This window comes from Sorex araneus, chromosome 6 (assembly GCF_027595985.1).
Source record: "Sorex araneus isolate mSorAra2 chromosome 6, mSorAra2.pri, whole genome shotgun sequence".
Lineage (NCBI taxonomy): Eukaryota > Metazoa > Chordata > Mammalia > Eulipotyphla > Soricidae > Sorex > Sorex araneus.
The window spans coordinates 168,627,857-168,696,386 of NC_073307.1; the positions used below are offsets into that span (position 1 = coordinate 168,627,857).

At 55.9% G+C, this 68,530-nt stretch overlaps 3 protein-coding genes across 3 annotated transcripts; 2 read left to right on the plus strand and 1 right to left on the minus strand.

The window, feature by feature from the left end:
* The first annotated feature begins 20,059 nt into the window (after nt 1–20,059).
* Nucleotides 20,060–26,309, plus strand: RNH1 (ribonuclease/angiogenin inhibitor 1). The gene is made up of 10 exons (XM_055142304.1): nt 20,060–20,107; nt 20,280–20,385; nt 22,565–22,735; nt 22,929–23,099; nt 23,304–23,474; nt 23,974–24,144; nt 24,261–24,431; nt 24,767–24,937; nt 25,825–25,995; nt 26,080–26,309. Exons 2-10 carry the CDS (start codon nt 20,300–20,302, stop codon nt 26,165–26,167), a joined length of 1,371 nt encoding a protein of 456 aa, XP_054998279.1. The 5' UTR covers nt 20,060–20,107; nt 20,280–20,299; the 3' UTR covers nt 26,168–26,309.
* On the minus strand, nt 26,268–44,562 carry PTDSS2 (phosphatidylserine synthase 2). Its single transcript, XM_055142303.1, has 12 exons — nt 44,424–44,562; nt 36,805–36,906; nt 34,125–34,207; nt 31,135–31,202; nt 29,605–29,739; nt 29,208–29,258; nt 28,879–28,992; nt 28,661–28,779; nt 28,287–28,401; nt 28,074–28,219; nt 27,791–27,976; nt 26,268–27,703 (listed from the first exon to the last, which is right to left on the minus strand). The coding sequence occupies exons 1-12, from the start codon at nt 44,534–44,536 to the stop codon at nt 27,559–27,561; spliced, it is 1,377 nt and encodes a 458-aa protein (XP_054998278.1). The 5' UTR covers nt 44,537–44,562; the 3' UTR covers nt 26,268–27,558.
* A 9,009-nt stretch (nt 44,563–53,571) lies between these two features.
* ANO9 (anoctamin 9) lies at nt 53,572–67,001 on the plus strand. Its single transcript, XM_012936164.2, has 25 exons — nt 53,572–53,601; nt 54,127–54,204; nt 54,293–54,367; nt 54,602–54,721; nt 54,892–55,037; nt 55,365–55,370; nt 55,713–55,759; nt 55,925–55,983; nt 56,067–56,140; nt 56,433–56,567; nt 56,651–56,747; nt 56,885–56,945; nt 57,059–57,141; nt 57,537–57,641; nt 57,740–57,904; nt 57,972–58,008; nt 58,125–58,236; nt 64,499–64,556; nt 64,720–64,817; nt 64,900–65,036; nt 65,163–65,315; nt 65,791–65,938; nt 66,081–66,182; nt 66,256–66,349; nt 66,421–67,001. The coding sequence occupies exons 1-25, from the start codon at nt 53,572–53,574 to the stop codon at nt 66,625–66,627; spliced, it is 2,427 nt and encodes an 808-aa protein (XP_012791618.2). The 3' UTR covers nt 66,628–67,001.
* Nucleotides 67,002–68,530: the final 1,529 nt, after the last annotated feature.

A 68,530-nucleotide genomic window follows, 5' to 3' on the forward strand; every position in this document is an offset into this window, starting at 1 on the left:
CCCAGAATGACCACAAACTGGGAGCTGTTTGGCACTATTGCAGCAAAGTGAGAAGATGCCATTGTTGACAACATCGACAAGGAATACCATCGACTGGTATTCAGCACCTCCATGACTGGGCAAAGAATGCCGAGAGTGGGAAAGTCACAAACAGACGCCTGTCTTAGGAAACTCTCAAGCTCATTCTCCAACGTGGTTTGGCATGAGCCCCAGACAACCACAAGCTAACATCCAAGCTTGCAAAGCTGTGCAGAGAAGTGATAAAGGAAGACCTCAAAGAGAGAAGAGCAGCAGTATTGGCCGATACGGCAGAAGCTGAAAAAAGTATTTGCAACGCTCGCCTGTCCTTTGCCAACTACAAGACCAAGATGACTGCCCTCCAAAGTCCTGATGGATCTATCACATTTTCCAGAAGGGCAATGGAGAGGATTATTCACGACTTCTACTCGGATCTCTTTGACAGCCACGTCCACCTGCCCACATACCAAATTCTGCAAGGATGGACATGTCATTCCCAACATCCTCCCTTCCGAAATCCAACATGCCATTTTGTCAGTAAAGATGCGTACAGCATCCAGTCCAGTCAGGGTCAGACCCAAACACCTGAAGAATCTGCCACCAGTATTTGTCAATACACTGGCTTGGTTCTTCACACGCTACCTGTCCGAATGCAAGGTTCCATCCCAGTGGAAAACCAGCAGGACTGTTCTGTTGTACAAGATGGCAGACATCCTCGACATAAGCAACTATCGCCCAAGCTGCCTGTTGTCTGTTGTCTACATGTTGTTCACTCGAGTCATCCTGAGTAGAATAGGCAGAATACTAGACAAAGGACAACCATGCGAGCAAGCCATGTTCCACAAACGATTCAGCACGATCAACCATATCCACACAGTGACCAAGCTCATTGAAGTTTCGCAAGAGTTCAAGATGCCGCTCTGTCTAACATTCATCGATTTAAAGAAGGCCTTCAATTCTGTTGAGACTGAAGCCCTTGAAGCCCTAGTCAAACAGGGCATTTAAACACTGCTTGCCAGGCATGTGGTGGAAGGACTCAGGACCCAGGAGATGCTGTGGCTATCTGCATTTTTTGCTTTCTTCTTTGATTCTGAAGGTTGATACCTGTTATTAGCAGAGAGGAAAAATACACAGATAGTGGCATTGAGTCTTCTGTAGGGATTTTTCATCTTCATCACAGAAGGTGCATTCAGATAACGCCAGTGTTTTCTCATGCTCACTCCCCATGTGTGTGTGTGTGTGTGTGTGTGAGAGAGAGAGAGAGAGAGAGAGAGAGAGAGAGAGAAAGAGAGAGATGGGATGAATAGGAGAGGGTCTCTGTTGTCTTCAAACAAAGGTGGGTTCTATTAAATGCATTCTCTTTCTTCCTTTGGGCACCCATTCTGCTATCATGCCCAAATTTAGGGGACATCGTAAATAGGGGTCCCAGAAGGGATGGCATTTTGTGGTCTCTACTCCGAGTCTTTCTCCCTTTTCTACTTCCTTCCAGCCCCATCCCATTCGCATCTCAAATCTGATAAAAACCAATTTACTCCTTGGGGCAGAGAGAAGTGTATTGTCTGCTCTCAGAATGTACATGCTGCAGAGAGGGTAATGGGACAGGGAGAGAGGGAGGAGTGGACGATTCATTTCAGTGGTGTTAAGAGAGGCTCACATTTGGTCCGGGCCAAACTGGTTTGATGTTTCTGGTGGGGTCAGTGACACCAGCTGAGATGGCAGAGATCTGCAAACTTTGGTGTGACCCAGAGCTGGAAGTTTTTACCGAGCAGAGCCCTCAGGCTGAAAGATCATTCTATAATTTTAACTTACAGGCAAGACCAGCAGGAGATTTGACTAGGCCTCTGGCAACAAAACCCTCTGCTTCTTACCACCTGTTTTGGGGAAAACCCAGAGCACAAAGGACTGGGACTGGGAGGAAGGAAAAGGAAGAGGGACCTGACCTTTTGAAAAGCCTTACCAGAGGTTGGACTGGAGCGATAGAACAGCAGGTAGGGCATCTGCCTTGCACACGGCCAACCCGGGTTTGATTCCTCAGTCCCTCTCAGAGAGCCCGGCAAGCTACCAAGAGTATCCCACCTGCATGGCAGGGCCTGGCAAGCTCCCCGTGGCGTATTCAATATGCCAAAAACAGTAACAAATCTCACAATGGAGATGTTACTGGTGCCCACTTGAGCAAATCTATGAGCAATGGGACTACAGTCCTACAGCGCTGCTTAGTGTTTTTGAGGTGATTAACAATTACCACCCTTGCTTAGTACATTCACTTAGTAAGTTTGAAAAATGTCATTGACCTTTCAACTAGGAAGCCCAGAGTCTGTTTTCCTAAGGATCCTATGCCTAGGAACTGTTGCTGTCTTCTCTCTTACTTAATGCTTTGTGCTGCACATTGAGACCAGCAGAGACAGGCTCTGAGAGGGGGAGCAGGGAAGAAGGATTCTCTTCCTATAGGTGAGCCTCCAAAAGTTCAACTCCCTACTCAGAGGTTATGTGAATGGTCCAAAATGAGGACACAGTGACCTGTCCTCATCAATTCCCACCCTCACCCAACTGACTAGGTCTTTGGCATTTTACCATGGTGGCAGCAGAAGAAAAGAATTTCAGAGAGAAGATTTGATGGGTGGAGACATGTCTTTATTTATTAATAACAGGGCATTGGAAATATTAGCAAAGCCAGTCAGAGCAGCCGCCCCAGGGACTGGCCAGAGATGGACGCAGAGACCAGCATCAAACCAGGGAGAGTCTCAGTCCGATGTCCTGGCCCCGGGGACAGTCTCCTCCATGAGATCAGAGGCTGGTGAGCATGGGGATGAGAGGGATCCGGAGAGAGAAAGGAGGGGGCTCGTGTAGACAGCATGAGGCAGGGCAGACCCAGCTCTCACTGGCAGAAGACTTTATCATCTGCCACTGTCACTGGCATGAGGTGAGACTCTACTTTTTGCACTGGTAGCACATGGGCACATAGCAGCTGGAATGGAAGCCACAAGATCCCCGGCCCCCACAATGGCACCAGCCTCTCCGGTACCAACCACTGCAACCATGGCCCCGATGGGAGCCACAGCCGTGGCAGGTGCAGGCAGAAACACAACAGCAAACGGGTCTGCAGCAGCCACAGCAGCATGGCCTGCAGCAGCACGAGGGCACACAGTAGCTGGAGCCACTGCGCCCACACAGGCAGCCACAGCACCGACAGTTACAATCACAGGTTCTGAAACAGTCACAGCAGCCCATGGTTCTGGCAGGTGAGGTGTAGGAGGGCAGATGTGGAGGCCGAGCAGGGAGAGTGAGGTTGAGTGTAGAGCATCCTGGGCCTGGACCTTATATTCCACAGGTCAGGTGAGCTGTCTACACGTGGCCTTTCCTGCTTCCTGTCCCTGCCTGCCCCCAATTCACCTGGGAATCCCTCTGTGCTGTGACTTCTAGTAATCCTCCTGTTTACATCGTGCCTTTCTGTCCGTGATGTCTGCTGACTGCATTGGCAATGATGACCCTTGGCAACCGTGGACAGGAGCCCAGCATGTGACTCTCTCTCGTGGAGTTGAAGCCTCATGAGCTGGACTCACTCAGAGGCAGCCTGGGTTGGTCTGAACCCCTCCAAGTTCCTACTTCTCTTGCTTCTGGGCAATGAGGCCCACATCTTCCAGTCCCCAGAGAGCTACAGGCCAAGTGCTCACGGTTAGGGCCTTCAATGTCCTGTCTTCCAGTGGCTCTTTCCTGCAAGGCTTTTGGGAGATGTTTGTGTTTATTGCACTAGTGGACATGAGGTTTGTGGGCTGTCTTTCCTGGCTCTGCTTCATCACCAGGATGCCTGTGGTCCCAAGGTTTCAGAGATATGCTTTTCTTATACACCATGTCCCATTGTTGGAATGGGTAGGAATGTCTCAGATCAGCAGGGACCCGGTACCACTGATTCCCGCTGGCACATCATAGGATTTCCACATCGTCCTGGGGCCCTCTTGGGCACAGCCCTGCCCCTGAAACCCACCCCACCTCCATCTCTAGCCAGAGTTGCATATAAATGCATTTGTGTTGACAGGTGGATGCCATGCATTGCCAACCACTGGAGTCTCCTAAATGCCCATGGTAACCCTAGGCTTAGAGGCGGCTATCTCCCAGAAGCTTCACTCCTCTGCAAACACTGCCTCTCTCAACCTCACCGTGGCCATTACCTCTGCCCTTGTGATGTCAATACTGTTAGTTACCAGCTGTGAAAATACACCCTTACTTGTGAGCATGGAACATACAATTGCTTCTATAAATGTGTTGTATCTGCACTCATTGCTCACATTTCTGAAAGTGAAACATGTTTTTTAAATTATAAAGTAGTTTTTAATTATAAAGTAGTTCACAGTATTTTGTTGCATTCAAATTTGAACATCAATCCCACCACCATTACACCTTCCCACCACCATATTTCGGGAGTTTCCCCCCTAACCCCAATCCCTGCCCCAAAGGAAACTCATTTTAATGTTCCCCTGAGCTCACAAGGAACACACACCTGTTCCTGCTCAGGCCTCTGTGTGCCTTCTTAGATAAGGGACATCCAGGAACATTTTTGCATATGAGCAACAAATCTTCTAAAACCCTGATAAATTTTTGGAGCCTGATGTGCTTCTTGGCCTGAAGACTCCATGAAACTCCCTTGGGAAAGGTGTTTCCAGAATGAGAAACTTTTCCCTGAAAACTTGTTGTGGCTCACTCTCAGGACATCCACCCACCCATCTGAAGAATAGTGATGGGGACACAAGTGGACAGGGTAAGGGCTTTTACAGCAGTCAAGAGTTAATCTAGCTGGGGCTGGGGTGATAGCACAGTGGATAGGGCATTTGCCTTGCCCAAGGCCGACCCAGGTTCGATTCCCAGCATCCTATATGGTCCCCCGAGCACCGCCAGGAGTAATTCCTGAGTGCATGAGCCAGGAGTAACCCCTGTGTATTGCCGGGTGTGATCCAAAAAGCAAAATAATAATAATAATTTAATAATAAAATAAAATTTAAAAAAAAGAATTAATCTAGTTAGCTGAAGTCCTGCACAGAGTGCAGCAGGCCAAGGTGCCAACTAGGGAAGCATCCCTTGCCATGAGCAGAACTGAAAGTGCGGCTCATGTGGCGTGATCCTCATCCTTCTCAAATCTCGTGGGTGTATGCAGGACTGTGCCCTGGCTGTGGAGACCTGCATGGTGAGGAGAGGAGCCCTGCAGCTCAGAGTCCCTTGAGAGCCTCCTGGAAGTGCAGTAGCAACAGCTCCTGAGGCAGAACACTCAGAGCTTGCAAAGAGATAGAAAAAAACAGGATTCAAAGCCAACCACTAAAGAACAGCACCAGCTCAGCAGATCCAGGGCCAGGAAGACCCAGAGACCCGACCCAGTGAGTGACCGAGAGATGGTACTGCACTCCCGTGAGTCAACTGAGGAACCTCAGTTGGACTGTGGACGTGTTCCTCACAAAGGAGTGTGGATGTGATTAAGAGGGAAACTGGAAGCAACTTTGTTCTCAAGTCAGAATCCAGAACTAGATTTTTTTAAGCATAAAATGGTATAATTTCAATCAAAATATATTGGAAAAACTGGTACTTGCCCTGACCCGCGGAACTGGATAACGGGGTTCACGAGGAGAGTGTGCGAGAGTGATAGCGAGAGGGGAGACAAACACACACACATAGAGAGAGAGGTGAGCAAAAGCTACTTTATTGTAACTCCACAGTGCTTATGTATGCTTAGGCTTCAATCTACTTGTGTCATGGCCTTAAGGTAAAACTATAAGTAACTAATGGCACCCGGGGGAGCTAGGGGAGATAACAATAGATATCCAGAAGGCCGATCTATCTGTTCCTGTTGGCTAACCATCCTGCTCTTGTAAAAATGTCCCAGTCCTCTGGTTCCTATAAAATGGCTTTCTCAACCTGTTTATGTGAATGTTTGACCACAAGCTATATGCTGAAGGCCCGCTCACCACAGGCACTCAATTAGCTACTAAAGATCTTGAGCTGATATCAGAGTTAGTCCACTGCCCCAGAGCAGAAGTCTGACAACAAGCTCTATGAGAACTGGGTCTTCTGTGTTATTGTTTTTACATATTGAGCTTAGTGGTCTTCTACTCAACTTTCCTGTGTAATTTTCTATGCTACTAATTCATAGGGCTATCAGCTCTGTGAAGTTTGAAAGTATTGCGTGGCCCCACAGAGACTAGCACACATCCAAAAGAACAAAAGCAAACGCTGTTGGAGAGGATGTGGGGAGAAAGGGACCCTTCTACACTGCTGGTGGGAATGCCAACTGGTTCAGCCCTTTTGGAAAACAATATGGACGATCCTCAAAAAATTAGATATTGAGCTCCCATTTGACCCAGCAATACCACTGCTGGGAATATATCCCAGAGAAGCAAAAAAGTATAGTCGAAATGACATCTGCACTTATATGTTCATTGCAGCACTGTTTACAATAGCCAGAATCTGGAAAAAACCCGAGTGCCCTAGAACAGATGACTGGTTGAAGAAACTTTGGTACATCTATACAATGGAATACTATGCAGCTGTTAGAAAAAAGGAGGTCATGAATTTTGCATATAAGTGGATCAGCACGGAAAGTATCATGCTAAGTGAAATGAGTCAGAAAGAGAAAGACAGGCATAGAAAGATTGCACTCATCTGTGGAATATAGAATAACAGAGTAGGAGACTAACACCCAAGAATAGAAGAATAGTAGAAATAAGTACCAGAACGTTGACTCCATGGTTTGGAGGCTGATCTCACATTCTGGGGAGAGGGCAACTCAGAGAAGGGATCACCAAATATAATGCGGTCAGAGGCCATGCGGGGGAAGGGTGATGCGGGCTGAATGTAGACTAGAGACTGAACACAGTGGCCACTCAACACCTCTATTTCGAACCACAACACCTAATTAGAGAGAGAGAACAAAAGGAAATCCTCTGCCACAGTGGCAGGGTGGGGTGGGGGGGAGATGGGATTGGGGAGGGTAGGAGGGATGCTGGGTTTACCGGTGGTGGAGAATGGGCACTGGTGAAGGGATGGGTTCTCGAACTTTGTATGAGGGAAACATGAGCACAAAAATATATAAATCTGTAACTGTACCATCACGGTGATTCACTAATTAAAAATAAATTAATTAAAATATATAATGATTAAAACTCATTAATAAAACTCATTAATAAATATAATGATTAAAACTAAAAAAAAAAGAGAAAGTATTGTGTGGCCGCATATATGGCTCCACACTTCAAGAGCTTTGAAGCTGGGACAGTCAACTTCCTTCATCTCTCTTGCTACTCTCTGAGATCAGTCATGAAGCTGGGCTGCTGCTCTCCAGTGATGGCATTTGGACATGGGTGGGTGAAGCACTGAGTCTTTGGCTGGTGGGAACTCAGTCTGCCATCATTCTGCTTAGGCTCCAGAATTTTTTTTCCCCAATTCTTTTATATATATATATATATATATATATATTTTTTTTTTTTTTTTTTTTTTTACTGAGTCACCGTGAGAACAGTTAAAGGGTTTTCAGGATCAAGTCTCAGTCATACAATGATCAAACACCCATCTCTTCACCAGTGCACATGTTCCACCACCAAGAACCCCAGCATAACCTCCCCCACTCCCCCTCTGCCTGTGTGGCAGATGATTTTCACTTTATTCTCTCCTTACTTTGATTACATTCAATTTTCAACAGAAAACTCACTATCATTATTTGGAGTTTTTCCCCCAACAGTCAGGCCTGTAGGAATGGCATCATTAGATCGTATGTTTTCTATTGTCGATAACAAAGAGCATATGATGTTGCATGGTCTCGAAAGCAGCCGCCTGGATTTGGGATTCTGGTGTTAAGTCCAGAGGTATTTCTGCCAGCAGTGCTGCATTCCGAGATTGGTTTGTGTGCCTCTGGGATCATGGCTATTCAAGGCTCCAGAATTCTTTGCCCAGTGGCATTTGGCCTACCTGGAATAATTCAACTGCCAGCATCTCCCCGATATCAATCAATAAGCGGGGCTGTTTCTCTGGTAGCAGTGGGTGTCAGATCTCTATTCTTAATTTTTGAGAACTTTCCACACTGTTTTCCAATGATGCTGAACAAAAAAAACATTCCTATTAAAACAGCTTTTCCAAATCTAGTTGTTTTTGAAACTTTTTTATAGGCCATCTCACTAATATGAAAGTGACTTCTCATCACTTTAATTTTTTTCTCCTATAATCAGTAATGACAAACATTTCATAACCTATTGTCTATCTGTATGTTTATTTTATTTATATTTTCTTTTGTTTGGGGGCCACAGCCTGCTGTGCTCAGGGCTTACTCCTTCCTCTGCCTTTTGGTGGGACTCAGGGTACTATTTGGGATGCTGGGGATTGAACCCAGGTCATCTCTTTGCAAGGCACATGCCTTACCTCTGTGCTATTGTTCCACCCCCTGTATGTCTTCTTTAAATAAGTTTCTATTCAGTTCCTCTCCTCATTTTTAATGAGGCTGTTTGTTTTTGATGTTGTTGTTTTTTGTTATTGTTCCTGCTAAATTTTGCGAGTACTTTATACATAAGTTGATGGTATTAGCCTTTTGGAGATGTGAGCCAGTATTTTATCCCAAGTTTTTTTTTCTCTTTTCTTTTTTATTTAGGGGCCATTCCTGGTTGTGTCATGAGTTAAGCCTGACTCTATACTCAGTGACCATTCCTTTGGTGCTCCAGGAATCATGTGGGATGCCAAAGCTTAAACCCAGGTCAGCTGTTTCAGGAGCAAGCACCTTAACAGCTGTATTATCTCTCTGGCCCCAGATAGATACATTTTGAAGTATATTGTTGTTTAGATCTAGAGTGTTGGAGCACCTCTACACCATAGAGGGACCCAAGGTCCCTGACCCTTCCCTCCATGTTACTTCCAAACCTAATTTCCTTGTCCCCCACTTCCATTTTTCTCTTCCCTTGGCATTTTTCTTTCTGTTATCTAGACTCATTGTTTTGCCCACCTTTGCTACCCGCCAATCCCAAGACATGTTTTCCTCCATACCACAAATTAGTGACAACATCCAGTGTCCATCCTGACTCTGACTTACTTCACTTAACATGAGATCCTCCTGTTCCCTGTTGCTGCGAAACCACACTCGAACGGAGTTGCCCAGTCTAGAAGTGGGGGCTGCAGGGGGGGTCTGTGGTAGCGGCCTTGGAAAGGCAAGCCCCACGAGCAGCCCCACGGATCAGATAAACCTGCAGTCAGAATCCTGGGGAGAGTGGGTGGGGCCAGGGGCGGGACTGACGGCAAGGATCCGAGGAGCATGCATGATTGGCAGGACTTAGGGACACTGAGCGTCAAGGCTTGAGGGGCGAAGTAGCGGGGCAGCATACCGGGCGCTCCTAGGGATCAGAACTGAGGGGCGGGATGGGGATGGGTAAGGTGGGGCCGGAAATGAGGGTCAGGGACCGAGGGACGGGACTTGAGGGTAAGTTGGGCGGGGTGGGGCTGGGCTCCCGGACTGAGGGTCCAGTGGGATTCAGGAGTCTGAAATGAGGAAAGGAAAGAAGGCGGAACTGAGGGTTCGGGACTGAGGGGCGGAACGAGGTGAACGTAGGGGCGGGATTTGAGGGTAAGGTGGGAGGGGCGAGACTGGGTGAGCGGCGGAATTGAGGGGTCCGGACTCTTCTGGTGCAGGAATGCGGAACGGAATGACTGAGGGACTGAGGGACCTGGGCTGAAGCAGGAATGAGAGAACCCCACACTGAGGGTCCGGACCGAGAGACAGAATAAGCAACAGAACAATATGGGACTGAGGGTTTGGTGGGAGAGAAGGTACTAGAGTAAGTACGGTAGTACGGACGGGACTGAGGGTCGTGGACTGAGAGTGAACTGGGAGGAGCGGGGCCTGGACGGAACTGCGGGCTAGGTGGGCGGGGCGGGTGAATGAGGGACTGAGGGGCGGGACTGAGGAACGGAATGACGCCGGAACTGAGGGGTGGGACTGAGGGGCGGCACTGAGGACCGAATGACGGCGGGGAGACGCGTTCCTCCCCCCCCCCCCCCCCCCGCCCCTGACTGCGTGGCTGGTGGAACCCGCAGCCCCTCACACGCACTCCCCCTCCTTTCTTATTAACCGGTGATTACGGGTGCCCAGTGTTGGGTCACGCCGGACCCGGGAACGGAGGGACTGATGGACAGGGTACACTACGGAGTGGGCACGGCATGTGACCATCAAAATCGGGGTCGGTGGGCCAAAGAAACAGGACAGCTGGGAGGATGCTGCCTTGCAGGTGGGACACCTAGGTTGCACCCTCTCTTAGCTTAGGGTTGCCTGAGCTCTGCCACTCCTCCCCCCAAAAAAAGGTTATATTCATGCATGTTAATATGTGAGTATATCGTGTCACGTATGCACAGTTGTCACGAGTGTGCTGATGAAGGCTTTTCCTTCCTCCCAGCCACCTGATTCATTCAGGCACTTCATCCCCAGCAAGTTTTGGTTTACTTTGAGCACTGCCTGGGAGTACTGGTACTGCTGAGAGTGTTGGGAGGGGTGTGTGTGTGTGTGTGTGTGTGTGTGTGTGTGTGTGAGAGAGAGAGAGAGAGAGAGAGAGAGAGAGAGAGAGAGAGAGGAGACAGAGACAGAGACAAAGAGGAGAGAGACAGAGAGGAAGAGGGAGAGAGGACAGAGCACCACCAGAGGCCACTAGTGAGCATGAGATGGAGGGGGTCACTGTTGATCATGGCTTGGGGATATGGTGTTGTGGAACACTGTCACTGCCGAGCACCCAGGGTATTGAGGGGGTTGGGGTCACTGCCTGGCACCACAGGTATGGCACCGGAAGAGGGGACACGATGAGCCCCATATTTAGAGGAGTGTCAGATCCACAATGCCAATCCCTGTTGCTGCTCTAAGAGGTTGCAGGGCCTGAGTCACTGCGCTAGGAGCCTGAAGTCTGAAAATGGACAGGAAGGGACCAAGTGAGGTAAACACACTAGTCCAGGAGGCTCCAGGGAAGAGGCTCCAGGTCTGTTCCGGCTTCTGGAGGATGAGTCTTCATTTTCTGCCTCTGAATCCCTGGCAGAGCTTCTTACTGCCTTGGCTCTGCCCCATCTTGTAAGGATCCTTGGGTCATGAGGCTTAATGATTCAGGCAGTCATGTCTCAAATGCTTGACTCAGTTCCCTCTGCGAAGACCCCTTGGCCATGTGAAGAATCTCCTGACAAGTGGGGCCAACATCAACCTACCATGAATAAATATGCTTTTCTCTGTTTCACGCAGAGTTGGCTGTCTGGGCTCATCTCTGAAGATGGGGTTACCAGGACTTTTTCTTGTCTCTGACTTGTGCTTTTTCCACAGAAGCACAGACTTATCATGCACACACAAGCCTAAGGCACAGTCAGCACTGTTAGGGCCCCTGTATCTGCTCCTTGGCTGCTGTAACCTTGTGTAAAACCACCACTAGCCCCATTTTCCACTTCCGGAGGGGACGTGGCAGGCCTCTTTTGACGTTTCCAGAACACCTTTGGAGTCTGTGAACAGCTCACTACATTTGAGCGGTTCTTGTGGGAGTGTGGACAGTATTCATACTTGGTGACCTGCCTCAGTGAACTGATTGACCCTGCTTTGGAGGCTCCAGTGCCCTGTTCCGTTGGAACCCAGCAAGTGCACAAACAAGAATGGGCCCAGCCAGTCACACCAGTTTTCTAGCCCTTTACTTTAGTGTCCCAACAACAACCGAGCTCCAGCAGCAGCTCAGCTCCCCACCTCTCCTCCCCCATCTCAACTGTGCTGTTCTGTGGTGGTCTGTTGTGGCCTGCAGTGAGGTCATGCTGCAGTGACGGTGTTTGTGAAACTAGTGCTTCAGTCCACTTCCTCCTAGCCCATGGCCTGTCTGGCCTCAGAGAGACCGACCTGACCTCTGATCTGCTCCTCTAGCACTCGGATTCCCTTTCTTGCCTGAGTTTCCCCTTTATAATTTCTATATCCTAAATGTCATTGATTTGCCCTTTTGAAATTAGTTTTGGGCCACACCCAGCTGTGCTCAGGACTTATTCCTGGCCCTGTACTCAAGGATCATCTTAGTGGACCTCGGGGGACCATGTATGTTGCCAGGGATCAAATCTTGGTCAGCTGTGTAATTTCACTGGACTGGAGATTACACGTGAAAGGCTATTCAAAAGATGTTCACAGGCTCTCTGGGTGGCTCTCTCACCACCCTTATTCGGTGCTCTCGAGCTGCTTCTCTACTCAGGACAGCTGTTGCCTTGGATGGACGAAGTTGTGTATGCACCGGATCAGGATGGCTGTTGGTGATGGACAGGCAAAGGAAGGAATGAGGACCAAGCTGGTTGCTGATTAGTTGCCCTTTATTCAATCTCTCATCTCTCCCAACTGTCTCCAACCCTCTCTCAGCTCTCTCCAACCCTCTCTCTGTATCTCTAACTGCACAATTCTTTCTTCCTGCTGCATCCACCACCTCTATCTATCTATCTATCTATCTATCTATCTATCTATCTATCTATCTATCTATCTCTGCTGTCTCTCTGCTGCCTCCTTAACCATCTCTCCTTCTGACTCTGACTCTCCTCTGCTTCTCACTGCTTCTCACTCTCTGGATCCCCTCTGACTCTGTCTCTCTAGATCCTCTCTGCTTCTCACTCTTGATTCTCTGGATTCTCTCTCTGACTCTGACTCTCCACTTCTGACTCTAACGACTCCCTGGCTCTCTTTCTCTGTTCCTCTACTGGATCCAGATTCCCCTTCCGATCTTACAGTCTTAGTTTATATAGCAATCACATAGGGTGGTAATACAAAGGTGGGGCTGAACATTAACAACTCAACAAAGAGAGGTAAGGCCACTCTTCCAGGAGATTAACTCAAGGACAAAATCTCATCTAAGGAGATTACTCCAGATTACTAGGAGATCCGCTCAAGGGCTGGATTCCATTCAGGATGTGTCACTTTCTTCTCTCCTCAGCTAGTAATTCACTTAATTGTAGTAAATTTACTTCTAATATTTCTAGCAATGTCATTCTGTATGAGTGCAGTAAGAGATATATCAAGTATAAAGTTTGGTTCTTCCTGAGGACATCTCACTATATTCCAGACCGCAGTCCTCAGGCCAACTTAGTCTTCTTAACCCCAGCACACTCATGTGTAAACACAAAAAAGGGACAGCGGCGCTCTATCTCTCTTCTGTCACTCACATTTGATAGTCTCACGCTGCTTTCCCCACCCCGGAAAGGTTGATGGTGAGGGGCAGGCAAAGGAAGGAATGAGAGCCAGGCTGGTTGGTCTCAATTGCCATTTATTCCAATCTCCTCTTTATTCACTCCTGTCTATCTGCTTCTCCCTGCCCCCCCACACACACCCTCTTACCACCTCCTTAAATCTCCAAAGCATGAGGGGTTGGAGTTTGCACATAGGTGTGGTCACAATAAATAGGGGTAAAGTTATTTCCCTCAAGGGATGCTTCTTCTAGGACAGATTCTCTTTCAGCAGGACGACCCATCCTAGAGCGGAATCCCATGGGTGTGTTTCTCCTCTCCTTGTCCAACAAACATATAAGCATTCATAATATTAATCATTTTGTATGGACACAGTAAGAGATACATTAAGCTTATAGGATTGCTCTCCTGGGGTCATCTTGATCTCAGACTACAGTGCTCAGGCCAGATTAGTCTTTCCTATCCCTAGCAGGGTCCTAGTCTTGTCGTTGCTTTTGGATCATGACAGCATTTGTCTATGATCAAGCTCTTAACTTATAGTGAAGAATCGTGGCGCTTTGGCCTAGCCCATATTGATGCCAGGGTAGCTCACAGCTTGCCCTAGGTCTCTTCAGTCCCTCATCAAGACCCTGCTTTTGGGGTACTAGGAACTAAAAGCAACTGAGGCTTAAGTCGAGAAAGCAAATGCCCGGGAATGAATAATACTCAAACCCAATTAAATCCCAAGTTATAAAAGTTATTAAAGTTACATTGCTTTAAAGTAAACTATTCAAAAGATATCAGGAGAGGAGAAAGGCAATATTAACTTACAAGTTCAGTGTCCTAGAAAGATCTGACCTTACAGGTTAAGAGAGTCTGAGTAGGGAAAAAAGCTGATTAACTGGTTGGGGAAGAGAGCATAGAGAAGTGGTTACAGGTAAAGAAAGGAATGGGAGTGACTCAGGAGCACTTTGATGGGTGTAACCCGATAAACCTAAGCTCCTTGTGGCAAGGGAGAAAGGACAAAGCAATGTTATCCTACACTCATGGCCATGATACTTGCACATCTGTTTAGTTGTGCTTGCTGTGGGTAGGAGGGTCATGCCTCAGTGGGACTCACACACACTTGCTCGGTGTGGATGAAAGCCACTGGTGGCCCATGCTAGGCCTGCAGACAACAGAGTTACCAACATAGTGTTGTTGAACTTCGGAGATTTCAGTGTATGACTGTAAACTTTCATTCTCTGTGCCATTCTTCTGAGCCTATGGTATCCTCACCAGTTAGTTTCCCCACTTCATCACAGACAAAACCAATGATCATTCACAACCCCTTTCACCTGACAGCAAAAAAAGTCTCCCAGCAGCTGGACTGTGCAGTGGGGCAGAAGGCCTACTCTTTTTTGGTTGTTTTTTGGTTTTTGGTTTTCTGAGTCACACCTGGTGATGCTCAGGGGTTACTCTTGGCTCTGCACTTTGGAATTACTCTTGGCAATGCTTGGGGTCCATATGGGACACTGGGGATTGAACCCGGTTGTGCGCAAGGCAAATGCCCTACCAACTGTACTATTGCTCCAGCCCCAGGAAGACCTGTTTTTGGTCTTGGTGTGGGTGGCCCCTGTCCCAGAACCTGTCCTCTGTTCAACCTCGAAAGCTGGAGACACAGACACCTTCCCAGGTACTGCTCCTGATGCTCTGAAGCCAGCCTGAAGATGTTAGGTGTTAATTTAATGTTGGGAATCAGAAAATTTGTGTGATTAGAGATGGTTGAAAATGTTGAGAAGGGCTGAGGATTGAAAACTTATTTAGAAATCTTTATTTGCAGTCACATCAGAGGGTGACTTGGGGTCAACCGGAGTGGATTTATTGATGACCCTGGCACCTAACACCTACAACCTACTCTTCCTAAAATGTGCTTCCCATATTTAAGCACAGCGCCATGTGGGTACGTTCTTTTCTGCCGCAGTGCAAGCTCGACCCCGGAGGCAATTGAACTCCTTTGGACACGAACAAGCCCCAAAAATGCCTCCAAACTGTGTGATCGGAGCTACTGGCCCATGGGCCTCCAGTGGGACATGGTTCTTCTCTCCAGGCTTCTCCATCATATGAGCACCACAAAAGGGAAGTAAAAGATTGCAGTGATACAATTACCAAAAGAATTTTCCCTGGACTTCATATAGAAATCCCAAACCGCGCGGCTGCTGTCGCAGCTGCGCGACCTAATATCTCCTGATTGTCAGCAATGTGAAAAGGTTCCTTTTTAGCAGGTCTTACTGTGGGGGGAAACTCCAAATAATAGTACCAAGTTTTTTGTTGAAATATTGAAGGTAATCAAAGTAGCAGCTATTTCTTTAGACTGTGAACTAAGCCAAAGCCCCACACCGGCTGAGGTGAGGAAATATCCTTCTTTCTCAGTTCTTTTCCCTTTTCTGGGAGAAACGCGGTGTGGTGTCCACCATATTATGAAGTCTATTAAGCAGGCACGAACTTAGAGGTGCGGGAATGGGAGGGGGAAAAAAAACTATATACTTGGAACAGCGGGACGCTTGGGAAGTCTCGGGCTGATACCAGCGCATGCACCGCTGAGACTTGACCCGGGTGGCCACACTTTTGAGTGGCCGCGATGTTGCTGATCAACCAGAATCCGGAGCCTAACTAGACTACTTCCAGTTCCAGAAACTACTTGCAACCATGTCTCTAGACTGAACTAAGCCATAGCCCCACGCCGGCCAAGGACTGGAAATATCCTTTTTTCTCGTAGGGCGGCGTGGTGTCAGCCATAATATGAGGACTATTCATTAAGCAGGCACGAACTTGGTGGCACGGGAAGGAAGGGGTAAAAACTATGTACTTGAAATAACAGGACTTCATATCTCTCCAGTTTCAGCAATGGAAAACTAATTATCAAATGCTGCATTGGCAGTAGGGCTGTCTTTCTTGGGGGAAAACTCCAATAATAGTGAATGTTGTGTTGAAATATGGAATATAATCAAGGTAAAGTGAAAATGAAGTGAAATTTATCAACTAAGCAGGCAGGGATGGGAGTGGGGGGCGGGAGGTGGGAGCTATACTGGGGTCTTTTGTGGTGGAATATGGGCACAGGTGAAAGGATGGGTGTTTGAGCATTGTATAACTGAGACATAAACCTGAGAACTTTGTAACTTTCCACATGGTGATTCAATAAAAAAATAAATTTTAAAAAAAATTTTTAAATAAATAAAAATAAAATGTGCTTCCCTATTCTCCTTCTCTGTAAAAACTTGTGACGGGGTGGGGAAGATGACTGCTTTGTGGATGCCCTACCAACTGTACTATCTTCCTAAAGTCCTCAAATCCACCATTTTCCAACCTGCAGTACTGTGTTCTTTTGTGACCTGTCAGCATTTCCCTCCTTTGATTGGCACCCAAGTGGCAGCAGAACAGAGCTTTCATGGTTATAGTTTGGCAAGGCCAGCTGGGAGTGGAGTCTGTTGTGGTGAGCTGACCCAGGACCAGGAAACTCTTGGGTAAACCCCTTGGCCGGCCTGGGGACTGTCCTCTCTCTTTCCTGAGACCACTCCTTTGTCTGTAAGTGGGATATTTGCCTTGGGCTGCATGCCCTAAAAACTGTCAGACTTGGAGCACTTCTGCAAATGCTCTCTGGGAATAGGAATAATTGTGGACTTTTACCCCAAATCTGTGCATGAGTAGCCACTTACATTTGTTATTTCCCAGGAAAAGAAAAAGTGCAACAAAGCAGGGGGATTCTATGCACTGTGCATATAATGTGTCATGTGCTGTTGCTATTTCAAGTTCAGAGAATTCAAGGTGATTTCTTCTTGAGTTATGGGATCTAGGCTCTGTCTTTCCTGTTATAACACAGAAAACCAAAAGCAGCAAATTTTGTAGGTCTGATAGTCATTCTAAAAGATCCATGACTTTGCTAAAACTGTTAATATGTTGATATTTTTCTTTTATTGTCTTACAGTGAGTGGACTTTGGAAATAATTAGAATTACTAAATATGAGTTTTATCGACTCTTTTTCCTAGTTTTGGTTTTAATATAGCTAAGTTTTATTATTATATATTTTTTCCACCTTTGGTTTTTGGGCAAGGGTTTACTCCTGGTTCTGTGCTCAGGGATCATTCTTGGCAGGGCTCAGGGGACCATATGGGATGCTAGGGATCAAATGGGGGGCAGCCATGTGCAAGGCAAGCACTGTGCTGTCTCTCTCTAGTCCTATTAGAGCTCTGAAATTTTTGCTACTTTGTTTAAATGGGTAGTTGAGTATTATTTTCATGGTGATTTGTGTTTCAAACAAGTGTGAAACAAAACTTCCCAGAAATCAAAATTCTGGACTGGAGCAACAGCACAGCAGGTAGGGCATTTGCCTTGCACGCAGCCGGCCCGGGTTTGAATCCCAGCATCCCATATGGTCCCCTGAGCACTGCCAGGAGTAATTCCTGAGTGCAGAGCCAGGAGTAACCCCTCTGCATCGCTGGGTGTGACCCAAAAACCAAAAAAAAAAAAAAAAAAGAAATCAAAATTCTAAGAAAAAAGTTTTTGGATGGTTAAAGAGAAAGTTAATATGGAAGTCTTTGAAGGGCAAAGGCATCCTGTGATAATTACTTTCTCCCCTTATGAAAAGAGAAGTACATATGAATCATGGCTGTTTAGTACAGTTTTCTTGGGAAGCACTGTCACATAAGAAGAAATTATTTGGAAATCCCAAAGATCATGATAATTATGGTTAATTCTGGACATTTAGGGAATTGTACATCAGAACTAAACAAACTTCTTGCCAACTGTGCTATAATATCTTTATTTATGAGCATTCTAAAGCCTTTTGCCATGTAGAATTATTTTGATATCTTGTTCAGAGATGTTTATAGACATTGAGAGTTGCAGGCTTATTGGGGAACTGAAGGTAAAAATGCTTTTGAAAAAAACTGGATCTTGGGGTGGAGCCATGGCATAGCAGGTAAGGTGCTTGCCTTGCATGCAGCCGGCCAGGTTCAATCCCTGGCCTCCTATATGGTCCTCCAAGCACTGCCAGGAATAATTTTTTAGTGCAGACTCAAGAGTAACCCCTGAGCACTGCTGGCCTAAAAAGAAAAAAGGAAAAAAAGAAAAAAACAGACCCCTAAAAATTTCAGAAGCTCAAGATTTTCTGAATTAGACTAGATGGATTATTAAGAACGAATTTCAGTCTGAAGAAATCTGGTAAATTTATCTTACTACAAGTAGACTAAAATGTTAGCTTTTCCCTTTTCTGGATACCTTTAGTATGTTTTTTCTGGGGGGTGGGGGACTTTAGTATTTCTTTTTTTCTTTTTGGGTCACACCTGGTGATGCACAAGGGTTAATTCCTGGCTTTGCACTCAGGAATTACTCCTGACAGTGCTCAGGGGACCATATGGAATGCTGGGATTCGAACCCGGGTTAGCGGCGTACAAGGCAAACACCCTACCCGCTGTGCTATCGCTCCAGCCCCTTTAGTATGTTTTTTAATATTTCATGGCAATGTCTATTTGCATAAACACAGGAAGTCAGTATGTCCTTGTAATAGATAATTTGGGGATGTATTATTTCCAGAAACTGTCTGGGATGTCAGAGATACTTTGGAAATTAAGGCTAATTCATCCCTAAATACAAGTATTTCGGTAGATTCTAATAGTAAATAATGTTTTATTATAAAAACCCAGGCCTTTGTCATTTAACTTAAGCTTCAGTTATCCTAAAATTGGCCTTAGTTCTTAAAACCCCAAAATGAGTACTGCCAAGGCCCAGGGCAGGCTGCCATATGACTCCATGTCCCAGGACAAGCTTTGATCCAAATCGGAGAAAACACCTTAGGACTCTCCGGGATTACGAAACAGACCGACCTGAGGCCAGGCAGGCATTTGGCAAGTCCGACAAGATGCATCCTAGGCACTGTTGATTAAAGAAAACCTCAGCTCCTGTTGACACTGGAACTAGAGAAGAAACTGGACTTCAAGACCTAGAAATTGCTTCCTGGAACTTTCCCTTGGTGCTCCAATGTCCATTTTAACTTTTTTTTTAATCTTTTTTTTTATTTTAATTTTTTTAATTGAATCACCATGAAAAGAGTTACAAAGCTTTCAGGTTCAAGTCTCAGTCACTCAATGATCAGACCCCCATCCCTTCACCAGTGCACATGTTCCACCACCAAGAACCCCAGTATACCCCCTCCCACCCCCCCCACCTGTGTGGCTAATGATCTTCACTTTATTCTCAACTTTTTAAAAAATCTTTTGCCAAAAATTCAAACAACTCCCTACGTGGACTCATTCATCCTCATCCTCAGATATATCTCAGAACCAGAGAGACCGGTTCTGTGGAGTAACTGGAGCTTCTGAGCGGTGGCGCTTCTCGGGAAGTTCCAAAGGCGAGACCATAAACACACACATATCGGCCGCGCCAAAACCTGTCTGGGGTGAAAAGGTTCCTTTCCTGGCCGGGCCCTGAAGGTCGGGCGCAGCTCACCTCCGCAGGGACACTCTGGCCCCGGCCAGCTCGTTCCTCCCACCCATCCCTGCCCGCTCCCGGATGCACCGGGAGTGGCGACTCCGAGCAGCCCCGCAGCTGGCCTGAAGGGAAAGCACAGGAAACGGCTTGCTCCCGCGCCGGACCCCCAGGAGAGGGGTCGTTAGGACGCCACCCGTGCCCCGGCGCGCCCGAAACGGGGGCCCGGCCCAGGCTTGTTGCCGGGAAAGTGGAAAACCAGGGCGTCTCCGCGGGCTCGGCACCGAGCGACGCGGGGCGAGGCGGGGCGCTGGCTCTGCAGCCGGGAGGGGGCGGCCGGGCGAGGCCCGCTGGGTGGGCCCCGGCGGCCGCCCGGCGCAGGCCCGGCACGTGACGCCGCGGCCCCGCCCCCGCGCCCGGAAGCCCCGCCCCGCGCCCGGAAGCCCGGGAGCCCCGCTCGGCCGTCAGGTCTGTGCGCTGCGCGGGGCCAGGGGAGCGGCGCGTCCTCGGGCTCCAGCAGCTGCGGGCGGGCCGAGGGAGGGGCGGGGCGGGGCGGGGCGGCCCAGCCCGGCCGTGGGTGGCGGTGGCGCGGTGTCTACCAGCGGCAGCCGGCTGGCCCTCACGGCCTGCGCCTTCTCAGCACTCGCGCAGGGCGCCGCCATGAGTCTGGACATCCAGTGCGAGCAGCTGACGGACGCCCGCTGGACGGAGCTCCTGCCGCTCATCCGGCAGTCCGAGGTGGTCAGGTAACCGGGACCCGTCCCAGAGGCCGCCCCGCCCGGCGAAGGCCGCTCTCCCGGCCCGCCCGTCCCCCCGGCAAGCCCCTCCGCGGGCGCAGCGGGACGACCTGGGGGATGGCGGCTCGGCGGCGTCACAGTGGCCACTGCGCCCTCCCCTGGGGTGTCCGCCCTGGCCCCACCCCGAGGCTCAGCCTTCGTCCTGGTTCTGCTCGAGCTTGCGCCACACATTTCAGTGACCCTCGCCTCAGCCTGGCTCGGCATCTCGCTGGCCCTCACCGCAGTGGGACTTGGGTGTCGCTTGAGCCGGACATTTCCAGTGACCTCACCCTCAGCATGACTGTGTGTCGCCTGAACCGGGCTTCTGAAATTCCTTCCACATTTTCTGACTCGGCTGGAGCGATAGCACAGCGGTTGGGCGTTCGCTTTCACGCGGCCGGTGTTCGATTCCTCCGCCCTCTCGGAGAGCCCGGCACGCTGCCGAGAGGACGGAGCCCGCGCGGCAGAGCCTGGCAAGCCACCCGTGCGTATTGGGTATGCCAAAAACAGTCTCAATGAGAGACGTTACTGGTGCCCGCTCGAACAAATCCATGGGCAACGGGATGACAGTGATTTTCTGACTCATTCTGTGAGGGAGAGCTGCCTGGCTCTCCCCAGCGTCTCTGTGGCTCATCTCATCGGAATGAGCTTGTTGGTTTATCTTGTTCCGCCTCCCCTACCCCATTCCTCAAACATTCAAGACTTCCCTCACTGAGCCACACGTGCTGGGGACAGGGCGCAAGGGCAGGCTTTGCATGTGGAAGTCCCGGTTCACTCTGGCACCACATGATTTCCCAAGCACCGTAAGGTTCAGCCTCAACAATAAAAAAGAAATTAGCCTAAAATTAGCCACAAAAGTGTCCCCTTGAGAGGGGGAATGAGGATGACAGACGAGCAGGGGTGGGCAGGGCGGCTGATTGAGCAGACCTGGTGGAGTGTTAAGGCTTCAATGTCCTGTGTGAGAAATCTGTACTCTTCATCTCAGGGGAAAGACAAAGTTCTCTTCTCGAAGAAATAGCCCAGGTCCATCCTGTTTGCCTTAGAATTTAATGCCAGAGAGACAGAACTGGGGTTACCCCTAGCCTTTGCATGTGTCTACCCTGTTCAATCCCTGGTGCCTCATATGGTCCCCAGTAGTGATCCCTGAGCCCCACTGGGTGCAGCCCCAAACTAAATCTGAAAAAAATTTTAAAGAATTTACTTCCACATAGCTTTAACAACTTAAGTGTTAACACTTAACACTCGGTTCCTCCTTTGCTAACCTGTCTGCTGCCCCAGGAGAACCAGTGGGCAGGGCAGGGCACTCCTGTCTTGGTACTGGTCTTGCAAGCCCTTGGTTTGGCTCATGTATTTCTTTTCTTTTTTTTTTTTTTTTTTTTTTTTTTGCTTTTTGGGTCACATCTGGCTCTGCACAGGGCTTACTCCTGGCTCTGCACTCAGGAATTATCCCTCGCGGTGCTCAGGGGACCATATGGGATGCTGGGAATCAAACTCGGGTCGGCCACATACAAGGCAGACGCCCTACCCACTGTGCTATCACTCCAGCGCCTGGCTCATGTATTTCTGAGGCGCCACGTCCATTTCCTGTTGCCTTGTCTGGTGTACAGCCGCATGCCTCCCAGTGCTTCATGGGAACCCTCTCCCCCTTCCCATGGTCTCCCTTCAGAACATCCTGGTTGTGACTCACCTTGTGCGGTCATATCTGCTTTTTATTTATTTATTTATTTATTTATTTATTTATTTATTTATTTAGGCTTTTTGGGTCACACCCAGTGATGCTCAGGGGTTACTCCTGGCTTTGCACTCAGGAATTACTCCTGGCGGTGCTTGGGGGACCATATGGGATGCCGGGGATTGAACCCGGGTCGGCCGCATGCAAGGCAAACACCCTACCCGCTGTGCTATCGCTCCGGTTCCCATATCTGCTTTTTAAAGTGATCACTAGGGGCTGGAGCAATAGTACAGCGGGTAAGGCATTTGCCTTGCATGCAGCTGACCTGGGGTTCAATTCCCAGCATCCCATGTGGACCCCAAGCAACCACCAGGAGTAATTCCTGAGTGCAGAGCCAGGAGTAACCCCTGCGCCTCACCAGATGTGACCCCAAAAAAAGCAAAAAATAAATAAAGTGACCACTGGTCCTGTTCACAGGCTGGACGACTGTGGCCTCACAGAGGGCCGCTGCAAAGACATCAGCTCTGCCCTGCAGGCCAACCCTTCCCTGACTGAGCTCAGCCTGCGCACCAATGAGCTGGGCGATGCTGGCGTGCACCTGGTACTGCAAGGCCTGCAGGCCCCGACCTGCAAGATCCGAAAGCTCAGGTGAGCCCAGTCTGAAGGGCGGAGAGGGAAAAGGGCCAACCAGCATCCAGAGTCAGCTGCAAGCTCCAGCCTCAGTCTAGTGATGGTCACTCATGGGCCCCTTCCCAGCCCAACAGAGGGGATCAGGGAAGGCCAGGTTGTGTGCTGCCCTGTGCCTGCCTCACACTTACTGCTGGGCTGGGGTGTCCTCCAGCCTCCAGAACTGCTCCCTGACGGAGGCCGGCTGCGGGATCCTGCCCAGTGCCCTACGCTCCCTTCCCACCCTACGTGAACTGCAGCTCAATGACAACCCCCTGGGGGATGCAGGCCTGCGGTTGCTCTGCGAAGGATTCCTGGACACCCAGTGCCACCTGGAAAGGCTACAGTGAGTCATCCCCATGCTCAGCTCTCAGCACCAGCTGAGCTGCTCTGGGCACCCCTGCCTCCCACACCCCCAGCACCTTGCTGAGCACACAGATGCCCAGTTTGGGGCACTGTTGTCTGGGTCGGGGTGAGGCCAGCAGACACTGTCCAGGAGGCTTGGGCCCTGCAGGCTGTGAGACGAGCCCAAGGTCCTATGGGTCCCCAGGCTGGAATACTGCAACCTGACTGCTACAGGCTGTGAGGCCCTGGCCTCCGTACTCCGGGTCAAGCCCAACTTCAAGGAGCTTGTGGTGAGCAACAACGCAATTGGCGAGGCGGGCGCTCGAGAGCTGTGCCAGGGCCTGACCAAGTCCACCTGCCAGCTGGAGACACTCAAGTAAGTGTGGGGCTAGGTGGACTGGCCTGGTGGGTTGGTGGTGCTTTTCCATCCTGGCAAGATACACAAGGGGCTCGTCCCATGAGCTGGACTGGAAAGGGATCGGTCAGTGCTTTTCCCCCAGCATCTCTGTCCTTCTGCCGTGGTCACTTTATTTTGGGGACAGGTGCAGTTTTGTCTTTTGGCCCATCAGAGTCCTCAGGGCTTACTACTGGTTGTGTGCTCAGGCATCACTCAAGACATCACTCCAGGCACCTTTGGGGTGCTAGGTGTCAAACCCAGGTCAGCCACATGCAAGGCAATTTCCAGCCCCAGGTGTAGTTTATTTACTTAGCTATTTCATTTATTTAGTTTCTTGTTATGGGGGGGGGGGTCTCCAAAGTGGCACTCAGGGGTCCTGAAGCCATTGCTGAAGATATTCTACCAGTCAGGTGGGCGGATGAGTGCTAGGACCCTGCACTGCCACTCCGCTCTGGTCACCCCCACTCCGCTTCCCCAGGCTGGACAGCTGCGGCCTCACGTCAGCCAATTGTAAGGACCTGTGTGGCCTGGTGGCCTCCAAGGCCTCACTGAGTGAGCTGGACCTGGGCTATAACAAGCTGGGGGACGCAGGTATTGCTGAGCTCTGCCCAGGGCTGCTGAGCCCCAGCTCCCAGCTGAAGACCCTCTGGTGAGTTGGCTTCTGGACGATATCACTCACCCTGGCTGTGTCTATGTCCACTGCTATGCCCAGGGGTCTGCAGCCAGTCAGGTAGGGCTGACCTGTTCCTGGTGACTCCCCCTTAGGCTTTGGGAGTGTGACATCACCAGCAAAGGCTGCGGAGATATTTGCCGAATTCTGGGGGCCAAGGAGAGCTTAAAGGAACTCAGCCTGATGGGCAACAAGCTGGGGGATGAGGGTGCCCGGTTACTGTGTGAGCGCCTGCTGGAGCCCAGCTGCCAGCTGCAGTCCTTATGGTAAGTGTGTGGTGCTGGGCAAAGTGAGAGGGAGGTGCCTCGTTCCCTGGCCACAGGTGTAGGCCTGAGCGGGACAAGGGGTGGTTGGTGGTAGTGGTGGTCTGTGTGTATGTAGGTCTGAGGGATGGTGGTGGTGGTGGTGTGTGTGTGTAGTCCTGGGGGTGGGGGGTGTAGTCCTGGGGGGGGGGGGTGTATGTGTCTGTCTGCTAGGCGGGAGCCACAGGGGCAGGCCTGGCTGTCTCCAGTGTATGCCTCACAAGGGTGTATATTTGTATATTGGGGTGGAGGCCAGAGGGGCAGGACTAGCTGGCTTCAGCGTGCTCCTGTGGGCACAGGGTTAAGGACTGCAGCTTCACGGGCGCCTGCTGCCAGCACTTCAGCGCAGTGCTGGCCCAGAACAAACACCTTGTGGAGCTACAGTTGAGCAACAACAAGTTGGAGGACGCTGGTGTCCAGCAGCTCTGCCAGGCCCTGTCCCAGCCCAATACAAGGCTGCAGATGCTCTGGTGAGTACAGTGTGCATGCACTGGGATCCTGGCCGGGGCACCCCTCCACACAGCCCTGCTACTAGCTTCCCTCGGGCCTGAAGTAGGGCAGTGTGCCCCTGTGCCCTGCTCACTTTGGCCCAGGTCTTACCTTGATGCTTTTCTGATTTTTGTCACTAGCTCACGACTTCAGTCTCTTACCTACCCCTTCTGTCAGTCTTCTGCTCCAATTTTTCTTTCTGTCCTGTGTCTCTCGGGTGGCTTCCGTGCACCCGCTCGTCTTGGGATGGCCAGTGGCTGAAGGCACTGGACAAGGGACCCTGAGGCTGAGGGCCTTTCTGAGGGTCCCATCTTACTGCCAGGACCCAGGTCAGGTCTCACCCGAATCCCCAGTGGCTCCCTGAGCTTCCCCACCCATTTGCTCAGCTTTGTACACCTCACCAACTTTGCAACCTGTTCAGACCTCCTCTGAAGCCCCTCCAAGGAGCCAGCCACCTGTCTGCTCCCGTCTGCTTCCTCTGGTCCACCTCAGGGGACAGCCACCTCCCTCCATCTGTTCCTGTCTTTTTGGGTCACACTCGGCGATGCACAATGGTTACTCCTGGCTATGCACTCAGGAATCACTCCTGGCGGTGCTTGGGGAACCATATGGGATGCTGGGAATCGAACCCGGGTCAGCCGCGTGCAAGGCAAATGCTCTACCTGCTGTGCTATCGCTCCAGCCCTGTCTTCTTCCTCTGGTTCACCTTGTACGACTGAGTCAGGCCCCTCAGTCTAGAACATGCTGAGCAGGCACAGGGGACTGTGATGGTGCCATACCGTCTTCCCCACCCCACATCTTAGGTGGTCCCATGGCTGATGGTAGCCAGGGGGCTTCTGTCCTAGCCTATGCCCTTTTTGCCACCTAGCCTGGGGGACTGTGAAGTGACAGACAGTAGCTGCAGGGCTCTTGCTGCCCTCCTCTGCGCCAACCAGAGTCTGAAAGAGTTGGACCTCAGTAACAATGGTCTGGGCGACCCCGGTATCCAGCTGCTGGTCACCAGCCTGGAGCATCCTGACAGCCACCTGGAACAGCTCGTGTAAGTACAGCTAGGGATGTCACAGCTGGGGTGGGGTGTGAGGCGCATGCCAAGACCCTGAGCATGCTACCCCGTCTCCTTCAGCCTGTATGACATTTACTGGTCTGAGGCTATGGAAGATCGCCTGCGGGCCCTGGAGGAGAGCAAGCCCAACCTGAAGGTCATCTTCTGAGCACCGCCACTCACCTTCCGCCCTGTAGCAGCCGTGCCTTACCCCCACCCGGGGCCTTCACGCTTGGTGTCCTAGCTTTGAAAAAACACAGATCAACAGCTGCAAGAGAATGTCAGACTTTATCATCATTAAAGCCCTGTTGCGGCAAAATGCTGCTCGTCCCTCCATGGCAGGTTCTGCATAGAGCTGTCAGGTCAGCTGGGCCCCAAAAGCCTCTGCTCCCTAGGCACAATACCCATCATGGGGTGAAGACTGTCTCCTCTCCCACACACACAAAGGACAGGATTGTGCTCCAAGGCCTTGCTCCACAATAGCCAGTCTGCTGTGGCCTTAGCTGGGCAGTACCCCAAACCCTGCCTCACAGTAGCTGGTCTGCTGCGGCCTTAGCCAGGCAGTGCAATGTAGATGGCAGGACAGCCACTGGGCTTATTTCCCCTATGGCCAGTCAGCACAGAGACCGTGGCAATGGCCCTTTGTGGCCCTTAAGACCTGGCAGCTCTCATCAGGCCTGGCACCTGATAACAGGTTTGCTTCTATCAGCTGTCCAGAGCCTCCCCAGATCCCTTGGAAGAGGGACGGAATAGGGTCTCACAGCCACTCCCATAGGCTGAATAGGAAGGAAGAGAACCCAAGAGGTCCCTCCCAGGAACACAGCCAGGGCTGCAGCCAGGCCTGAGGAGTGGGGCTGGGACTAAGATTCCAGGACACTCCTGGTGGTCCTTAGCCAAGGACCACCAGAGCAGTATGAGCCCACAGATCCAGTGTCAGCAATAAGCCCCACCATTGAGCAGGACCTTCACGACCAAGCCTGTGTACAGAAAATAGGAGGCTAAGACTCGCCTGGCTCAGGGCTGTCACCCACCAGCCCCAGGTGTGTCAGTCAGACAGGCCCTGCCCTCTGCTGTGGCCCAAGGCCAGGAACATGCCAGGAAGCTGCAGAACTTCTGCTGATTTATTTGTTCTATTTGCTCATAGAGATGATTTTCAACTCACCCACAGAGACCCCAGCCCTCCCCCAGTGGGTAGGGACAGAGGACACAGGACAGAATCCACACCATCTCGGCTCTGACCCATTGTCCTTCCTAAGTGGGGCCGGGCTATCTGGTGGCAGGGCTCCTGGAGTCCAGGAAGACAGGCCAGGGGGCATCTGGCCCGGGCAGCTTCTGGAGCTGCTGCTCACACAAATGTCTGGCCACGAGTACATATGTTAACTGCTACACACACATACACCAGCCAGGCTCGAAGCCGTGCTCAGCCACTATGGTCCCCTTGGAGCACAGCAGTGTGCACTGGAGGGCAGTGAAGCCTCAGGGCAGAGGCCTATGAGGATCCTGGCAGGAATCACAGGGTGCAGGGGCAGAGAATGGGCCTGGCAGGTCCCTGGACGCAGGTCAGTTAGGAACTGGCACCCCTTCCTGTTCGTCAACCCCAGGCTCTTCCGGGCCTTGCTGGTGTCCATTGCCCATGGTGCCATCCTGGTCTGCCCTGCTCTGCTGCTTCTGCCTTCGGGTCTCCTTGTAGCGCAGGGTGATGTCCCTATGGGCAGGGAGGGGGCCTCAGCGCTGGACTCTGGCGCCACCCAGAGGGGCCAGTGTGAGGGAACCGCCCAGGGCTGGAGCTCACCGCAGGAAGAAACGCCACACGGTCCAGGTGAGCACCAGCACAGAGCCGAGTGTCCAGCACTGGGAGATGTAGAAGGGCAGTGAAAGTGTGAGCGTGTGAGGGTCGTACTTGACCACGATGAGCAGCTCGGTGACCGTGATGGCCGCCACCAGCCAGGCCTGCTGCCCCAGCTTCTTGTGCAGTTTTCTGTGGACAGTGGCGGTGTTGGAAGTGGACAGGAAGTGATGGGGGACCTGAGTGGCCAGGAGGGCACAGCCCTGGCCCAGTCCTACCCCACACTCACGGGTCGTCCATGAAATCATAGATCTCGCGCATGGCCACGCCGCCCACGTTCACAAAGAAGACCAGTCTCAGGAGGACCAAGAAGTGCTCAGGGGGCATCCACAGCACAAACTTCAGATAGAAAGTGTTGAGCTCTGCCAACAGAAACTGGGGGACAGTGGAGGGTGGGCGGGGCCCGAGGCCAGGGGCCGCGCGCAGGAGGCTGGGGCCTTACCACCAGGATGATGCCGCACACGGCCAGCCAGCGGCGCAAGCTGGAGGCCGGCCTCCACTCGAAGCGTACCCAGCTGTAGGGCGTGAACTGGAAGGCAATCCGCTTCATCTTGCCCCTGGGACCACAAGGGCGTCAGCCTGCTTGCAGGGGCCCAGCTCTCCTGCTCACAGGCAACCCCAGTCCTCTCAGGCCTTTCTTTCAAGTCCCCAAACAAATTAACAGCTGACAACCACTTCCTACAGAGGATGGCCAGGGAGGTTGGGGTGCAGGGATGACAGGAAGAAGGGGAGGTAACCCAAAGCAGGGAAGTAACAGAAGACAAAGTCCCCACCCCAAACCCTCCCAAGGCCCAAGGTGCAGGACTGCAGACGCACTTGTAGGTCGGAATGTTCCAGAGGCCTTGCCACTTGTACGTCTTCATGGACAGCCATTCAAGGGTCTTCATGCCACAGTAGATGCCCAGCCCGTTGCAGACCAGCACATCCATGATCCACTGGGGGTGGAAGCAGGCAGGAGGTGGGTGCCTCAGATGCCCACCCTGATCTGGCAGGACCCACGATAGTGCTGGGAATCCCAGCTATGGGGCACCTACATGGTCCCACCAGCACTCGCTGAAGTTGGGCAGCTGGTGCTCAAGGCTGTACTCCAGGAACTCGAACATGACGCTCACAATGGTGCACATCCACCAGTCGCGGATCATCAGGGTCTGTGGACAGAGGCAGCTCCTCCAGGGACACAGCGCGGGGCCCCCAGCTCAAATGCTCTCCATGAGAGCCTCTAGCATCCAGGTACCCGCACATATGTCCAGCTGTAGAGCCAGGCAGTTGTTTCCCCTCTCCCCCTCTGGGACCTCAGTGAGGGTCAGTCCTATAGCAGAGTTGAACCGGGAACACAGAAAGTCCAGCCCTCAGGCCACCTTACCTTCAGGTACCAGCCAATGAAGTGCGCAGGCACAAAGCCATCCAGCTTGTCCTGTGGGTGACAGCACATAGGCCTGGCACATGCCCCTCCCCTGCAGCTCACCTTGGGGGTGGCCAGAGTGACCCCACAGCCCTGCCAGTGCTCCCCAGGGACAAAAGCAGTATCTTGTGGCTGTGAGCAGACACCTGACCATAAGCAGGCAGCTGTCCCCGCACACCTACCATGAGGAGAAGGTTTCAACCCAAGGCACTGGGCCAGGCAGGAGTGAGGCTAGGCCATCCCCTGCCAACCCGAACATTTTGCAAAACCATGAGCTAAGTTTGAGAAACCGCTGCCCAGGGGCTCACCTCACCCACCCTTAGCAGCTGGACTGGTCAGAGGGCCTGCAAGTACTCACCCAGACGTTATGGAAGGGGTCAGTCTTGTTGTCTGCATCATAGATGAGGCAGTTTCCCCCGTAGTCCCTCTCCGGCAGGGGAACCCCCAGCCTTGGGTCCACATACTTCAGAAACTGACGGCCATCGTGGACAGTCTACAAGGCCAACACCCTGATCAGCTGGACCATGCCATACTCAGCTAGCTGAGTGATGCCACCCCAGCTTGTCCCGAGCCAGAACATGGGCATCACAGATGACATCAGTCTGGCACAGTACCCCCCACCCAACAGAACCAAGGAAACAGCTCAATGCACAAAAGCATCCCAAAGAAAGTCTGGGGAGTCTGCAGAAAGGCCTAAGCAGGGAGTCTGCCACGCTAGGAGCACCCCAGCCCCATGCTCCCCTCACACAATGGAGAAAGTGGTCACCAGCACAGTGCACACGGCAGAGGTCACACTCCAACCTTCATCTCCAACCACACATGGGGTCAGAAGGGGTGACGTTCAAGTATCCAGGAATCAGGGGTGGCAAAAAGCCTTAGGAAGAGTCTGAGGCCTGGGTGGTGGGGGGCCCCTCTATGAGGAAGCTGACACAGCCCAGGGACAGGTCACGGAGGGAAACCAGGCAAGTCTCTGGACTCACACGATTGGCAAATGTGCTGAAAATAAACTATTTTTTCATTCCCTCCCTCTTCACTGTTGATGATGATGCTTTATTTTTAAATCATTATTACCGGGGCAGGCAGGCAGAGTGCTCTCGAAACAAGCTGCCTTGCACACAGCCAATTCTCTCTCCCCCTGCCTCATACTCCTGTGATAAAACTATTTTACTTTGCCAAACAATAAAAGGGAGAGATACATCAAAGTGCAATTCCAGGAAGACGCCTACAGGCCCATGAGCACTCAGAGGAAGGCCAGTCTGAACCCTGTGCTGGATTCCGAGCATGTAGGGTGAATGCAGACCACAGGCCCCGGACAGGCGGGGCACCCAACCCATCTCCAGTAACACTGGAAGGATCAGCTGAGACAACCAGCATTTCCACGTACAAGCATGTGTCAAGGGCCGGGGGGATGGTCCTGGGGCTCCCCAGCTCCACATGGCTCAAGCCGTGCTACATCCTCGGGCCCCGGCTCACCTGCCCACCCTGAGTGCCATTTGGGAGGCCCCCCCCAGACAAATAACAGTATCGAAACTACAACTGGAGCTGGAGTGATAGGACAGCAGGGAGGGTGCTTGTCTTGCACATGGCTGACCCGGGTTTGATTCCTGGAATCACATATGATCCCCAAGCACTGCCAAGATTGAGGCCTGAGCACTGCTGAGTGTGGCCCCAAAAAACAAGAAAGCTGCACCTGCTCACAAAGTGAAGTGACCACCAGGAAGCAGAACAGGAACCAGGTGGTAAGAGGAGAGTGAGGATAAGCACTGGTTGATCCCAGTCTACTCTGGCTCATGAGCGTCCTGCCCAGCCATGTGCCCCACACCCCCAACAGGACGTGCTAAGACCAAGGGCCAACATGCCACCCACCTGCCTACCTGTGCCCACCTACCTGGAAGAGGATGAAAATGAGGAAGAGCTCATAGACCACACTGACGCAGAGCCAGAACCTCCAGTAGGCTGTGAGACAAAACACAAATGGTCAGCCCCATCTCAAGGAGAGCACATGGGCGTCAACTCCACAGGGGCCTCTGCTGCATGCGCTCTGCTCCCCACATAGGTGTCCTAGAGCCAAGGCCCCAGGAACACAGCAACACTGGAGATGCTGACAGGAGGCCTGGGAGAGTCTCCTCAGGTCAAGGTTTAGGCACTGTCCTCAGCATGAGCAAACCCTTTTTTTTTTTTCTTTTTGGGTCACACCTGGTGATGCACAGGGGTTACTCCTGGCTCTGCACTCAGGAATCACTCCTGGCGGTACTCAGGGGACCATATGGGATGTTGGGAATCGAACCTGGGTCGCCTGCGTGCAAGGCAAACACCCTACCCGCTGCGCTATTGCTCCAGCCCCCAGAAACCCTTATTTATGCACTGAGTTTACATTTCAGAGGATCACCTTTTCCTTGCACATGATACCAAACCATCCTTTTTATCTGGAATAACCAACTTGGAAGCATTTGCTGTTCTGAGTTTGGTTTTTGGTTTTAAGCCACAACCCGCAGTACTCAGGACTCATTCCTATGGTACTCTAGGGACCATGTGGTGCCGGGGATAGACCCAGGCCTCCCGCATGCAAAGCTGTGTCCAGTCCACAGTGCCAGGAGCAGCAATGCCTTGGGTTCCAGTCAGAGCTTGTGTGACTAACAGACGAGCTTGCCATGGCCCCAAGGGGCTCAGAGCCACCTATGATGTTCCATTCGTTCACAAGAACTCAGATGCTGTGTAGCACATCCTGGAGCTCCATGCCCACCACACCTCCCTAAACCCTGCCCTGCCACAATTCCCTCACCACTTCGGGCTGTCCACACTACAGAGGACAGAAAGAACGAGCATGCCCTTCCCTGACTCCCAATCTGTGGCAGTCAGAGTTGCTGCCTTCCCTCGGCTCCAGTCACAGCAGTCCCCTGGACTGACACAGCAGGGTCACAAGCACAGGTGACTGAGGCCACAATGGGGTCCGGAATTGTCCACTGATGACCTCTCCACATACTCTGGGGCTCTGTGGGCATTTGGACAGGTGAGGGCTGAGGAGGCTCCATCTCCTAGCACAGAAGGCTGCTGTGGCTTGTTGGCTGGGGTGGCTTTCCCAGTCATAGGCAACATTCTGCACAGCCCCTGCCTCTCTCCTTCAGCTGCCCCTTGTCCTTCATGACGCATCTGCTATAATGACCTGGACCAGCCTGCCACCCCCTCTGCCAGGGCTCATGTCCCCTTCTCTCTCCAGGGTCTTTCTGCCCCCTCAAGCCACCCCAAACTTACTTCATCTTTCTAGACATCAAATTCAGCTGCCATGACTCCTGCCCACACTTGAGCCCTCATTTGCCCGAGTGTCGGGAGCATAGGGAGCAAGGCTTTGGGGTCAACGGCACCCCTCCCTGCTCAACCACCCTCACTCCATGCCCCAGCAGCAACTGCCACTGCCCAGGGTCCCCTGGACAGCTCCAAGGACGTCCTGACCACCACTAAGAAACTGAGACTGTTAGGGGAGCCCTGGCACCATCAAACCAGCGTCAGATCCAGAAACACAGTTCCCACTCAGAGACCTCGTTGGAAAGGTCCAGACAGGCCATGAGGGGTCATGGCAGAAGCTTTCAGACAGAGTCCTGTAACCAGAGTCCAGGTCCATCAGAAGCCCCTCCTGGGCCCAGCACAGGTGTGTGTCCAGAGTCTGTCTGTCTAGGTCAGTCCATGTCCACGGCGGACAGTCCCCACAGCACCATTCTGCTGCCTCCACACTCTCGGGGCTCCACATCCCCTTTCCTGTGGCCAGATGACAGGGGTCCAAGTTCCCACCCTCTGGGCCCCACAGGGAGAGGGGCGACAATAAACCCTTCCCACAGAGCTCCTGGCTCTGGGTGGTCCACATGGGAAGGTCCACCTGCTGGGCCCAAGCCAGCCTCCAGCCCTGCTCTTCCTGCGGCCCTGAGGCAAGGAGGCTCCTTTAGTGCCAGCTGACCAAAAGGACACTATGGGTCCATCCCCACGGCCACAGAACCCAGCCCAGACGTGTGTTCCCAGCTGTGATGCAGTGCTGGGGCCTGTGGACACACCCAAACAACCCAAACTTAAATGGTCATTTCTGTGAGGGACCTTTATTGCAACCAAACTTTCCTGGCATCTTCCAAATCAAATACAGCACACACCCGAGTGAGACAAAACAAACAGTAACTGAAGCAGGAAAACCGACTGACCACAGCCCAGAGCCACCGCCTAGGGGAGGGTTGAACCCTGGACACACTGAGTTCCCCGGGGGGAGGAACAAGGGCTTAGTGGGGACACGACACATGAAAAGGGGCAGGAGGGGAGAACACAGGGCTGGACACAGAACTGGGATCAGTGGCGTCTCACAGTCCAGCTGACCTTAGGTCCAAATGAAATTGACCCTGAAGAAGGGAGGTTCAGGGATTGCCCCTGGGAGATCAGGTACAGGGACTGATCCCAGAAGAATGGGTGCAAGCACTGACCCTGGGAGACTGGTGCAGGGACTGACCCCAGGGAAGGCAGGTACAGGGACTGACTCTGGGGAAGGCAGGTGCAGGGACAGACCCCACAGGAGGCAGGTGCAGGGACTGACCCCGGCAAAGGCAGGTGCAGGGACTGACCCCACGGAAGGCAGGTACAGGGATTCGCCCCGGGAGACCAAGAACACTGACCCCGGGAAACCAGGTACAGGGCAGAGGGAGTATCTGACTCAGCAGCACGCGGACCACAGAGGCCTGGGCAGCTCAGGAAGGCCAGCACCACGCCCACACCCACGGAGGCTCTGCAGAAACGCCTGAAAGAGGCTCTTGCCCACAGCCCAGAGGCCACCCACCTGCTCAAGACACGGGTGGCGCGCAGGACTGAGTCCCACGCACAGGCACACGCAGAGAGCAACATGATTACCTGGGTGAGGTCTGGAAAATGGGCCGTCTTTAGCTTGTGTGACTCCAAAACATAAGAAAACCAAAATACTGGCCACAATGCCTCTGCAACAAAGAACAAAGAGCCTGAGTGTCCGGTAGCCCTGCAGGGGGAAGGGAGGGAGACCCCCGCAACCCTACACCCCTGCCCCTGCAGGGCCACAAAGGCACCCCCAAAACATCAGAGCTTGGTGCCTAGGCTTGCTCCAGCCCCACATCCAAGAACAGGTCTAGCACATCACTGCAGCCAGACGAGCACTGGCACCCGCAGGCTCGAACGATAGGGGAAGTACCCACACAGCAGCACAGGGTCAGCACACCCACCGCCTGGCACCCCGTGTTCCTCACAGAGCTGGGGGACCCCTCCAGAGGCTGAGCCCTACCCAGGCTGAGATGCCCCTTCCACGGGCCCAGGACAGCTCCAAGGGGCAGGCAGGTCTTCCCCGTGGACAGCAGGCCAGGGCACTGTGTCTATGGACAAAAGTCCAGGGACCCAGAGCCTGAGTCCTCAGACTGAAGGATACCCGATGAGAGGTGGGACAAGGGTCAGTCTCGGTCTGAGGACAGGCGGGCAGACCACCCAGCCCCAGTCACTGAGCTGACACCTGCAGCAGACACGGGCATGTCAGGGCAGAACTCTGAGCCCGAGGCTCACCTGCTGGTCCTGCCTCCTGACCAACCTCATGGCATCTGGGGAGCCGCAGGCCAAGGGAACACTTGTGTTTACCTTTTTTGGTTTGGGGGTCACACCAGGCAGTGCTCGGGGAACCAGAAGGGTCAGAGGCCAAACCCAGGCCTAATGTACAAGCTCAAGCCCATGAGCTCCCCAGCCCACAGGATGCAGATGACCGTGACCAGAACATTTAGGGGGGTGGAGCGAGCACAGCAGGCAGGATGGTTCCCTGTAGGCAGCCCACGCAGGTTTGATCCCTGGCACCCCCTAAGGCCTCCCGAGACTGCCAGAAGTGATCTTTAAGCACTGCCAGTGTGGCCCCTCGAGTCTGTTTCAGGACAGAAGCTACAAAGCATTGACACCACCACTGCCACCCTCCTGTGCCGGAGACCACCTCTTTCCCCGACGCCCTTGGCTGCTGTGAGGACAGACCTGGGCTGGATCAATACTTGGCTGCATGTGACACTGGCTCTGGCTGCTCTGTCCCCTCCATGCACTTTTGAGGAACCGAACAAGATGCCATCCACAGCTACACCTCCAGGGCAGGCTGTGGACCCCCCACGTGTAAGCTCCACCCACCAGCAGGATGGGGGCACTGCACACTGGCCGGGGGTGCCCACAGTCCCACAGATAAACTACGTCTGCAACCCCTGGAACTTCTGACCCACTGCTCTCGGGCAGTGCAGGAACTTTGGGGGACAGCGTACCAAGGTCATACCTGCTCCTCCCCATACTCTCACTTGTGGAGCTGTGACAGTCCCCCTGCCCACAGCACTCATCCACCGCCTGCACCAAGGCCACTCTGGGCTGCGGACATATGGGCCAGCGTGAGCTCTTACAGACCTCACAGCCACATGCCTCCAATTCTGCTCCCTCCCCAGGTCACCACGGAGGCCAGACCAGCTCCATCCACACAATGACACGCATTCTCAGTGGCTCCGGCACTGGACACTACTGACCCCTCCACCTACCCAGGGCACTGTCTCAGAGCCACTGTGGACACTGTGGCTATGGGAGGCAAGAGTCACCATCTGTGCCCCTGAGGTGCCCCACTCTTATCTGCCCATCAGGGACAGGGTGGGACAGGAAATGACTGCACAGGCCCAGAGAAGGGGTGAGCAGCACCCAGATCCAGACAGGCCCAGCACCACCCAGATCCAGACTGGGCACCTCGGTCCTGCACACAGCAGCCCAGCCACCTCCGTGCAGGTCCCTGAGGAAGAGGGGCAGTGCCAGGTGTGGGCATGTCCCAGGAAGGTAGCCCTGCCCCCCAGCACAGCCCGTGGGCAGTGTCCACTCTGCAGACCCCCCGCCTGGACCGTGGGTATGTTCAAAGAACCATGTTCCCTTCAGAGAGGCCCCACACAAGCTCTAGTTCCACCCAGAATAGTCACCCACAGCTGCAGCCAAGGCCATCCCCAGGCCCCTGGACGGGCAGCGCAGACTGACCATGTCAGGGTCAGGAGTCAGGAAGGTCACAATCCGCAGGGCACACATAGGAGCACACTCAAGGGAAGACAAGGCTCAAGCCTGAGGGGCTGCTCAGAGCCTGTAGCCCCGAGTCCTCTGCTGATAGCAAGGCAGAACCACCAGCACTGACCAAGGCCTCTGCCCCATGCGGGTGCCCAGGACACTCACGCCCTGAGACACTCAGGACGGCAGAGGGGAGCCGCACACAGACCAGTGCCTCCCCAGCCCACACAGACCCCAAGCAACGCCAGGTGTGCAGCCCCACCGGCACAGACCAGACGAGGCCCGGCCAGAGCAGCAGCCAGGACGCCAGCCTGAGGGACACCCAAGGACAGCAGCACGATGCTGCCAACACAGCCTGAGTGGTCAGAGACCACCAAGGAGTGGCCAAAGCCCTGGGCCCTGAGGAGACAGCCCGAGCACAGGGGAGGGGAGACGGCCCAGCCCGGGCACAGAGGGCACAGGGGAAAGGAGGGGTCCTGGGCACTGAGGGCACTGCAGAGGGCAGCGGCTCACTCACCTCTTGGTGTTGTAGGCCGTGTCCCGTGGCGTCTCCTCCAGCAGAGTCACGTAGCCCAGCACGCAGGTGAGGATGAAGAGCACGGTGAGCGTGTGGGCGCGCCTGGAACCCAACACAGACCTGTCAGCTCCTGCCTTGGCTCAGGGCTCTCTGCCAAGGGGCCCGGGAAGAGGCCAACCAGAGCTGTGCAGCAGCAGCTGTCTCAGGTCTGGGCGCTGTCGCAGGAGCTGCCAGGCCTGCTGACCACACGGGAGCCGGCCAAAAGTCAAGCCCAAGGAAAGAGCAGAGAGCAGAGCAGCAGGTCCAAGCGAGACGGTGCGTCCACACTGCATGCTCCGTGCTGCAGAGTGCTGGGCGGGTCCAGCTGCGTCCTCCCCCTGCTCAGGCCAAGTGCCCAGGGTGAGAGGGAGTTCACTGGATACCACTCACTGGAACCAGGGCCCACAGCAGCCAAATACCCAGCAGGACAGGCAACACACATGCATGCACATGTGCACACCTGTCGTTACACATGACTGCACATATGCACACATCACACAAATCATACATGATCTTACAAGCACATGTATGTACACGCCATCATACGAATTACACACGATAACACATACCATTACTTAAAACCATATGTGTAAGCACATACCATCACAGAAATTACACATGATCCCACATACATGCACAATTACACATGATCCCACGTATGATACATGTGTATATACGCCATTACACACAACCCTAGCACAACCACACACATAATCACACTGTGCACACATGCCATTACACACTACCCAACACAGCCACACACATGATCACATGTGTCACAATCAACTACATATGACCCCATGCAACACACATGTGCACGCACACCAATTATACATTATTGCACATACAACCACACATGAACAATCACGTTTGCACATTTGTGTCATCACACCAATTACATACATGATCGTCCACACATAAGCTTTGCACAAATGCTAATTACACATATGATCACACAGTCCCAGTCACACGATCCCACATGCATGCACACAGTCCTGCGTGGCACAAACACAAACACAACACCGGGAGGTCTTGCCTGCCCTTTCACTTTTCCAAGTGCCCTTAGAAGGCGTGACGGCGCCCTTTCCCGGGAAATCAGCAGAGCATGTCCTTGGAGAAGCCGTCACCCGCTAGCCACGGCTTCCTCCTCTCTCAGCCTGGCAGCTCGAGGACGTGGAGAACAGAGGGGCTGGGCCTGGACCATGGAGGACAGAGGGGCTGGGCCTAAACTCGAGGCAGCCCTGCCCAGGGCTGCCCTGGGAAAGGTTAACTCCCTAGGACCCAAAGGACATGACAAAAAATGCAAACAGCCACTAGACAGCCAGAAAGAGGAGCCATGTCGTGGGGGGTAAAGTGGGTGCTTCCAGTACCCACCGCAGTGCAGACTGCCAGACCAGCACCTGGTGGAAGCCCAGAGCCGAGACAGCTGCGAAGCACCTACCCTCCTTCCAAATCAAATGCCCCCAGGTGCTGCTCGCAGAGAAAGGACAGTTCCCGGTTCCTCAGCACACGCTCAGGGCGAGCCCAGAGGCTGGGATGCCAGACTAAAGGTGCTCGGAGAGCCCGAGCCAGGTGCAGGAGAGGCAGGGGCTGGAGCTCAGGAGAGAGGGGCCCAGCTGACAAGGCTCCAGATCTGGAGACTGGGTGCCCACAGCTTAGTTTTTAAGTCTGAGGCAACCGACCCAGATTAAGACCATCGGAAGCAAAAGTGCAGCCCCAAGTGTCTGGATTTGATTCAGAAACAAATCAGGAGCCATACTGAAAATATTCCTTCGGGCTGGAGAGAGAGTACTGGAGTTAAAGTGTCTGCCGCAGGCGACCAACCCCAGCTCTGGCAGGTACAACCCCCAGGGCACCGCCAGGGTTCACCTCTGGACACTGAGTCTAAGGAATGGCCCTTAGGCTAAGGCCACTCTTGCATCTCAGAAGCTGGAGAGCATAGCATGATGGCCACAAAGGGAGTGGTGGTGTGGCTCCAGGAACCCCAGGCCCTTGACACATAAGGCCAAGGTCCCACTGGGCCACGATCCCAGCCCACAGAAAGGAATTTTTACAGAAAAAGAGAAGTAGAATTTTAGGGGGGATAGCGGAGGTGGGGGGGTGCACTGCAGCTATAGTGCCAGAGGGTCCACAAAGCCCCAAGATGGCACTAGTGTGTCTGCTAACCTAAGCCAGGTCTATCCGCCCAAGACTGTCACCCTCCACCCAGAAAGCCTCGGGCAAGACTGTGAACTCAGCTCTGAATTCCTGTTTTCAGGGAGAACTGGGACAGGTCACCACACATGGTAAGTGGCAAGCACAGGGCACACGTGCAGCCAAAGCTGCCAACATAGAGGGTGGGATGGGGGAAATGGGGACAGTGAGCAGGGCTGGGGTGTCCTTTGGTACAGTCGGGCAGGCACAGGGTAGAGGATGGCTGGCCATGGAGCTGCCCAGAACACAGGGACAAAGAAGCAGCCAACAGACAGACAGACAGACAGACAGACAGACCCAGTACACAGGCAAGGAGCAGCTGACTGATAGTAGGCAGGAGGTGGCTGAGCCAGCAGCAGCAGTCACCCCACGTGTCCAGGCGCGGCCCAAAAACAGCCCTGCACCTTGGCCCAGGCCCTCACGGGGACTGCTGTCCTCTCACCCTCAACTCTGCCCTGGGTGAGGGGCAGTGGGTGAGGAGACTGGGTGGGGGAACTGGGTGAGGGGACTGGGTGGGGGGGACTGGGTGAGGGGGACTGGGTGAGGGGGACTGGGTGGGGGACTGGGTGAGGGGACTGGGTGGGGGGACTGGGTGGGGGGACTGGGTGAGGGGGACTGGGTGAGGGAGACTGGGTGAGGGAGACTGGGTGAGGGGGACTGGGTGAGGGGGACTGGGTGACGAGACTGGGTGGGGGACTGGGTGGGGGACTGGGTGAGGGAGACTGGGTGAGGGGGACTGGGTGATGAGACTGGGTGGGGGACTGGGTGAGGGAGACTGGGTGAGGGGGACTGGGTGAGGGGACTGGGTGGGGGGACTGGGTGAGGGGGACTGGGTGAGGGGACTGGGTGAGGGGACTGGGTGGGGGGACTGGGTGGGGGGACTGGGTGAGGGGGACTGGGTGAGGGGACTGGGTGAGGGGACTGGGTGGGGGGACTGGATAAGGGAGACTGGGTGAGGGGACTGGGTGAGGAGACTGGGTGGGGGACTGGGTGAGGGAGACTGGGTGAGGGAGACTGGGTGAGGGGGACTGGGTGATGAGACTGGGTGGGGGGACTGGGTGGGGGGACTGGGTGAGGGGACTGGGTGGGGGACTGGGTGATGAGACTGGATGGGGGACTGGGTGAGGGAGACTGGGTGAGGGAGACTGGGTGAGGGAGACTGTGTGAGGGGACTGGGTGGGGTGACTGGGTGATGGGACTGGGTGAGGGGGACTGGGTGACGAGACTGGGTGGGGGACTGGGTGAGGGAGACTGGGTGAGGGGGACTGGGTGAGGGAGACTGGGTGGGGGACTGGGTGAGGGAGACTGGGTGAGGGGGACTGGGTGGGGGACTGGGTGAGGGAGACTGGGTGAGGGGGACTGGGTGATGAGACTGGGTGGGGGACTGGGTGAGGGAGACTGGGTGAGGGAGACTGGGTGATGGGACTGGGTGAGGGGGACTGGGTGAGGGGACTGGGTGAGGGGGACTGGGTGAGGGGGACTGGGTGAGGGGACTGGGTGAGGGGACTGGGTGGGGGGACTGGGTGATGAGACTGGGTGGAGGACTGGGTGAGGGAGACTGGGTGAGGGAGACTGGGTAAGGGAGACTGGGTGAGGGGGACTGGGTGAGGGGACTGGGTGAGGGGACTGGGTGAGGGGACTGGGTGAGGGGACTGGGTGATGAGACTGGGTGGGGGACTGGGTGAGGGAGACTGGGTGAGGGAGACTGGGTGAGGGAGACTGGGTGAGGGGGACTGGGTGAGGGAGACTGGGTGGGGGACTGGGTGAGGGAGACTGGGTGAGGGGACTGGGTGAGGGGACTGGGTGAGGGGACTGGGTGGGGGGACTGGGTGAGGGGACTGGGTGGGGGGACTGGGTGGGGGGACTGGGTGAGGGGACTGGGTGGGGGGACTGGGTAAGGGAGACTGGGTGAGGGGACTGGGTGAGGAGACTGGGTGGGGGACTGGGTGAGGGAGACTGGGTGAGGGAGACTGGGTGAGGGGGACTGGGTGAGGGGACTGGGTGGGGGGACTGGGTGGGGGGACTGGTTGAGGTGACTGGATGGGGGACTGGGTGAGGGAGACTGGGTGAGGGAGACTGGGTGAGGGGACTGGGTGAGGGGGACTGGGTGAGGGGGACTGGGTGATGGGGACTGGGTGAGGGGGACTGGGTGAGGGGACTGGGTGAGGGGGACTGGGTGAGGGGACTGGGTGAGGGGGACTGGGTGAGGGGACTGGGTGAGGGGGACTGGGTAAGGGAGACTGCGTGAGGGAGACTGGGTGAGGGAGACTGGTGGGGGGACTGGGTGAGGGGACTGGGTGGGGGGACTGGGTGATGAGACTGGGTGGAGGACTGGGTGAGGGAGACTGGGTGAGGGAGACTGGGTGAGGGAGACTGGGTGAGGGGGACTGGGTGAGGGGACTGGGTGATGAGACTGGGTGGGGGACTGGGTGAGGGAGACTGGGTGAGGGAGACTGGGTAAGGGGGACTGGGTGAGGGAGACTGGGTGGGGGACTGGGTGAGGGAGACTGGGTGAGGGGACTGGGTGGGGGGACTGGGTGGGGGGACTGGGTGAGGGGACTGGGTGAGGGGGATTGGGTGAGGGGACTGGGTGAGGGGACTGGGTGGGGGGACTGGGTAAGGGAGACTGGGTGAGGGGACTGGGTGAGGAGACTGGGTGGGGGACTGGGTGAGGGAGACTGGGTGAGGGAGACTGGGTGAGGGGGACTGGGTGAGGGGACTGGGTGGGGGGACTGGGTGGGGGGACTGGTTGAGGTGACTGGATGGGGGACTGGGTGAGGGAGACTGGGTGACGAGACTGGGTGGGGGACTGGGTGAGGGAGACTGGGTGAGGGGACTGGGTGAGGGGGACTGGGTGATGGGGACTGGGTATGGGGACTGGGTGAGGGGGACTGGGTGAGGGGACTGGGTGAGGGGGACTGGGTGAGGGGACTGGGTGAGGGGGACTGGGTGAGGGAGACTGCGTGAGGGAGACTGGGTGAGGGAGACTGGGTGGGGGGACTGGTTGAGGGGACTGGGTGGGGGGACTGGGTGAGGGGGACTGGGTGAGGGGACTGGGTGAGGGGGACTGGGTGAGGGGACTGGGTGATGGGGACTGGGTGAGGGAGACTGCGTGAGGGAGACTGGGTGAGGGAGACTGGGTGGGGGGACTGGTTGAGGGGACTGGGTGGGGGGACTGGGTGAGGGGGACTGGGTGAGGGGACTGGGTGAGGGGGACTGGGTGAGGGGACTGGGTGATGGGGACTGGGTGAGGGGGACTGGGTGAGGGGACTGGGTGAGGGGGACTGGGTGAGGGGACTGGGTGAGGGAGACTGGGTGGGGGGACTGGGTGAGGGGACTGGGTGAGGGAGACTGGGTGAGGGAACTGGGTGAGGGGGACTGGGTGATGGGGACTGGGTGAGGGGACTGGGTGAGGGGACTGGGTGAGGGGGCTCCATGATGCTGAGTGTCTGGATATTTTAGAGATTTTGTATAGAGATTTTGGCTCGGGCTAAGGACACCTCAGTGGAGGGGCAGGGGCCACAGCAAAGGTGGCCACAGCGCCATGGAACAAGCAGGAGAGGGACATGGGCCCCACCAAGTCCACTCTGTGCAGGAATTCAGAGCAAAGCAGGATCTCTCGGCCAGACTGTACACGGTCAGGAGGCTGGAGCGTAGCACAGCGGGGAGGGCGTTTGCCTTGCACACGGCCAACCTGAGTTCGATCCCCAGCATCCCAAATGGTCCCCTGAGCACCGCCAGGAGTAATTTCTGAGTGCATGAGCCAGGAATAACCCCTGTGCATCGCTGGGTGTGACCCATAAAGCAAAAAAATAAATAAATAAAAAGGGCCCCTGGGGCCTCGTGAGCAGACTGGGGCTCGGGCCGTGGGGGCACGAGGGGAGATGGGCAGCAGCTCACAGCCATGCCAGGCATGAGACCTCACAAGAAGAGACCCCAGCAGTACTGCTGAGGGACCCTGGAGCAGCAACAGCACAAGCACAGGCTCCCTGAGCCTCAGGAAAGCAGGGAACCACCTCGGCCCCTGCTTCCTGATTTGTCGGGGGTCTAAGTAACTATACCCAGGGGAGCCCCAGGAGCCTGACAGGGAGCGGAGACCGTGGTGGGGGCCAGAGCAAACCTCAGTCAATTGCCACAGAGCCTGCAAAGAGTTTGCTGGGGTCACTGCACCCCACCGGCCACAAAACCCAGCAAACATACACGGTGCCCCAGCACACACATGCATGCACACGTGTGCCCACACGCACATACACACATGCACATGTACGCGTGCACATACACATGTGCACACAAAAACACGTGCACATATACACGTGTGCACAAACGCGCACGCACACAGCATCCCATATGCACAGTCCTGCATGCATGCAGTGCCCTGCACCCATGCAGCGTCCCGTATACACATGGCGCCCCACACACCCACACAATGCCCACCCGGACACATGCACGCAGTGCCCTGCATGGCAGAACTGGTACAGTTGGTGGCAATGGTGTCCTACTCTGTGGCCTGCCCAGAGGACCAGCACCCACGGAATAGGGGTTGAGAGGACGAGGTGGGTGGGTCTGGGGCACAGGCATGGCTCAGGACATGGGATCTCGGTGAGCCACAACCCATGGACAGGATAACGGCCAGCCACTGAGGGGCCCCAGGTGCAGAGTAAGGGGTGGGGATGGAGGGGTGTCGTACAGGGCAGGGCAGCTTCAGGGGCAACGGAACTGGACACACCGAGAGGTGGGCACTGTCCAGGGCCTGGAGTCAAGTAACCAGGCGCCAATGGCCACATGTCTGCATGTCCCTGAAAAAGTCACCAGGGCTGGACCACAGGTGGCTCAACACCCCGGCCCTGCCACCAGCGCTGAGCCAAAGGGACCCCAAAATGAAGCCCCACAGTAGCGCCGGTGGGTCACTGGGAACTAGAGAGGTCATGGACCAGACTGTGACACGAACAAGAGTCTCTGGGACACACACACGGCCAGGGGTGGGGTGGGCTCTACTGGGCAGCAAGCAGGGCAGGACCGCCCCATGAGGACACGACCCCTTCACCGGCAATGGGCCAGGGCCGCCTGCGAGGGGTCAGGGCCTTCTGCGGGGGCGTGGGAGGGTCAGGGGGGCTTGGGAGAGATCAGGACCTCCTGGGGGGGTCGGGCCACCTGCGGGGGGTCAGGACCTCCTGTGGGGGGGTCGGGGCCGCCTGCGGGAGGTCGGGGCCGCCCGCCCGGGGTCAGGACCTACTGTGGGGGGGTCAAGGCCGCCTGCGGGGGGTCGGGGCCGCCCGGGAAGGGTCGGGGCCGCCTGCGGGGGGTCGGGGCCGCCGGCCGGCGGTCGGGCCGCCTGCTCCACGCCCTCCGGGGGAGTCCTGGGCCCCAAGGTCAGCGGCCGCGCTCACCAGAAGAAGGTGTTAGTGCCGTCGTCGTAGACCTCCGACTCGGTGCTGCGGCGCGCGGGCGCGGGGGAGGCGGCGCGCGGCCCCCCGGCCCCCCGGCGCTCGGGCCTGCGCATGGCCCGCGGGCTCTCGGCGGCGGCGCGCGGCGCGGGGCGCGGGGCCCGCCGGGGTCGCGCCGGGCGGGGGCCGGGGGCGGCCGCGCGCTGCATCCTGGGATTCGCAGTCCGCGCGCGAGGCCCGCCGGGACCTGTAGTCCGCGCGGCCGCGGGGCGCGGTGCCTGCTGGGTAAGCTGCCTGCGGTTGCCAGGCGACCGAGCGCCCGGGGCCGCCCGGTTGCTAGGCGACCGCAGGGCGCTAGCGGCCTGGAGGCCGCCCGGCCGGAGCTGAATCCCGGGCGCCCCAGCCTGGGTCCCTAGAGCGGGCTCCGGGTGCAGACTCGGTGCCACAGCTCCAGGGGCCGGGGCTGCCGGCGGCCCCAGTCGCTCCTATGGCGGGGGTCTGTGAGTTGGGAGGGACCCACCACCCCAGAGTCCGGAAGGCCAGCACAGGAGACCTCGCCCACACCCACTGGGAGGCACTGTCGCACCCTCCAACGAAGAGTTTTCCTTCCGGCAGCAAGCCCAGTCAGGGCAATACTCTCACTGCCCTGGACTCACAAACATGGCTTATTTCACTGTCTCCCCTGACTCACTATCTCCGGCTGAACGCACGATCACCCCTGACTCGTTATACCCCCTGAACTGACCCTTATTTCTGGAACAGCCCCCACCAATCCTCCCTTCGTCCTTCAAGCAGTCTGGCCTGTCCAGTCGAGGAGTGCTCGCCAAGCCCGTGGGCTCTGCTTGAGTAAACTAATTGTGCTGGTTAACACTGTCTTGTTTTTCAGGGTGACTGTGCTGGGGGAGGGGCGGTAACTCCCAGCAGTGCGTGGCCCGGGGCACCTGGACCACCTCTCCAGCCCGGCTGTTTTATTCGGACAGTGAAGGCTTGCGCCCTGGACTCGGGTGTTTGTCCCAGAAAAGCCTTACTCCAGGCCCTGCCTGCCTTTCCTGGAAACAGAGCGGGGAGGAGGTGGACAGAGTTCCTTGGTCCTAATGAGCCTGGGCCTTGCACTGGTGAGGGGTGCCACAGGCAGGGCAGGCCTGGGTGTGGGGCTGGAGTAGTCACACCCCTAAACAGTCCGTCTCCCCTCTGGGCCTCTCCCCATGCCCTGTTTCTCTTCCCGGCTCTCCTGTGCCTGGTGATGTCCACGGAGCCAGGCCCACGCACGGCTCTGCTCCTGGGCTCCTGCTTGACACTAGCAGACCACAACCAGGGTCACCTCCCACCGGCTCATCACAGACTCAGGCAAGAGGCCAGGGGCTGCCTCCACCTGGTCCCTCTCCCGGCCACCGTGCTGGGCTGGCTTGGACCTCCTGCCCCATTGGCACGTGTGGCTCATGGATCAGCTTGGAAGCCTGTCAAACCGAGGACCTTAGGGTGCAGGAGACATTGAAGGGCACCATAGGGCAGCTTCAGGAACCAGCGCCATGGAAGGCCAGGCCCGGACTTCCAGGGCTCCCAAGACAGCAGGACTCGGGACTCTGTCCCAGCTGCCCCAGTGGCCTCAGGCAGCCTCAAGAGCCCAAGCTGGGTGACTCCTGAGTGTAGCTATGTGGACACAGTGCTCGTCCAGTTTCCAGACCTGGGGGGGCAGGGACATGGTAGTCCCAGGGGACAAAAGTGAGCCCTACAGAGAAACCCACTCCCAGCACTCCCAGCAAGCCTTTCTCCCAGCATACATCAGACCTGGGGACTGGGGGGCAGGTGCTGTCCACCTCACCAGGACCATCTCTGCCCCAGGACAGGGTCAGGAGCAGGGCATGGCAAGAGCACCCCCATGTCACCCTCAAATCACAGAGACACCTCAGAGGGGTACAAGCAGAGCCTGAGGATGGTATCTCCTGCCAGGGTGCCCAAGAGCGGGGCTAGGGGCCAGAGGGCCCTTGGGACTACTGGGTAGGGGCAGAGGTGCTCTGGGAGCCTCGTTCTGCTGAATTGTCTCCTCGTGGTCAGAAAAGGGACGAGGCTTCTTTGGGCAGCACGTGAGGCTGGCTGCGGCCACCCTTCATCCTGAGGGAAGATGGCAGGTGTGTATTTCCTGGAGGAAAGGGCAGGGTCCAGGGTCCACCGCCGAGCAGGAAGCCCGTCTGAGCTTTGGCCCAAGGTCCTGCCCCATGTGGGGCCCAGCTCTGCCAGGGCGGGGTGCTGCTGGCTGCCTGCCTGCGGGGTTCAGGCTGTGACTGGGAAAGTGAAGTTCAGAACAGTGGACTTTGGTGTGATAACAAAGTAATCAACAAGATGAGTGATGTTTTGATTGTGGAAAGTTCTAAGAAAGCACAGGAAGAAGACACTTCTCTACCCACAGCCCACCTTGCTTGGGGAAGGTGAAGCTGCTGTCCTGGACATCCTGCATCTGCGGGGACAGCCTTGCCACCCCACCCCCTCCCCAAGCTGCTGTGTGTGCATTCGACACATTTTTCATCCACTGTGCTCACACCCCCCTATGTTGTCTGGTACGTCCCCTGAGAAACATTGAAAGAAGAGACCAAAGTCTAAACAATCAGCCCCTTCTTCCTCTTACCAGAAGAAATTTTATGAGAAGGGAGAGGAAGGAAAATCCTCACAAGAGAGAAACAATCTTCCCCAGAGAGGAGAGGAGTGGCAGGAAGCACTGGCTCCCCAAGCGGGCAGGCAGAGAGGGCCAGAGTTAAGGCCCAACGCAAACTCAGGATCAAAAGAACAGGCCTGAGGGATGGCACAATGGGGCGGGCTCTTGCTTTGCTTGAGGCTGACCCCAGCACCACGTATCGTTTCCTGAGCCCCACTGAGAGTGATCCCCACCACAGAGCCAGGAGCCAGGCCTGAGCAATGCTGGGTGTGACCCCAAAATCAACCAGCCAAGTAGAATGGGGACTCCATGGCTGACTCTTGACTCTCACTGTGGACAGACCACTTTCCTCCGCAGATCTGACAGGCAGAGGCAACCTTCGGGCTCACCCATCAGAAAGTCAAATTTTCTGCTCTCTCCCTGACTGCAAACAGGTGTCAGGGGCCGCTTCTGAGCATCCAGACTGCTGCATGGGCCTGGTTCTCGCAGCCCCACTGAGGTTGGAACTGCAGTGTTGTGGGTCAGGAAGAATAGGGGCCTGGAGGGATGAGCCCAGGTGCAGGGCAAACCGATGCTAGGGGAGTGTTTGGGGCTGAGACTGGGAAGGAGGAGGGGTGGGGGGAGAGACCACAGTCGGGCAAGAGCCAGTTGCCTTGCAGGCTTGAGTTTGCATCCCTACCTGGTCTTTGGCAGGGCCCTAAGGCCTTTGGCCTCTGCCGAAGCCTCCTTGATTCACCTTCTTCCTAGGAAAAGCGATTACAGGCCCTAGTTCTTGTGAAAGGCAAGGCCATGACTAACCCAGAGGGTGGAGGTCCCTCCCTCTCACTTTCCTTTCCATCCTGGCTGGAAAGCAGGTGTAACACCTGCCGCTGGAGCAGCCATTCTGGACCAAGTGGTTGGAGCAGAGTCACAAGCCCACCCCCTACCTGGATGGGGAGCTTTGGACCCCACTCAAGAACAAAGAAAAAAGAACAAATAAAAAAATATGCATGTCTAACTTGAAGCACACTTGGGCCTCCCCATCTAAAGCTTCTGTTGGGAACATCTCACAAGCTGCTTGGCCCTGTGCTGTCAGCTTCCTCCCACCTCCCCCACCTCCCAGTTCAGTTCTGGTCTCTGCTGCAGTCACAGGCAGCCATGGGGATGGCATGTTAGCCCTGGGGAAATCAGAACTGACCCTTGTCAGACCACATTTGGTCAGCAGTATTGCAAGGAGCTGCATATTGCTGTACCTCGTGCCACTGTGAGACTCCCTGACCCATGTCACTGTGGTGCTCCCTGTCCTGTGACTCTGTGGTGCTCTGTGTCCTGTGACACTGTGTGCTCCCTATTTGTTACACCGTAATGCTACCTGTTTGTGACACTGTGGTGCTTCCTGTCCCGTGATACCATAGTGCTCCCTGTCTTGTGACACCATAATACGACACTGTGGTGCTCCCTGTTTGTGACACTGTGATACTCTCTCTTTGTGACACTGTGTGCTCCCTATTTGTTACACCGTAATGCTACCTGTTTGTGACACTGTGGTGCTTCCTGTCCCGTGATACCATAGTGCTCCCTGTCTTGTGACACCATAATACGACACTGTGGTGCTCCCTGTTTGTGACACTGTGATACTCTCTCTTTGTGACACTGTGGTGTTCCCTGTTTGTGAAACTGTGGGTGCTCCCTGTTTGTGACACTGTGGGTGCTCCCTATACTGAGACACTGTGAATGCTCCCTGTCCCATGATACTATGGTGCTCCCTGTCCCATGACGCTATGGTTCTCCCTGTCCTGTGATGCTGTGGTGCTCCCTGTCCTGTGAAACTATGGCACTCCCTGTCCTGTGACACTGTGACGCTCCCTGTCCCACGATATACTATGGTGCTCCCTGTCCTGTGACACTGTAGTGCTCCCTGTCCCATACATTGCGGTGCTCCCTGTCCCGTGACACTGTGGTGCTCCCTGTCCCACGATATACTATGGTGCTCCCTGTCCTGTGACACTGTGGTGCTCCCTGTCCCGTGACACTGTGGTGCTCCCTGTCCCATGACGCTATGGTTCTCCCTGTCCTGTGACACTGTGGTGCTCCCTATCCTGTGAAACTATGGCGCTCTCTGTCCTGTGACATTGTGGCGCTCCCTGTCCCACGATATACTATGGTGCTCCCTGTCCTGTGACACTGTAGTGCTCCCTGTCCCATACATTGTGGTGCTCCCTGTCCCGTGACACTGTGGTGCTCCCTGTCCCGTGACACTGTAGGTGCTCCTGCCTCCAGCCCTGTCCCATGCCTGAGTGTCAGCTCCTGGCCCCTGTGCCCTTCTGGGGTCAGCTGCTGTCTCCCTGCCACAGCCACTCTGGTGGCCCAGAGTCCTAGGCGTAGGCTGTCCTGGTCCCAGCTAGGCATGGCTGTGTTCTCAGTCTTTCATCCACGCAGCTGGGCTGGACACACCTCCCAGGGCCCCAAGGACAGAGTTCTAGCTGGGGTTCACAAAGCCAGGGCTGGGGTGAGAAGGAGTTTCCCGAAGTCTGTGTGTTTCTCCTCTCAGAGAACCTGCTGAGGCGACCTGGGAAGGTGTGTCCTGGGCTTCAGCCCCTCCCCAGCCCGTCTGGGAAGCCCATCTCCTGGGGAAAGCCTGCAGGTGAGGGGCGGGGCCCAGCTGGGGGCCAGCCCTGGGACCTGCCCACTGGGCGGTGGCACCACGGGAGGCAGGGCGGGCCAGCAGGAGGCGTGCTGGGAGGGCGGAAGTCAGGTAGGGAGAGCGCAGGGCGCCTCTCCACCTGCAGCCCCTGGGGCCGATGCAATGCTGCGCACCAGAAAGCAGGTGAGGGGGCTGCCCTGGAGCGGCCGGACTGTGCTGTGGGGTAGGGTGGGCTGGGTGAAGAGGGCCACTTGGGTGTCTGCTGGCAGGGACTCCGGGCAGCACCCAGCCTCCCTCCCTCCCGAAGCTCTCGGGGAGTGTGTGGAGCCTGAATAGGCAGAGATGCCCACCCCAGGGTTCCAGCCAGCACAGGGCTCCACACCTTCAGCTGCCCCGGGGGCAGGGCTTTGGCATCCAGGTGAGCTCACCTGATGGGGTGGGTCAAGTCAGGGAGAGGTGGGTCTCTTGGCCAGGGCCTGGGGATATGAGAGGAGTGAAAGTAAGAGTGAGAGAGAGTGAAAGCAAGAGTGAGAGAGAGTAAATGAGTGAGAGAATGAATGAATGAATGAGTGAAAGGGGAAAAGTGACAGGAAGGGAGCGAATGAGTAACAGTGAGAGTGAGTGAATGAATGAATGAGAGAGTGATGGTGAGAAAGTGTGAGGGTGAGAGTGAATGAATGTGAGAATGAGAGTGATAGAGTGTGTGCGAGGCAATGAGAGTGAATGAGAGGAGTAGGAGAGTCCCTGGGACCACTAACTATTGAGTCCTTGGTGGTGTTGAGTGCTAAGTCCCTGGGAGTACTAAGTGCTGAGTCCCTGGACATCAATAACCTGCAGTCCCTCAGGCCACCTATCTTCGCCTCCAGTGGAGCTCCAGGCTCCACTGCAGGTGCTATGCCTACTGATCCCTGCAGAACGGGGAGTATCGGGGAAGATATTTGGAGACAGAAGGGTGCAGCTGCCAGACAGCGAGACACTCAAGGAAGGCATGGAGGGAGACCCAGTGACGATGGGCCTGTGATTTGCACCTGGGGTGGTTGGAGGCCCCTGGGTGGAAGAGGGTAGAGCTGGGGTCTCCTCAGGAGACCAGGAGGATCCTGGGGGTGGGTGGGGTATGGAGTGGGTCTGAAAAGGGAGGGGACGCCATGTCCCCCAGTGTGTCTGGACGATGCCTCTGGCTGGTTCTGGCCTGAGGCTAAGGCAGGCATGCTTGCACGACCTCCTCTGGTCCCGCTGGTCCCCCACCCATGGGGGCAGTGATCATATCCCCAGAACCCTGTGAACGGGTGGTGCCACCTGGAAGGCCTCACCCTGGAGGACAGATGGTGGATGGACAGAGGGACAGGAAACAGCTTAATCTGGAATCTGGGGCTCAGGGTGGCTCGGCTGCTCCGGGGCCCAGTCCCTGACTTGGAGACTGTGCATCGTCCAGGGGCGGGGGCAGAAGGAGCAGAGAGTCTCAATGCCATGCACGCTGCCCCAGAGAGGTGGGTCCCTTGACTTGACTGAAGATGGGGTCAGTGCCCAGGAGGCTGTTGGGTTCCATCTCTGCCCGCTGGTCCAGGCCACAGGCCAGGCCCAGAGAGACCAACTTCCTGAGAGGCTGGGCACTGGCCCACCACAGCTGTGTAGGATGAGGCTCTAGCTGAATGCGCCCACTCCCAGAGCCCCACTGCTGAAGGTGTCCAGCCCGACCTGGGCACCCCACGGTTGATTCTCTGAACCTAGCCTCCTGTCTACTCCACCCGCTGCCCAGCCAGGCTGACCCCTCCTTGGCCACAGCCCTCGGCAGTGTCGGGGTGTCCTGGCAGCCTTGCAAGGAGGATCAGTTCTGGGAATCTTCCTTGGGGTCTTGCAAACCCAGAGCGCACCCAGGGACAGGGTCGCAGGGCCCCTGACACTGGGCCCAGGGAGGGCAGGCTCCTCCTCTGGCCTAGACGGCAGGAGTTTCAGGTATGGAGCCACACCTGAGAACAGGTGTCCGTGGGCTGTGAGAGCAAAGGGAGTGCCCGAGAGACCGAAGGGTGAGCCAGTGCAGAGCCTGGGAAGTGGGGCAGCACCGCCTCGCTGCCTGCTGTCCTGGCTGGACTCCACGTGTCCAGGGCTGTGTCCAGGTGGGGTGGGGGCAGCCTCCTCTGGAGCTGCTTGTCCCGGCGTGTGGGGTGAGAGCGAAGGCTGCGGGTTCAGGGAGACAGCATGACAAGACCCCGAGCTGCCCAGAGCGTGATGTCCCCTTGAGCCTGTTGTTACTAGGACGGCCTCCACCAGGCGTCCCTGCTGTTCATCTGAGCAGCCTTTTCCAGGCAGCCCCGGGGAGACGGGCTGGAGCAGGCGGAGGAATGTGGTTGCGAGGGCGGGCGAGAAGGAGGGCAGGGGGTGCCAGCTGGGGTGCAACCAGGCAGTGAGCAGGAGGTGGGCATCAGGGTCAGGGCTGGAGTGGGGTGCCATGAAGCCTGGGGGACAGCCAGGCTGCGGGGGGAAGCCCCTGAAAGCCCCCAGCCCCTGGAGCCCTGCAGCATCTGGGCTTCCCAAGAGGACTGCCTGCTGTTCCGGTTCCGTCACCCAGAGGCCTTGGCTCCAGGATGGCATCTGCCCCTCAGGCTGGTGACCTCACCTGGAGCTGGAGGGAGATATGCAGCTTAGGCATTGGCTGCCCACAGCCACCTCCTCCAGCACCAGGGCCTGGGGCTCCCCGCCTCTGGCAGCTGCCCGAAAGCTCTTCTCAGCTACTGGGCTTCCCCAGGAAAGGGACTTGGGGGCAACGGTCTCAGTCCTGAAGTCTCCCGTCTGCTCCGAGGGGCAATGAAACCCAAAGGACACCACCCATGGGGCACACTGTCCACAGGGCTTGACTGTCCACGGGACACATCATCCACAGAGCACATCATTGTGTGGGGGCGGGGGCACACTCCTGGCTCCGGGCCAGGGATAACTCCTGGGGGAGCACAGGGGCCCTCTGTGGTGCCGGGGATCAAGCCCAGGTCAGCAGCCTGCAAGGTCAGCTCCCTACCTGCTGTACTATTGCTCCAGCCCATGGGCATACCGTCCACAGCACATACTGTCCTTGGAAAAGCCCATCCCCAGAACATACTGTCCACAGGAAGTTCATCCACAGGACACCATCCCATGGACATCAATCCACAGGCCATGTTACCCATGGGGTACACTCTCCATGGAGCACAATCAAGGAGTAAGCCCTGAGCACTGTTAGGTGTGACCCAAAAGCCATAAAAGGAGAAAGGACTGGAGCAATAGTACAGTAATTAGCACACTTACCTTGCGGGTGGCAGTGAAACACATAATCTCTGCTGGGTGTGGGTCTTTATTAAACTATAGTGAGGGGGGCAGACAGTACAGAGTCGGGGCAGTGGCCTAGGGTGCAGCTGCTGCCCCGACCTGGCATCATGTATGGTCCCTACGTATTGCCATACGCACCAGCAGGAGCGGCCCCCAAGTAGCCCCAGGTGTGGCCCTCAAGCAAAACACGACAAAACAAAACAGTAAGGGGGTTCCCTGTGCTCAGTGCCATGAGCACCGGGTGCAGAGGCCCTGCTGGCCACATGCGACCTAACTGTCCAGTGCATGTGACTACTGAGGCTTTGTCCCCTTCTCCTTGGCCCTGCGGGCTCCTGAGTAAACCCCTTGACGGCCTGTGCTGCTGGGGCTGCACTGTGGGTTCAGGGAGGACCACACACTGTCACATTCCGTACTGCCAGGGGGCCTCAGGCATCTTTCCGGGTTCCCCAAAATGGGCAACACCACGCTGGGCAGAACGCAAAATGCAGGGGCCCACTTAAAACAAGGAGATTTCCAGTGTGACTTTTAATCTGAAAAGGAGGTGGGGAACCAAAACATGTGGGAACTCTGTTCTAGATGGCATGACTGTGACCTTCATCTTGGCATTTTTTGTAGGCACCGACCAGGGTTCTCTGAGGAGCCCCTTTCCCACAGCACCACCCCCCACAGGCGCCGAGTCTCCAGGGTGGAGCCCGCAAGTGGTTGTGCCACGCTCCGCTCCAGGGGTGGAGTCTTTTCTCTGGTTGTGCCACGCCTCGGGGGTGGTCTTCTGTGGTTGTGGCACGCCCCTAGGGTGGAGTCTTCTGTGGTTTGCCACGCCCTCGGGTGGAGTCTGCATGTGATCATGCCACGCCCCCAGGGGTGGGGTCTGTATTTGGGTGCTGCCCCGGCCTCCTAAATTCAGTCCCGCTGGGGTCCGCCCTCCTATTCTTCCACGAGATTTTCCTGGACCCACTTTACTAAAGGGGGTCGTGTCTGGTCGGCCGGGCTGATTCCAACGCAAGGGGACAGTCGTGCTTCCCAGGGAGTGGTCCAGGGCATGGCACGCTGTGCGGGCATCTGCGGGAAGGCGCTGCCTCAGTGTCCACAGCCTGCCCGCAAGCCGGCCACACGCATGTCTGCGGTTCACCGACCAGGCGGCGCTGGGCAACCTGCCCCTTGGGAAGCCTCAGCCACGTCTCCCACTCAAGACCCACCTGCTGGACACCGTCCCGGTGCCCAGCACCGCCTGCAACTGCCCACGTCCTCACCTGCTTCTGTGCAGGAAACACGGCAGCGGCATCGCATCTTCTTTCTCCACAGGAAGAAGAGAGCTTCCAGGTCCTGATGGGCACTGGAGGAGACAGTTTCCCGCTTGTGGAAATCCACAACCATGAGGTGAGCCGCCACACACGCATGTGCACACACATGCATGCACACAAGCACATACACACGTGTGCACACAGACATACACACGCATCAGCATACATACATGTGAGCACACACATGCATGCTTTCACACACATACGTGTGAGTGTACACACACATACAGACCTTTCTCCCACCAGTTCCCCCTACCCTGCCCCAGGCCTGCTCCTGGTTTGTGCCCTCCTGTCTCCTCCTCCACTCCAGGGTCCTGAACTATGCGATTATGTCCTGGTGGCTGACAGCCGCACCCAGAAGAAGCCCAGGCTAATCTGGAGGCAGCAGCAGTTCCAGAAGGAGCTGGAGGCTAAGGGCTTCCATGTCCAGGTGTCTGCAGGGGCAGTGGGGGAGAGGGGTTCAGAGAGGAGCCTGAGGCGGACGCGGTGGATCGAGCTGACCAACCCGCAGGTGGCCGTGGGGACTAAGAGTGCCCCCTGCAGGTGGCCTTGGGTATGAATAGTGCCCCGCTGTCCGCCCCCCCCCCCCCCCCGCCCCAGGTGGTGGAGGATGGGGAGAAGGTCTTCTTTGGGATCCGAGCTGAAGACAGCATCTTCGAGAAGTACCGCACACTCCTCATGGAGCCGGAGGGTCCTACCCCCATGGCAAAGCCAAACAGCCTGGCCACCATGCCAGCCACCACTCGGTGAGATGCTGAGGGTCCCAACCCTGCTGGCCTGGAAGGGGGGTTGTGGTACCTCACGGCTGCCGAGCCCCCTGGAATGAGACGATGGAGGAGTTTTGGCCACAGGAGCACAAAGGGCCCCACAGCCTACTCCTGGTGACCCCGAGCAGAAGGCAGATCTGACAGGCCCCCACCCAAGGAAGGGCGGGAGGAACCGGTGGCCAGGCCCCTTCCCTCTCCACACCGAGTACCTCGCTGAGACTGCCCCTGCTTCTCCCCGCACCCCCCGAACAGGCGTCTGCCCCTACTTCCTCCTCCAGTCAGCTCAGCTGGGCCCCATCAGAGGAGGCTGCGGTAGTGGAACGTGGGAGGGGACTTCAGGGGTCACAGATCTGGAGGCTCCTCTGTTGGGAGGACTCAGGGCTTGAGGACCTGTGGGCAGGTGGACTCTGCGTTTCCTCGCTGTGTGGGCTTGGACAAGTATCCCAGTCTGCCTGAGCCTTCATCCCCCAGAATCAGGAAAAGTGCACATCGGGGGTGGGCTGGCATGCAGGTTCCAGGCAGCGGGGGCAGGGGGTGGGTCCTGGGAGGAGAGGGGCACCTGGAGAGTCCCTGTCCTGCAGGACAGTGGGCTGGGTTCAAGGCTGGAGACCCCGTGGGCCCCAGGTGTAGGTCATCCTGAGTTCTTTGTTTCAGAATCCGCATTGTCAACTTCATCCTGAACAGCAAGATGGCAAGTGGTGGTAAGGACAGGAGGGGGTAGAAGGGACAGAACAGCAGGTGGTGGAAGGACAGGAGGGACCAGGCCAAGCAGGTGGTCCAGAAACCTCCCACAGGCAGGACAGGGGGCGGGCAATCAGGTCATCCGTGCCCTTGTTTACCCTGCCTGAGACCCTGTGAACCCCCAGATACATTTGAGATGCTGGTGAACGACGGGGTCTTTGAAACCAGATTTCCCCTGCACCAGGTGAGGCTGGCTCTGCATGTGGGTAGGAGGGGGCATTGAGGGTGGGACCCCAAGGCTAGAGGCCTCACCTTGGGTGTCTGTAGGAGGAGAAAGTCCTGAAAGAGAAGTGGGCCCAGTGGAAGAAAATGTTCCAAAATCAGCCCATTGATGACATCAGGTACTCGTGCCCCAGACCAGCCACCTGTGTGCAGGCACACCTGTGTGCTCCAGACACAGCTATGTGCCCAGGACACACCTGTGATCAACACTCCTGTGCCCCAGACACACACACGTGCTTCAGACACACCGTGCTCTGGACAGGCCTGTGCCCCAGATACACCTACGCACTCAGACATACCTGTGCCCCAGTAAACAGATGTATTTGTGCTCCCATATGTGATAAAACACTCTTGTCCCCATGCATGACATGTGCCCCTCAGAGTGGTCCTGACGGTCAGCTGTGCCCACAGGAACTACTTCGGCGAGAAGGTGGCCCTGTACTTTGCCTGGCTCGGCTGGTACACCCGCATGCTGCTACCTGCCGCCTTCGTGGGCCTCGCGGTCTTCCTCTTTGGCTTTGTCCACTTTGATGCCAGTCAGATCAGGTAGGGGCCCAGACAGGGAGGCTGAGGGCCAGGTGGGTGCGCTCTAGTTCCAGCAGAGCCTCCAGCCTGGCCCCTGTCCCCAGCAAGGAGATCTGCGAGGCCCATGATATCTACATGTGCCCACGTGGCGACCATAGTCGCAGGTACCATCGGCTCTCGGACACCTGCACCTTTGCCAAGGTTTGCCCCCGAGTTCCCACTGGGCCCCTCCCACCTGTCACCTAGAGCAGAGAACATGGGGCCCAGCCTCTGCACGGGGCTCCCTGCCCCTGGGTGGGCACAGACCAGGAGCTTGCCCCGCACCCCCCTCTCCCCAGCTCACTCACCTCTTTGACAACGAGGGCACCGTGCTGTTTGCCATCTTCATGGCGCTCTGGGGTGAGTCGTAGGGGCTGCCCTGAACTCCAGGGCCTTTCCTACCCCACATCCTGGACTCCCGGCAGCCCCGTGCACCCCCTAACACACAGCCCCTCTCCTTGTCTCCGCCGCAGCCACCATGTTCCTGGAGATCTGGAAGCGGAAGCGAGCCCAAGTGGTCCTGCACTGGGACCTGTATGGCTGGGACGAGGACCAGGTGAGGCTACAGGCTCGCCAGACCTGTCAGCTGCCCGGCAGCCTGTGTGCAGCCTCTGCCTCGTGTTCTGTGAGACATGTGCCCATGTCCTGTGAGGCACATGCCTATGTATGAGGCGTATGTCATGTATGAAGCATGTACTTCGTGTTGAGTCATGTGCCCATGTCTGAGATGTGCATCCCATGTTGAGGGATGTGTCATGTCTTATATGTGTGTCCCATCTGAATCATGTGCTGTGACACTTGTGTCCATGCATGAAGCACATGTTCATGTCTGAGGTGTGTGCTCTGTGTTGAGGCATGTACCCATGTCTGAATCATGTGACCTGTGTTTGAGGCATGTGCCTGTGTCTGAATTGTGTGCCCATGTCTGGGGTCTACTTGTCATCCCTGTAGGAGGAAATTGCACTGGAGCTCATCAACTGCCCCAACTATCAGCTGAGGCCACACCAGCACTCATACCTGCGCAGCTCGATCATCCTGCTGCTGGCCCTGATCATGGTGCCCTGGGGAGGGCTCGGTCGTCCTGCTGCCGGCCTGAGTCTGAGGGTGGGGTTTGGGCATGGCCTCCTGAGGCCCTGTGTTCACCATGTCCGTAGATCTGCATCATGATTGGCATGGCCCACCTCCTCGTGGTCTATCGTGTTCTGGCTGCTGCCGCCTTCGGCTACTTGGCCTTGCCCTTCCTGGGGGAGCAGGTGACGACCGCCGTGGTGGTGACCGGGGCAGTGGTGCACTACATGATGATCATCATCATGACCAAGGTGCGTAAGGGCTGTGGGCTGGGAGGCCTCCGCCCAACTCCCGCTCAGCCCCGCTCTCTGCCCACAGATCAACAAGACTGTGGCCCTGAAACTGTGTGACCTTGGTAAGTGGACGCCCCAGCCCAGGGCTCCTGGGGAGAATTCAGAGCTGGGTCCCCCTGGGCTGGAGGTGACCTGGGCCTGGGCGAGGTCGGGAGGTGGACAGCCACGTGTCTTGCAGAGAAGCCCAGGACCTTCTCAGAGCGTGAGAGCAAGTTCACCATCAAATTCTTCACGCTGCAGTTCTTTACCCACTTCTCCTCCCTCATCTATGTTGCCTTCATTCTGGGCAGGTGAGAGCCCGTACTGGTCACCTGGGAACAGAAGCACGTGCTCCTTGTAGCTTTGCAGGAAACTTGTCTCAAAACAAATGAAGCATAGGGGCCGGAGCGATAGCACAGCGGGTAGGGCATTTGCCTTGCACGCGGCCAACCCGGGTTTGATCCCCGGCATTCCATATGGTCCCCCAAGCACCGCCAGGAGTAATTCCTGAGTGCAAAGCCAGGAGTAACCCCTGAGCATCGCTGGGTGTGACCCAAAAAGAAAAAAAAAACAAATGAGGCATAGATGGGGACAGAGGTATTGTTATGTGATATTGGTATAGATTCAGATCGCAAACCTGGTATCGTGTGTACAGCTGTCGACACAGGTGTACAGACAGAGATCTCTGTTGGGTACAGATGACAGCGTTGCCACCGAGATATGCACAAGAGCTCTGTTCCCACTGTGATGGCAGTTTTGCCTTTTGGGGGCACCTCACAGACATGCTTCCATGCTGTGTGCGCATGAACAGTCGTGTGGCGCTGCTTTTCTCTTGGGGCCACCTCAGGCACCTTCCTGCGTGTCGGGTCTTATTCGCAAATCTCCAAGGGCTGCCTGGCAGTGGTGCTGGAATCTGTTTAACTTACCTTGAGGGCATTTGGATTATTTGGCTTGAAGATTTATACATAAAGCTGCTTTCAGCATCCTCGGTAACTCACATGACATACACGCACACACAGCAGACATGAGCACATGTCTCTCACCCATCTGTTTAGTGAAGGGAACCTTTGAGTGGGAGGTTCAATCAATAGATGTTTAACATTCTTTCTTGAGAAGGTAATCACTCCATTTATTTGATGCACCATTACTTTTTTGTTTGGTTGATTTTGGGGCCACACCTGGTGGTGCTCAGGGCTTACTCCTGTCTCTGTGCTCAGAAATCACTCCTGACAGGGCTCAGAGGACCCGATGAAGTGCTGGGATCATATGGGTAACCGGGGATACCCATATGCAAAGCAAGAGCTCTACCCGTGGTCCTATCTCTCTGAGCCTCAGATTTTTGTGACAGGGCCACCTGCAGCTGCGGTCCTGGGGACGTCCCCCCACCTGTAGACCATCCTTGGTTCTCACCCTGGGGAGCCCTATCCTGAAACCTCAGTCCCAGGTCCTCTGGCTCCCCAAGAAAGTGTAGTTGGGATTTCTGTAGTGTTCAGTCTCTTCCTTGAGGGCCCAATTCTCCTTCCTTTCTTCTCTACATGAGATCATGGAGTACAGGGATCCAACCCAAGGTGTTCAGTGCTCTGTGGCACCACCACAGCCCAGATTTCTGACTCTTAAGCCTCGTGGCTTGTTAGTGGCTTGTTGCATCTGACAAGGTTGATATCACTGTGATGACATTGGAGTTGTGGTGACCTCATGGTTGTGATGACATCAGAGCCGTGATGACACCAAGCTGGTGGTGATGTTGGGACTGCAATGAAGTCAAGGCTGTAATGACTTCAGGGCCATGGTGAGATTAGGATTATGATGATGTCAAGGCTGTGATGATGTCAGAGCTTTGGTGATGTCAGGGCTGTGTGATGCCAGGGCTCTGGTGGTGGTGCAAAAGCTGTAATGACACCAGTGCTGCAATAGTGTCAGTGTTGCAATAATATTAGTTGTGATGATGTAAAAGGCTGTGGTGATGTCAGGGCTGTGGTGATGTCAGGGCTGTGGTGATGTCAGGACTGTGGTGATGTCAGGACTGTGGTGATGTCAGGGCTGTGGTGATGTCAGGGCTGTGGTGATGTCAAGGCTGTGGTGATGTCAGGGCTGTGGTGATGTCAGGACTGTGGTGATGTCAAGGCTGTGGTGATGTCAGGGCTGTGGTGATGTCAGGACTGTGATGATGTCAAGGCTGTGGTGATGTCAGGGCTGTGGTGATGTCAGGACTGTGGTGATGTCAAGGCTGTAGTGACGTAAGGACTGTGATGATGTCAAGGCTGTAGTGACATCAGGGATGTGATGATGCATGGTTGTGGTGTCCCTCTTCTGCTCCCAGATTTTTCCTTCCCACCTAACATGCATGCTCATACCTTTCCCAGAAATTCCTCTCACCTCAAGTCCACTCCTGTGACCAGTCAGCCCTTTGACCTCTCCCATCTCTCCTCCTCTGCCCAGTTGAGGATCTCAGACAGTGCCAGCCCCACTCTGCCCTGCAGCTGCCTTGGCCCAGGATGCTGGACTCCCCCAGCCCCCCACATGCCTTCTAGAGCTTCCTGTGCCTCCCACCTCCTCCTCTGCTTGTACCTGGGTGCCCCTGCCTTGGAAGCAGTGACTTCTGAATGAGTCTTCTGGTTTTCTTGCTTTCTCCTCCCATCTTTCTTCCAGCTTCTGGGGTGGAGCATGGTTGTATCCAGATGCCCCCTTTACCTATTTGCCCCTCTCATCTTGCACGCTGGTTCTGCCTCTCCACTTGCCTCCCAGCTTCCAGTTCTGGACCTGGAGTCACCTTGGGGCCTCAGGAAAGTGGGTGCCAGGTCCCTTCATATGGGAGCACCTTCATGTTGGTGTCCTGGTGGTCACCAGTCATCCTTTCATGGTCGATTCCACACCAAGCTTAGAAACTGGGTCAGCTGTGGCCTCCTCTGCGCAAGGCCTTCTGTCTGACTCACAAGCTGCTCACTTTGCAGAAGAGGCAAAGGGGGCTGTACAGTTTTTGCCAGTGCCAGGCAGCCGTCCCTGCCCTGGTTGTTTCATGTCTGCGTGCCCTGGGCATGAGCTGCCATGGCCACACCCCAACCACAGAATCCCTTTCCCTTCCTGTGGTTCTGATGGTTTTACCTGGTACTTACTATGTAACAGGTGAGAGGCTCTGCCATGCAGGGCTGGCACCCGGGGCTCTCCCTTCCCCTTCTTGTTTTATTTTTCACACTTTTATATTTGCTTTTCTGGGTAAACTTTGGAATCATTTGCTCAAACTAAGTCTGAATTCTGTGGGGTTTAGTTTAAGACTGCTGTCAGCAATCTTAAATAATTAAATTATTTTAGGGAAGCACTACACAGACACTGTAGTGGTTTTCTACGGTGGTCATAACAAATGGCCCCAAAGTTATTTACTTTTCTCGCCTTCCCTCCCCTTGTTGCTATATGACTGGGGTGCGACACACTTACTTCATACCAGTGATGCCCCGTGTTCACACACTTGCTCACTGGGACTCCCACCTGGCCAGGGCCCTCTCCAGGATCACCCACTCATCAGCGAGGTACTCTCACACCTGCTTTGCTTTGGTGAAGATTGCACACGTGTGTAGACTGTGCCAGTGGGTGGTACCAGGGGGCAGGCCCATGTGGGGGAGGGGCACCAGGAGTTGGATGCATGGCCACAGGGCCTCCCATGAGCAAAACTGTTGCTTTTGCCATTGAACCATCATCCCTGGGCCTCTTCCACCAAAGTGACTTTTTCTTTGGGAAAGAAGACACACCTAGTGGTGCTCAGGCATCACTCTTGGCATGGCTCAGGGGACCATTTGGGTTGCCAGGGATTTGGGATCAAACCTGGGTCAGCGGCATGCAAGGAAGGCACATGCCAACCTGAAGTCCTCTCTCCAGCCCCCCGAATCACACAAATGTTTCCTATGACAGTTCTATGGGTCAAGTCCAAAATGGGTCTCATGGGGCTGAAGCCTGGGGGTGCTCTGCACCCACCTTTTATGTTTATCATGTGTCCCACCTGGAAGTACAGGGGAAGTCTGTGGTGCAATTTTAGCTTCTAGAATCTGCTGGAAGCCTTGGTGGTCACCGCCTCCACCTGTAGGGCCCACACTCAGGGGCCTCCCTCAGCTCCCTCTGTCCACTCCCATTCCCCTGATCCCAGTGGGTTCCTGACTGCCCCTCAGGGCCAATCACTGGCACACTTCATTGGCCACAGCGCAGCTGCTGTCTGTGGCCCAGCTCTGGGTCGTGGGCATCACAGCATGGCTGTCTGGTAGACTCAGTGGTCTCTCTCCACCCCCCAGTGCCTGAGTCTGAACACATTTCCCACTGCCCCTTCCCCATGAGCTAGTTTTCCCTCCCAACCACACTAGTGTGCACATACGTGTGTGAGCTGTGTGTGTGCGGAGGGTGCACTGGGGTGTTTAAACAAAAAAAGAAAAGATGAAGATCCTCTCGTGGCTGCTGCTACTGCTGCTGGACACCTGTGTGCGTTCGGTAGCCCTGAGCCGCCTCCCCGCCTCCCCACGTCCCCAGGGCCCCCAACAGAGACACAGAGAGACAGGGAGACGGGGAGGCTGGGGACCACAGTCAGATGGTGAAAATGGCCCATTTAATGCAGGGTTGCCAGCATACTTACAGAACATCTGAAGGGGGGTTGAAGTAAGCACAGGTGTGATGGTCATTTACATAGATAAACATTTGGCAGAGGAAATTCTTTTAGGGAGATCAACTCAAGGAGACACACTGTCTCCCAGGGGCAACTGTATTGCTTTTATGTTTCCCTCTAATTGTATTAAGTTATCAATACTAGCAGTTGTTTGGATAAACACAGCAAGAGGCAAAGGTCCCAACACTTAGTTCTCTGGGCTAAGAGCAAACAGGGTTTTAAACACTTGGTTGTCTGGGATCTGAGTGCAAGCAAGGCTTTTACCGTAAATCCCAGACTAAGTCCTCAGACCAGTTCAGCTAGTCCTTCCCCAGGGGGGTCCTGTCTCTAAAGTTGTAACAGTTTGCATGAAAACCATGCATTTATGCTTTCTAGAATGTCCCATTTCGCTGCCGGGTAGTTTTGCCACTCGCCCCAGGTCCATTCCAGTCCCACGGTGGGACCTCCCTTTGGGGTGTCAGGAACTACAGAAACTGAAGCCTGAGTCGAGTAGTTATGATCAAGTAATTATGCCCAGGGGCAGATATATTTCAGAGTCAATCAACTCCCAAATATTAGGAGCACAGCATTCATGGTCTTTCTGTGTTTAACCAAAGAACATTGCTCTATGGTAACATATAAAAGACTATAGGGGAAACAGAAAAGCAAGTACAAATATACAGCACTTCAAATACAAAGCAGTGTCAATACAAGTCAGAATAACCAGAGTTTTTTTTAAAATTTTTATTTTATCACCATGTGGAAAGTTATAAAGTTCTCAGGTTTATGTCTCAGTTATACAATATTCAAACACCATCGCTTCACCAGTGCCCATATTCCACCACCAAAATCCCCAGTATACCCCCCCGCCCCCGCCCCCCACCCCCAACTGTATAACTGGTGAATTTCACTTCATTTTCTCTTTACCTTGATTACGTTCCATATTTCAATACAAAACTCACTATTGTTGTGGGAGTTTTACCCCCAACAAGACAGCCCTACTAAGGAAGCATTTGATAATTATTTTTCCATTAAAAGATTGTATGTTTTCAGTTTTTAGAAAAGGTCATGCAGCCACGTTAGCGGCCGCGCGGTTCGGATATGTCCCAGTCCCGCATCCCGGAGCCGTGCTAGTTGCTACTCAGTGTCGCCAGGGCTCCATCTGGAGAAGGTGTGGTGGCTGCACCTCCTCTGTCCGGATCCCTGGTGTTGCTGGCCCCAATTCGGGTCCGGAGCATTCTCTGGGCCGCGTTGCTCACCAGAATGCCTGGCTGCTTCTCTGTTGAATGTGGCAAGATGGCACCGAGGGTGGGTCGAGGGCATGACTTCCGGCGGCCAGGACCACTTGCAGGCTGGGCTGGCGCCGCCCCACTCCAGTGCCCCCCCCCCCAGCTCGGATGTGTCCCAGTCCCACATCCCAGAGCCGTGTTAGTTGCTGCTCAGTGTCGCCAGGGCTCCATCTGGAGAAGGTGTGGTGTCTGCACAGAAAGTTTTGTTTTACAAGCAGTCGAGATTAACATGGGGGACTGTGACAATGCAAGGTAAAATACAAGGGAAAGATTACAAATAAACTTTAACTAAATTAGGGATGCTAGCAAGGGTGATATAAATTCCTTTAGGAGGAAAGGAGACAATTCACTGAATAAGCCTAAAGCATTTAGGGTTAATATCCAACACAAAGGGGAGGCTGAAGATAGACTTTGGCTAAACTACGGATGTTAGCAAGGGCATGGTAAGCTTCTCTGGGAGGAGGAAAGGGGCAATTCACTGATAAAACCTAAAGCACTTAGGGTTGATATCCAACACTGGGGTAAGCCCTGCTTAGGGGAATGGTGCTACCCAGTCTGTCCCTTTACCTCCACCACCCCGAACCCCCTCCTGCTCTGCACCCACCTGTCAGAACAAGACACTGCTCCTCCCAGTCTCACTGTCCTTCCCCTGCCCTCGCCTAGGATCAACGGTCACCCTGGGAAGTCTGTGCGCCTGGCAGGGATGTGGAAGCTGGAAGAGGTCAGTCTGGTCAGGATGCCTCGGTGTCCCATTTCTGAACTGCTGCAGGGACTCCTGCCCACGTCGGGCCCCTGGGCCTGACCTCTGCTCCTGCCAGCCCCCAGTGCCACTGCAGGACCCTCCATGTCCCCTCACCTCCATGCTCGCTGTCCCCCCCCTACAGTGCCACCTCAGTGGCTGCATGGTGGACCTGTTCATGCAGATGGCCATCGTCATGCTTCTGAAGCAGACACTCAGCAACTGCATGGAGTACCTGAGCCCGTGAGGACCGCCCCCCTCCCCGGCTTGCCCGCCTCCAAGCCCCAGTGCCCCCCACCTCAGCCAGCTGTCTGCCCCTTCCCAGGTGGCTGTCCTTCAAGTGGCGTTCGCGGCAGGCCGCTCGGGGCCGACACCGGGCCCCTGCACTGCAGGATTGGAGGCGGAACTACTACATGAACCCAGTTAACCCCTTCAGCTTATTTGATGAGTTCATGGAGATGAGTGCGTCCTGGTGGGGGCGGGATGGGCCTCGGGGGAGCATGCCAGGCAGATGCTGGGGTGCTTGGGAGCAGGAGCTGGGGGTGGGGGTGAGTGGACGCTTCCCCCAGCATGTCCCCGGACCCCCAGTGATCCAGTATGGCTTCACCACCATCTTCGTGGCTGCCTTCCCGCTGGCCCCACTGCTCGCCTTCTTCAGCAACCTGGTGGAGATCCGTCTGGACGCCATCAAGATGGTCAGGCTGCAGCGGCGCCTGGTGCCCCGCAAGACCAAGGACATCGGTCAGGACCCCACAGTACAGCTATGCAAGGAGGGGCTCCAGCCTAGGACCTGGGGGACAGCCCTTGGAGTGGCGGTCCCAAGTGGTGACGAGAAGCCTCCTCACCCCTAGCCCTTCCCAGGCTTTGCCACAGACAGGGCTGGGGTCTGGGTGGGCTCGAGTCCCTGTAAGAGGCTGGCTGCCTGGGGGCATTCACAGACCCCCACCTGGGCCTGCAGCCCCCTCGATTGACCGGGCAGCAGAGCTGAGAGCAGAGCAGGGGCTGGGAGGGGCAGACACTGGGGAAGGGACGGGGCAGGAGGCCCACTAAGGGGACAGGGTGGGGCCAGGATCTCTGCCTGCAGTGAGTCAGTGCAGGCTAGAGCAAGGTCCCCCTTCTGCCGGAAAGGCACATGGGCACTGAGCGCCTGAGGTGGTGGGTGGTGGTGGGCAGGGGCACAGCCCAGACCCAGAGGGTGTCCCCACTGCCGTGCCAGGGACGTGGCTGCAGGTGCTGGAGATCATTGGTGTGCTGGCCGTCATCGCCAACGGCATGATCATCGCCTTCACGTCTGAGTTCATTCCCCGGGTGGTCTACAAATACCACTATGGCCCATGCCGGCGGGGGGCTTCACCCAGAGTCGAGTAAGGGGGCCACGATATGGGGGGCCTCACAGGGGCCCCAGGTCAGGGAAATACCCACTGCTGTCCAGGAGGGGTTCCTTGGGCCTGGCCAGCCTGCATGTGGCCCCTCCCATGCTGACCCGCACCCCTCCCGCCCCCACAGCTGCCTCACTGGCTACATCAACCACAGTCTGTCCGTGTTCTACACCAAGGACTTTCCGGACGCCAGCAGTATACAGGGACCCGAGAATGTGACTGAGTGCAGGTCTGAAGCCCCAGCCTGGTGCTCCCCTAGCACCCCGGGGCCCTGGCCTCACGCCCACCCCCACCCCACCCAGGTACCGGGACTACCGCAATGCCAAGGACTACAGCTTCTCTGAACAGTTCTGGGTCCTCCTGGCCATCCGCCTGGCCTTCCTCATCCTCTTTGAGGTGGGTTGCAGATGGAGTGGGCTCCCCATTCCCCCAGAGCCAGCCCTGACCTGGCCTGCCCCTGTCCCCAGCATGTGGCTCTGTGCATCAAGCTGGTTGCTGCCTGGTTCGTGCCTGACGTTCCTCAGACAGTGAAGAACAAGGTTCTGGAGGAGAAGTACCAGAGGCTCCTGGAGAAGATTACTGGAGGGCGGCAGAGCCAGGGTGGGGCTGGCACGGGGTCCCAGGTCCCCTCCTCCCGTGGCCCCAGCTACAGCCCCAAGAGCACAGCTGTGTAGGGGCCTGCTGGAGAGACCAGGCCGAGAACGCTGGCAGAGTGTGGGGTCTGTGTGTGGGCTCTGGGGACCCCTGCCGCTGGAGAGACCAGGGGACATCTGCTGTGCCCGGCAGGGGCTGGTCCCGCTTGCCCTGATGTCAGGTCTCCAGGCCCTGAGCCCCCGCGCTCCCCACACTGCTGGAATAAAAGAAAGCTTGTGGTGCGGACTTCAGGGTCGCTCTGGGTGGTGCGGGGACAGAGGCCGGGCAAAGGTCGGGAATGTCGGCCCCTCCGGCTTCCCCTGTCCTTCCCGGAACCTTACCCGCGGCGACAGGCCAGCGCGCTCCGCCCTCCGCACCTGGGCGTGGGGCAGGGCCGGTCGGCTTCCCAGAGGAGGGATCCCTACAGCTCCCCCCGCCCCCCCCCCCCCACACGCTCTGGCCTCCCGGGGTTCCGGGCCGCTGGGACCCGGAGGAAACCGCCTCCGCCGCGGGGGCGGGGCTGCACCTGCCACTGCGCACCTGACTCAGGTGAGCCCCGGGCGGCAGGTGCGGGCGGGCGCCGAGTGGCCGCGGCGACTCGCAGCGGGGTGAGTGCGGCCCGGCCGGGCCTGCGCGCGGGGGGCGGGGGGCGGCTCCCCGGGGCACGCAGGAAGCGGCTCGCGCCGGCCCCGAGGTTCGAGGTTCGTGTCGCCAGAAGCCAGCAGGCCCGCGACCGGCTCCTGGGCCCTCGCGAGCCGGCCTGGGCCAACGCAGGGAGCTGGTCGCGGGTCGCGGGCAGACCACAGCCGACGGCGACCCTCGGCCCAGCGTCCCGCTCCCGCCTCCATCCAGCGTCTCGCGCGCGCCCCCTCGGTCCAGCGTCCCGCGCGCCCCTCGGCCCAGCGTCCCGCGCGCGCCCCTTCGGCCAAGAGTCCCCCGTGCGCCCCCTCGGCTCAGCGTCCCGCGTGCGTCTCGGTCCAGCGTCCCGCGCGCGCCCCTCGGTCCAGTGTCCCACGCGCGCCCCTCGGTCCAGCGTCCCGCGCGCGCCCCCTCGGTCCAGCGTCCCGCGCGCGCCCCCTCGGTCCAGCGTCCCGCGCGCCCCTCGCCCTAGTGTTCTTCGCCACACCCCCGACCCCGCGTCCCCCACTCGCCTGCCACCGGTGGGCCCTGAGGAGACCCGGGCCCCTCCCCCTAGAAGGCGGCGCAGGAAGTGTGGCGTTTTAAGGGATCCGGCGTCGCGGGTCACGGAGCAGAACGGAGCCGTGGGGACACGCGAGATCACGTTTCCTTTAGGGACGCAGAGCGCGGGGCGGGTCACACCCGGAGGCACGCGGGCATGTGGGTCCAGGGTGCCAGGGGCCATCACCAGGAGACCCCAACAGTGTCTCACCTGGACTTCGCGCTCCTGAGCTGGCCTGTCCCTGTTGCTGCCCACAACTCCAGACGCAGGCCTGTGCCATCAGGCTGGCAGGAACTTTATGGGGTACCCCAGGGAGAGCCTCGCCCTCGGCTTCCTGCCGGATGCTGGCCGCCAGTCTCCTGGCTCCATGCTTGGCGCCATCCAGCACTGTGGGCCCTGGGCTGTGAATGTGACAGGACAGGGTCAGACTTGGGGTAAGGGTAACGCGGATGGCACTGGGGATCTCTTTGTTGGGCCTGCCATATGAGGACAGGGACGCGCTGAAGGAGACTCCCCTCTGTGGGTCCCAGCGCCTGGCCCCCTGTTGCTGACCCTTAGGTCTGTGATAACAGCAGAGGATGCTGGCTGCCCCTGAAGGCACTGACCTGTGTCCCCCAAAACTCAACACACAACCCACCCCCACCCCCACTGGGGGCTCAGTGGGCGGGGTCAGGGAGCTGGCAGATGGGCCACTCAAGCCCCCCCTCCCCATGGGTGGGAGTTTACATTGAGCTGTCCACCCTGCAGGGTACAGAACTGGGGCG

What these genes read in the sequence shown, in the direction of transcription:
- PTDSS2 (XM_055142303.1), bottom strand. Translation starts at nt 44,536, where the DNA reads ATGCGCAGGCCCGAGCGCCGGGGGGCCGGGGGGCCGCGCGCCGCCTCC. An exon ending in GGCACTAACACCTTCTTCTG is followed by an intron (nt 36,907 to 44,423) that starts GTGAGCGCGGCC and finishes GTTGGGTTCCAG; the next exon opens with GCGCGCCCACACGCTCACCG. An exon ending in ACCCCTTCCATAACGTCTGG is followed by an intron (nt 29,259 to 29,604) that starts GTGAGTACTTGC and finishes TGTCACCCACAG; the next exon opens with GACAAGCTGGATGGCTTTGT.
- ANO9 (XM_012936164.2), top strand. Translation starts at nt 53,572, where the DNA reads ATGACTGTGACCTTCATCTTGGCATTTTTT. An exon ending in CAGCCCATTGATGACATCAG is followed by an intron (nt 56,141 to 56,432) that starts GTACTCGTGCCC and finishes CTGTGCCCACAG; the next exon opens with GAACTACTTCGGCGAGAAGG. An exon ending in GGGGCTTCACCCAGAGTCGA is followed by an intron (nt 65,939 to 66,080) that starts GTAAGGGGGCCA and finishes CCGCCCCCACAG; the next exon opens with CTGCCTCACTGGCTACATCA.
- RNH1 (XM_055142304.1), top strand. Translation starts at nt 20,300, where the DNA reads ATGAGTCTGGACATCCAGTGCGAGCAGCTGACGGACGCCCGCTGGACG. An exon ending in CGGCAGTCCGAGGTGGTCAG is followed by an intron (nt 20,386 to 22,564) that starts GTAACCGGGACC and finishes TCCTGTTCACAG; the next exon opens with GCTGGACGACTGTGGCCTCA. An exon ending in TCCCAGCTGAAGACCCTCTG is followed by an intron (nt 24,145 to 24,260) that starts GTGAGTTGGCTT and finishes ACTCCCCCTTAG; the next exon opens with GCTTTGGGAGTGTGACATCA.